Below are 60,948 nucleotides of genomic sequence, written 5' to 3'. Positions count from 1 at the left end.
TCTATGTAGTGAGCTCCCCCTAGTGATGGCTGTATAAATCTGTATGTAGTGAGCTCCCCCTAGTGGTGGCTGTATAAACCTGTATGTAGTGAACTCCCACTAGTGGTGGCTTTATAAACCTGTATGTAGTAAGCTCCCCCTAGGGGTGGCTGTATAAACCTGTATGTAGTGAGCTCCCCCTAGTGGTGGCTGTATAAACTTGTATGTAGTGAACTCTACCTAGTGGTGGCTGTATAAACCTGTATGTAGTGAGCTCCCTCTAGTGGTGGCTTTATAAACCTGTATGTAGGGAGCTCCCCCTAGTGGTGGCTGCATAAACCTGTATGTAGTGAGCTCCCCCTAGTGGTGGCTTTATAAACCTGTATGTTGTGAGCTCCCCCTAGTGGTGGCTGTATAAACCTGTATGTAGGGAGCTCCCCCTAGTGGTGGCTGTATAAACCTGTATGTATTGAGCTCCACCTAGTGGTGGCTGTATAAACCTGTATGTAGTGACCTCCCCCTAGTGGTGGCTGTATAAACCTGTATGTAGTGAGCTCCACCTAGTGGTGGCTGAATAGACCTGTATGTATTGAGCTCCACCTAGTGGTGGCTGTATAAACCTGTATGTAGTGAGCTCCACCGAGTGGTGGCTGTATACACCTGTATGTATTGAACTCCACCTAGTGGTGGCTGTATAAACCTGTATGTAGTGAGCTCCCCCTAGTGATGGCTGTATAAATCTGTATGTAGTGAGCTCCCCCTAGTGGTGGCTGTATAAACCTGTATGTAGTGAGCTCCCGCTAGTGGTGGCTTTATAAACCAGTATGTAGTAAGCTCCCCCTAGAGGTGGCTGTATAAACCTGTATGTACTGAGCTCCCCCTAGTGGTGGCTTTATAAACCTGTATGTAGTGAACTCTACCTAGTGGTGGCTGTATAAACCTGTATGTAGTGAGCTCCCTCTAGTGGTGGCTTTATAAACCTGTATGTAGTGAGCTCCCCCTAGTGGTGGCTGCCTAAACCTGTATGTAGTGAGCTCCCCCTAGTGGTGGCTTTATAAACCTGTATGTAGTGAGCTCCCCCTAGTGGTGGCTGTATAAACCTGTATGTAGTTAGCTCCCCCTAGTGGTGTATGTATAAACCTGTATGTAGTGAGCTCCCCCTAGTGGTGGCTGTATAAACCTGTATGTAGAGAGCTCCCCGTAGTGGTGCCTGTATAAACCTGTTTGTAGTGAGCTCCCCCTAGTGGTGGCTGTATAAACCTGTATGTAGTGAGCTCCCCCTAGTGGTGGCTGTATAAACCTGTATGTAGTGAGCTCCCCCTAGTGGTGGCTGTATAAACCTGTATGTAGTGAGGTCCCCATAGTAGTGGCTTTATAAACCTGTATGTAGTGAGCTCACCCTAGTGATGGCTTTATAAACTTTTATGTAGTGAGCTCCCCCTAGTGGTGGCTGTATAAATCTGTATGTAGTGAGCTCCCCCTAGTGGTGTCTGTATAAACCTGTATGTAGTGAGCTCTCCCTAGTGGTGTCTGTATCAACCTGTATGTAATGAGCTCCCCCTAGTGGTGGCCGTATAAATCTGTATGTAGTGAACTCCCTCTAGTGGTGGCTGTATAAACCTGTATGTAGTGAGCTCCCCCTAGTGGTGGCTGTATAAACCTGTATGTAGTGAGGTCCCCATAGTAGTGGCTTTATAAACCTGTATGTAGTGAGCTCACCCTAGTGATGGCTTTATAAACTTTTATGTAGTGAGCTCCCCCTAGTGGTGGCTGTATAAATCTGTATGTAGTGAGCTCCCCCTAGTGGTGTCTGTATAAACCTGTATGTAGTGAGCTCTCCCTAGTGGTGTCTGTATAAACCTGTATGTAGTGAGCTCCACCTAGTGGTGCCTGTATAGACCTGTATGTATTGAGCTCCACCTAGTGGTGGCTGTATAAACCTGTATGTATTGAGCTCCACCTAGTGGTGGCTGTATAAATCTGTATGTAGTGCGCTCCCCCTAGTGGTGGCTGTATAGACCTGTATGTAGTGCGCTCCCCCTAGTGGTGGCTGTATAAACCTGTATGTAGTGAGCTCCACCTAGTGGTGGCTGTATAAACCTGTATGTAGTGAGCTCCACCTAGTGGTGGCTGTTTAGACCTGTATGTATTGAGCTCCACCTAGTGGTGGCTCTATAAACCTGTATGTGGTGAGCTCCACCTTGTGATGGCTGTATAAACCTGTATGTAGTGAGCTCCTCCTAGTGGTGACTTTATAAACCTGTATGTAGTAAGCTCCCCCTAGTGGTGGCTGTATAAACCTGTATGTAGTGAGCTCCACCTAGTGGTGGCTGTATAAACCTGTATGTAGTGTGCTCCCCCTAGTGGTGGCTTTATAAACCTTTATGTAGTGAGCTCCCCCTAGTGGTGGCTGTATAAATCTGCATGTAGTGAGCTCCACCTAGTGGTGGCTGTATAAACCTGTATGTAGTGAGCTCCCCCTAGTGGTGGCTTTATAAACCTGTATGTAGTGAGCTCCCCCTAGTGGTGGCTGTATAAACCTGTATGTAGTGAGCTCCCCCTAGTGGTGGCTTTATAAACCTGTATGTAGTGAGCTACCCCTATTGGTGGCTGTATAAACCTGTATGTAGTGAGCTCCCCCTAGTGGTGGCTTTATAAACCTGTATGTAGTGAGCTCCCCCTAGTGGTGGCTGTATAAACCTGTATGTAGTGAGCTCCCTCTAGTGGTGGCTGTATAAAGCTGTATGTAGTTAGCTCCCCCTAGTGGTGTATGTATAAACCTGTATGTAGTGAGCTCCCCCTTGTGGTGGCTGTATAAAGCTGTATGTAGTGAGATCCCCATAGTGGTGGCTGTATAAACCTGTATGTAGTGAGCTCCCCCTAGTGGTGGCTGTATAAACCTGTATGTAGTGAGCTCCCCCTAGTGGTGGCTGTATAAACCTGCATGTAGTGAGCTCTCTCTAGTGATGGCTGTTTAAATCTGTATGTAGTGAGCTCCCCCTAGTGGTGGCTATATAAACCTGTATGTTGTGAGCTCCCCCTAGTGGTGGCTGTATAAATCTGTATGTAGTGAGCTCCCCCTATTGGTGGCTGTATAAATCTGTATGTAGTGAGCTCCCCCTAGTGGTGGCTGTATAAACCTGTATGTAGTGAGCTCCCCCTAGTGGTGGCTGTATAAACCTGTATGTAGTGAGCTCCCCCTAGTGGTGGCTGTATAAACCTGCATGTAGTGAGCTCTCTCTAGTGATGGCTGTTTAAATCTGTATGTAGTGAGCTCCCCCTAGTGGTGGCTATATAAACCTGTATGTTGTGAGCTCCCCCTAGTGGTGGCTGTATAAATCTGTATGTAGTGAGCTCCCCCTATTGGTGGCTGTATAAATCTGTATGTAGTGAGCTCCCCCTAGTGGTGGCTGTATAAACCTGCATGTAGTGAGCTCTCTCTAGTGATGGCTGTTTAAATCTGTATGTGGTGAGCTCCCCCTAGTGGTGGCTATATAAACCTGTATGTTGTGAGCTCCCCCTAGTGGTGGCTGTATAAATCTGTATGTAGTGAGCTCTCCCTATTGGTGGCTGTATAAATCTGTATGTAGTGAGCTCCCCCTAGTGGTGGCTGTATAGACCTGTATGAAGTGAGCTCCTCCTAGTGGTGGCTGTATAAACCTGTATGTAGTGAGCTTCCTCTAGTGGTGACTGTATAAATCTGCTTGTAGTGAGCTCCCCCTAGTGGTGGCTATATAGACCTGTATGTAGTGAGCTCCTCCTAGTGGTGGCTGTATAAGTCTGTGTGTGATGATCTCTCCTGAGTAGTGCTGGCATGACTTTAGCCGGGTAGAGCTTATGACATTAGTGTAGTGAGTGCCCCGCGGTGAGTATGGTGAGCGCATATAGTGTGAATATACTGTGGGCAAAGTGTTGAGAGGTGTGTAGATATAGTATGCGTGTATACGGAGTATGTGTGTATACAGAGTGTGCGTGTAGTGAGTGCGGTGTGAGTGTAATTTGAGGGGGAGCACCGCGCACATCTGTTTTCGATCACCCCCGCCCCCCAGGGTCCTGGTAGTCATCTCTCTCGCTACCTCCCGTCTGCAGCCTCATTCCTCCTGTCCTCTGTGCACCATGAGCTGGGCTCTGCTGCTCTGCTTCACCCTCTGCCTCGGCCTCTGCTGGGCACAGAGCACCAACTACACCAGGTAAGAAGAGCAGGGATCCTGCTGACCAAAAAGGTAAGTACGGGGATGTAGCAGAGCCGGAGATGTGGGGAGACATACAGTAAAAGGAAAAGTGCTGTAGTGGAGGGATGGTGAAGGGTAAGAGCGGGACAGAGAGTTAATATAGGAACAGGAAATGTTGAAGAGTGAAGGGAGGATGAATAGAAAAAGGGGATGGGACAATATTGGCAGAGTGAAGAAGGGTTGTAGTAGGGCGACAGGAGGTGTAATAGGGGACAGAAGGTGTACTATGGAGACAGGAGGTGTAATAGGGGACAGAGGGTGTAGTATGGAGACTGGAGGTGTAATAAGGGACAGAGGGTGTAGTATGGAGACTGGAGGTGTAATAAGGGACAGAAGGTGTAGTATGGAGACTGGAGGTGTAATGGGGGACAGAAGGTGTAGTATGGAGACAGGAGGTGTAATAGGGGACAGAAGGTGTACTATGGAGACAGGAGGTGTAATAGGGGACAGAAGGTGTAGTATGGAGACTGTAGGTGTAATAAGGGACAGAGGGTGTAGTATGGAAACTGGAGGTGTAATGGGGGACAGAAGGTGTAGTATGGAGACAGGAGGTGTAATAGGGGAAAGAAGGTGTACTATGGAGACAGGAGGTGTAATAGGGGAAAGAAGGTGTACTATGGAGACAGGAGGTGTAATAGGGGACAGAGGGTGTAGTATGGAGCCTGGAGGTGTAATAGGGGACAGAAGGTGTAGTATGGAGACTGGAGGTGTAATAAGGGACAGAAGGTGTAGTATGGAAACTGGAGGTGTAATAGGGGACAGAAGGTGTAGTATGGAGACAGGAGGTGTAATAGGGGACAGAAGGTGTAGTATGGAGACAGGAGGTGTAATGGGGGACAGAAGGTGTAGTATGGAGACAGGAGGTGTAATAGGGGACAGAAGGTGTAGTATGGAGACTGGAGGTGTAATAAGGGACAGAGGGTGTAGTATGGAAACTGGAGGTGTAATAGGGGACAGAAGGTGTAGTATGGAGCCTGGAGGTGTAATAGGGGACAGAAGGTGTAGTATGGAGACTGGAGGTGTAATAAGGGACAGAAGGTGTAGTATGGAGACAGGAGGTGTAATGGGGGACAGAAGGTGTAGTATGGAGACTGGAGGTGTAATGGGGGACAGAAGGTGTAGTATGGAAACTGGAGGTGTAATGGGGGACAGAAGGTGTAGTATGGAAACTGGAGGTGTAATAGGGGACAGAAGGTGTACTATGGAGACAGGAGGTGTAATAGGGGACAGAAGGTGTAGTATGGAGACTGGAGGTGTAATAGGGGACAGAAGGTGTACTATGGAGACAGGACGTGTAATAGGGGACAGAAGGTGTAGTATGGAGACAGGAGGTGTAATGGGGGACAGAGGGTGTAGTATGGAGACTGGAGATGTAATAGGGGACAGAATGTATAGTATGGAGACAGGAGATGTAATAGGGGACAGAAGGTGTAGTATGGAGACTGGAGGTGTAATAGGGGACAGAAGGTGTAGTATGGAGACTGGAGGTGTAATAGGGGACAGAAGGTGTAGTATGGAGACTGGAGGTGTAATAGGGGACAGAAGGTGTACTATGGAGACAGGACGTGTAATAGGGGACAGAAGGTGTAGTATGGAGACAGGAGGTGTAATGGGGGACAGAGGGTGTAGTATGGAGACTGGAGATGTAATAGGGGACAGAATGTATAGTATGGAGACTGGAGGTGTAATGGGGGACAGAGGGTGTAGTATGGAGACTGGAGGTGTAATAGGGGACAGAAGGTGTAGTATGGAGACTGGAGGTGTAATAGGGGACAGAAGGTGTAGTATGGAGACTGGAGGTGTAATAGGGGACAGAAGGTGTAGTATGGAGACTGGAGGTGTAATAGGTGACAGAAGGTGTAGTATGGAAACTGGAGGTGTAATGGGGGACAGAAGGTGTAGTATGGAAACTGGAGGTGTAATGGGGGACAGAAGTTGTACTATGGAGACAGGTGGTGTAATAAGGGACAGAAGGTGTACTATGGAGACAGGTGGTGTAATAAGGGACAGAAGGTGTAGTATGGAGACTGGAGGTGTAATGGGGGACAGAAGGTGTACTATGGAGACAGGTGGTGTAATAAGGGACAGAGGGTGTACTATGGAGACAGGAGGTGTAATAGGGGACAGAAGGTGTAGTATGGAAACTGGAGGTGTAATGGGGGACAGAAGGTGTACTATGGAGACAGGAGGTGTAATAGGGGACAGAAGGTGTACTATGGAGACAGGAGGTGTAATAGGGGACAGAAGGTGTAGTATGGAGACAGGAGGTGTAATAGGGGACAGAAGGTGTAGTATGGAGCCTGGAGGTGTAATAGGGGACAGAAGGTATACTATGGAGACTGGAGGTGTAATAAGGGACAGAAGGTGTACTATGGAGACAGGCGGTGTAATAGGGGACAGAAGGTGTAGTATGGAGACTGGAGGTGTAATAGGGGACAGAAGGTGTACTATGGAGACAGGAGGTGTAATAGGGGACAGAAGGTGTAGTATGGAGACTGGAGGTGTAATAGGGGACAGAAGGTGTAGTATGGAAACGGGAGGTGTAATAGGGGACAGAAGGTGTACTATGGAGACAGATGGTGTAATAGGGGACAGAGGGTGTAGTATGGAGACAGGAGGTGTAATAGGGGACAGAAGGTGTAGTATGGAGACTGGAGGTGTAATAAGGGACAGAAGGTGGAGTATGGAGACTGGAGGTGTAATAAGGGACAGAAGGTGTAGTATGGAGACTGGAGGTGTAATAAGGGACAGAAGGTGTAGTATGGAGACTGGAGGTGTAATAGGGGATAGAAGGTGTAGTATGGAGACTGGAGGTGTAATAAGGGACAGAAGGTGTAGTATGGAGACTGGAGGTGTAATAGGGGACAGAAGGTGTAGTATGGAGACTGGAGCTGTAATAGGGGACAGAAGGTGTAGTATGGAGACTGGAGGTGTAATAGGGGACAGAGGGTGTAGTATGGAGATTGGAGGTGTAATAGGGGACAGAAGGTGGAGTATGGAGAATGGAGGTGTAATAGGGGACAGAGGCTGTAGTATGGAGACTGGAGGTGTAATAGGGGACAGAAGGTGTACTATGGAGACTGGAGGTGTAATGGGGGACAGAAGGTGTTCTATGGAGACTGGAGGTGTAATAGGGGACAGAAGGTGTACTATGGAGACAGTAGGTGTAATAGGGGACAGAAGGTGTAGTATGGAGACAGGAGGTTTAATAAGGGACAGAAGGTGTAGTATGGAGACAGGAGGTGTAATTGGGGACAGAAGGTGTACTATGGAGACAGGTGGTGTAATAGGGGACAGAAGGTGTACTATGGAGACAGGTGGTGTAATAGGGGACAGAAGGTGTAGTATGGAGACTGGAGATGTAATAGGGGACTGAAGATGTAGTATGGAGACAGGTGGTGTAATAGGGGACAGAAGGTGTACTATGGAGACTGGAGGTGTAATGGGGGACAGAAGGTGTAGTATGGAGACAGGAGGTGTAATAGGGGACAGAAGGTGTAGTATGGAGACAGGAGGTGTAATAGGGGACAGAAGGTGTAGTATGGAGACAGGAGGTGTAATAGGGGACAGAAGGTGTACTATGGAGACAGGTGGTGTAATAGGGGACAGAAGGTGTACTATGGAGACAGGTGGTGTAATAGGGGACAGAAGGTGTAGTATGGAGACAGGTGGTGTAATAGGGGACAGAAGGTGTAGTATGGAGACAGAAGGTGTAATAGGGGACAGAGGGTGTAGTATGGAGACAGGTGGTGTAATAGGGGACAGAAGGTGTAGTATGGAGACTGGAGGTGTAATAGGGGACACAAGGTGTAGTATGGAGACAGGTGGTGTAATAGTGGACAGAGGGTGTAGTATGGAGACTGGAGGTGTAATAGGGGACAGAAGGTGTAGTATGGAGACTGGAGGTGTAATAAGGGACAGAAGGTGTACTATGGAGACAGGTGGTGTAATAGGGGACAGAAGTTGTAGTATGGAGACTGGAGGTGTAATAGGGGACAGAAGGTGTACTATGGAGACAGGTGGTGTAATAGGGGACAGAAGGTGTACTATGGAGACAGGTGGTGTAATAGGAGACAGAAGGTGTACTATGGAGACTGGAGGTGTAATAAGGGACAGAAGGTGTACTATGGAGACAGGAGGTGTAATAGGGGACAGAAGGTGTAGTATGGAGACTGGAGGTGTAATAGGGGACAGAAGGTGTACTATGGAGACTGGAGGTGTAATAAGGGACAGAAGGTGTAGTATGGAGACTGGAGGTGTAATAAGGGACAGAAGGTGTACTATGGAGACAGGTGGTGTAATAGGGGACAGAGGGTGTAGTATGGAGACTGGAGGTGTAATAAGGGACAGCAGGTGTACTATGGAGACAGGAGGTGTAATAAGGGACAGAGGGTGTAGTATGGAGACTGGAGGTGTAATAGGGAACAGAAGGTTTAGTATGGAGACTGGAGGTGTAATAGGGGATAGAAGGTGTAGTATGGAGACTGGAGGTGTAATAAGGGACAGAAGGTGTAGTATGGAGACTGGAGGTGTAATAAGGGACAGAAGGTGTACTATGGAGACAGGTGGTGTAATAGGGGACAGAAGGTGTAGTATGGAGACAGGAGGTTTAATAAGGGACAGAAGGTGTAGTATGGAGACTGGAGGTGTAATAGGGGACAGAAGGTGTAGTATGGAGACTGGAGCTGTAATAGGGGACAGAAGGTGTAGTATGGAGACTGGAGGTGTAATAGGGGACAGAGAGTGTAGTATGGAGATTGGAGGTGTAATAGGGGACAGAAGGTGGAGTATGGAGAATGGAGGTGTAATAGGGGACAGAGGCTGTAGTATGGAGACTGTAGGTGTAATAGGGGACAGAAGGTGTAGTATGGAGACTGGAGGTGTAATAGGGGACAGAAGGTGTACTATGGAGACAGGAGGTGTAATAGGGGACAGAGGGTGTAGTATGGAGACTGGAGGTGTAATAGGGGACAGAAGGTGTAGTATGGAGACAGGAGGTGTAATTGGGGACAGAAGGTGTAGTATGGAGACAGGTGGTGTAATAGGGGACAGAAGGTGTAGTATGGAGACTGGAGGTGTAATAGGGGACAGAAGGTGTACTATGGAGACAGGTGGTGTAATAGGGGACAGAAGGTGTAGTATATAGACTGGAGATGTAATAGGGGACTGAAGATGTAGTATGGAGACAGGTGGTGTAATAGGGGACAGAAGGTGTACTATGGAGACTGGAGGTGTAATGGGGGACAGAAGGTGTAGTATGGAGACAGGAGGTGTAATAGGGGACAGAAGGTGTAGTATGGAGACAGGAGGTGTAATAGGGGACAGAAGGTGTAGTATGGAGACAGGAGGTGTAATAGGGGACAGAAGGTGTACTATGGAGACAGGTGGTGTAATAGGGGACAGAAGGTGTACTATGGAGACAGGTGGTGTAATAGGGGACAGAAGGTGTAGTATGGAGACAGGTGGTGTAATAGGGGACAGAAGGTGTAGTATGGAGACAGGAGGTGTAATAAGGGACAGAAGGTGTAGTATGGAGACAGGAGGTGTAATAGGGGACAGAAGGTGTAGTATGGAGACAGGAGGTGTAATAGGGGACAGAAGGTGTACTATGGAGACAGGTGGTGTAATAGGGGACAGAAGGTGTACTATGGAGACAGGGGGTGTAATAGGGGACAGAAGGTGTAGTATGGAGACAGAAGGTGTAATAGGGGACAGAGGGTGTAGTATGGAGACAGGTGGTGTAATAGGGGACAGAAGGTGTAGTATGGAGACTGGAGGTGTAATAGGGGACACAAGGTGTAGTATGGAGACAGGTGGTGTAATAGTGGACAGAGGGTGTAGTATGGAGACTGGAGGTGTAATAGGGGACAGAAGGTGTAGTATGGAGACTGGAGGTGTAATAAGGGACAGAAGGTGTACTATGGAGACAGGTGGTGTAATAGGGGACAGAAGTTGTAGTATGGAGACTGGAGGTGTAATAGGGGACAGAAGGTGTACTATGGAGACAGGAGGTGTAATAGGGGACAGAAGGTGTAGTATGGAGACTGGAGGTGTAATAGGGGACAGAAGGTGTACTATGGAGACTGGAGGTGTAATAAGGGACAGAAGGTGTAGTATGGAGACTGGAGGTGTAATAAGGGACAGAAGGTGTACTATGGAAACAGGTGGTGTAATAGGGGACAGAGGGTGTAGTATGGAGACTGGAGGTGTAATAAGGGACAGCAGGTGTACTATGGAGACAGGAGGTGTAATAGGGGACAGAAGGTGTAGTATGGAGACTGGAGGTGTAATAGGGGACAGAAGGTGTACTATGGAGACTGGAGGTGTAATAAGGGACAGAAGGTGTAGTATTGAGACTGGAGGTGTAATAAGGGACAGAAGGTGTACTATGGAGACAGGTGGTGTAATAGGGGACAGAGGGTGTAGTATGGAGACTGGAGGTGTAATAAGGGACAGCAGGTGTACTATGGAGACAGGAGGTGTAATAAGGGACAGAGGGTGTAGTATGGAGACTGGAGGTGTAATAGGGGACAGAAGGTTTAGTATGGAGACTGGAGGTGTAATAGGGGACAGAAGGTGTACTATGGAGACAGGAGGTGTAATAGGGGACTGAAGGTGTAATATGGAGACTGGAGGTGTAATAGGGGACAGAAGGTGTAGTATGGAGACAGGAGGTGTAATAGGGGACAGAAGGTGTAGTATGGAGACTGGAGGTGTAATACTGGACAGAAGGTGTACTATGGAGACAGGAGGTGTAATAGGGGACAGAAGGTGTAGTATGGAGACTGGAGGTGTAATAAGGGACAGCAGGTGTACTATGGAGACTGGAGGTGTAATAGGGGACAGAAGGTGTAGTATGGAGACAGGAGGTGTAATAGGGGACAGAAGGTGTAGTATGGAGACTGGAGGTGTAATAGGGGACAGAAGGTGTACTATGGAGACAGGAGGTGTAATAGGGGACAGAAGGTGTAGTATGGAGACTGGAGGTGTAATAAGGGACAGCAGGTGTACTATGGAGACAGGTGGTGTAATAGGGGACAGAAGGTGTACTATGGAGACTGTAGGTGTAATAGGGGACAGAAGGTGTAGTATGGAGACTGGAGGTGTAATAAGGGACAGAAGGTGTAGTATGGAGACTGGAGGTGTAATAAGGGACAGAAGGTGTAGTATGGAGACTGGAGATGTAATAGGGGACAGAAGGTGTAGTATGGAGACTGGAGGTGTAATGGGGGACAGAAGGTGTACTATGGAGACAGGTGGTGTAATAAGGGACAGAGGGTGTAGTATGGAGACTGGAGGTGTAATAGGGGACAGAGGGTGTAGTATGGAGACTGGAGGTGTAATAGGGGACAGAAGGTGTACTATGGAGACAGGAGGTGTAATAGGGGACTGAAGGTGTAATATGGAGACTGGAGGTGTAATAGGGGACAGAAGGTGTAGTATGGAGACAGGAGGTGTAATAGGGGACAGAAGGTGTAGTATGGAGACTGGAGGTGTAATAGGGGACAGAAGGTGTACTATGGAGACAGGAGGTGTAATAGGGGACAGAAGGTGTAGTATGGAGACTGGAGGTGTAATAAGGGACAGCAGGTGTACTATGGAGACTGGAGGTGTAATAGGGGACAGAAGGTGTAGTATGGAGACTGGAGGTGTAATAGGGGACAGAGGGTGTAGTATGGAGACTGGAGGTGTAATAAGGGACAGAAGGTGTAGTATGGAGACTGGAGGTGTAATAGGTGACAGAAGGTGTAGTATGGAGTCTGGAGGTGTAATAGGGGACAGAAGGTGTAGTATGGAGACTGGAGGTGTAATAGCGGACAGAGGGTGTAGTATGGAGACAGGAGGTGTAATGGGGGACAGAGGGTGTAGTATGGAGACTGGAGGTGTAATAGGGGACAGAAGGTGTAGTATGGAGACTGGAGGTGTAATAGGGGACAGAAGGTGTAGTATGGAGACAGGTGGTGTAATAGGGGACAGAACGTGTACTATGGAGACAGGTGGTGTAATAGGGGACAGAAGATGTAGTATGCAGACTGGAGGTGTAATAGGGGACAGAAGGTGTAGTATGGAGACAGGAGGTGTAATAGGGGACAGAAGGTGTAGTATGGAGACTGGAGGTGTAATAGGGGACAGAAGGTGTAGTATGGAGACTGGAGGTGTAATAGGGGACAGAAGGTGTAGTATGGAGACAGGTGGTGTAATAGGGGACAGAAGGTGTACTATGGAGACAGGTGGTGTAATAGGGGACAGAAGATGTAGTATGGAGACTGGAGGTGTACTAGGGGACAGAAGGTGGAGTATGGAGACTGGAGGTGTAATGGGGGACAGAAGGTGTAGTATGGAGACAGGAGGTGTAATAGGGGACAGAAGGTGTAGTATGGAGACTGGAGGTGTAATAGGGGACAGAAGGTGTACTATGGAGACAGGAGGTGTAATAGGGGACAGAAGGTATAGTATGGAGACGGAAGGTGTAATAGGGGACAGAAGGTGTAGTATGGAGACAGGAGGTGTAATAGGGGACAGAAGGTGTAGTATGGAGACTGGAGGTGTAATAAGGGACGGAAGGTGTACTATGGAGACTGGAGGTGTAATAGGGGACAGAAGGTGTAGTATGGAGACAGGTGGTGTAATAGGGGACAGAAGGTGTAGTATGGAGACAGGAGGTGTAATGGGGGACAGAAGGTGTACTATGGAGACAGGGGGTGTAATAGGGGACAGAAGGTGTAGTATGGAGACAGGTGGTGTAATAGGGGACAGAAGGTGTAGTATGGAGACAGGAGGTGTAATGGGGGACAGAAGGTGTACTATGGAGACTGGAGGTGTAATAGGGGACAGAAGGTGTAGTATGGAGACAGGTGGTGTAATAGGGGACAGAAGGTGTAGTATGGAGACAGGAGGTGTAATGGGGGACAGAGGGTGTAGTATGGAGACTGGAGGTGTAATAGGGGACAGAAGGTGTAGTATGGAGACAGGTGGTGTAATAGGGGACAGAAGGTGTACTATGGAGACAGGTGGTGTAATAGGGGACAGAAGATGTAGTATGGAGACTGGAGGTGTAATAGGGGACAGAAGGTGTAGTATGGAGACAGGAGGTGTAGTAGGGGACAGAAGGTGTACTATGGAGACAGGTGGTGTAATAGGGGACAGAAGGTGTAGTATGGAGACTGGAGGTCTAATAGGGGACAGAGGGTGTAGTATGGAGACAGGAGGTGTAATGGGGGACAGAGGGTGTAGTATGAAGACTGGAGGTGTAATAAGGTACAGAAGGTGTAGTATGGAGACTGGAGGTGTAATAGGGGACAGAAGGTGTACTATGGAGACAGGAGATGTAATAGGGGACAAAAGGTGTAGTATGGAGACTGGAGGTGTAATAGGGGACAGAAGGTGTAGTATGGAGACTGGAGGTGTAATTGGGGACAGAGGGTGTAGTATGGAGACAGGAGGTGTAATAGGGGACAGAAGGTGTAGTATGGAGACAGGAGATGTAATAGGGGACAGAAGGTGTAGTATGGAGACAGGAGGTGTAATAGGGGACAGAAGGTGTAGTATGGAGACAGGAGGTGTAATAGGGGACAGTAGGTGTAGTATGGAGGCTGGAGGTGTAATAGGGGACAGAAGGTGTAGTATGGAGACTGGAGATGTAATAGGGGACAGAAGGTGTAGTATGGAGACAGGAGATGTAATAGGGGACAGAAGGTGTAGTATGGAGACAGGAGGTGTAATAGGGGACAGTAGGTGTAGTATGGAGGCTGGAGGTGTAATAGGGGACAGAAGGTGTAGTATGGAGACTGGAGATGTAATAGGGGACAGAAGGTGTAGTATGGAGACTGGAGGTGTAATAGGGGACAGAAGGTGTAGTATGGAGACTGGAGGTGTAATAGGGGACAGAAGGTGTAGTATGGAGACAGGTGGTGTAATAGGGCACAGAAGGAGTAGTATGGAGACAGGTGGTGTAATAGGGGACAGAAGTTGTAGTATGGAGACTGGAGGTGTAATAGGGGACAGAGGGTGTAGTATGGAGACAGGAGGTGTAATGGGGGACAGAGGGTGTAATATGGAGACTGGAGGTGTAATAGGGGACAGAAGGTGTACTATGGAGACAGGAGGTGTAATAGGGGACAGAAGGTGTAGTATGGAGACTGGAGGTGTAATAAGGGACAGAAGGTGTAATATGGAGACAGGAGGTGTAATAGGGGACAGAAGGTGTACTATGGAGACTGGAGGTGTAATAGGGGACAGAAGGTGTAGCATGGAGATTGGAGGTGTTATAGGGGACAGAAGGTGTAGTATGGAGATTGGAGGTGTAATAGGGGACAGAAGGTGTACTATGGAGACAGGAGGTGTAATAGGAGACAGTAGGTGTAGTATGGAGACTGGAGGTGTAATGGAGGACAGAAGGTGTAGTATGGAGACTGGAGGTGTAATAAGGGACAGAAGGTGTACTATGGAGACAGGTGGTGTAATAAGGGACAGAAGGTGTAGTATGGAGACTGGAGGTGTAATGGGGGACAGAAGGTGTACTATGGAGACAGGAGGTGTAATAGGGAACAGGAGGTGTAGTATGGAAACTGGAGGTGTAATGGGGGACAGAAGGTGTAGTATGGAAACTGGAGGTGTAATGGGGGACAGAAGGTGTACTATGGAGACAGGAGGTGTAATAGGGGACAGAAGGTGTAGTATGGAGACTGGAGGTGTAATATGGGACAGAAGGTGTAGTATGGAGACTGGAGGTGTAATAGGGGACAGAAGTTGTAGTATGGAGACTGGAGGTGTAATAGGGGACAGAAGGTGTACTATGGAGACTGTAGGTGTAATAGGGGACAGAAGGTGTAGTATGGAGACTGGAGGTGTAATAAGGGACAGAAGGTGTAGTATGGAGACTGGAGGTGTAATAAGGGACAGAAGGTGTAGTATGGAGACTGGAGATGTAATAGGGGACAGAAGGTGTAGTATGGAGACTGGAGGTGTAATGGGGGACAGAAGGTGTACTATGGAGACAGGTGGTGTAATAAGGGACAGAGGGTGTACTATGGAGACAGGAGGTGTAATAGGGGACAGAAGGTGTAGTATGGAAACTGGAGGTGTAATAGGGGACAGAAGGTGTAGTATGGAAACTGGAGGTGTAATGGGGGACAGAAGGTGTACTATGGAGACAGGAGGTGTAATAGGGGACAGAAGGTGTAGTATGGAGACAGGTGGTGTAATAGGGGACAGAAGGTGTAGTATGGAGACAGGAGGTGTAATAAGGGAAAGAATGTGTAGTATGGAGACTGGAGGTGTAATAGGGGACAGAAGGTGTACTATGGAGACAGGAGGTGTAATAGGGGACAGAAGGTGTACTATAGAGACAGGAGGTGTAATAGGGGACAGAAGGTGTAGTATGGAGACAGGAGGTGTAATGGGGGACAGAAGGTGTAGTATGGAGACAGGAGGTGTAATAAGGGACAGAATGTGTAGTATGGAGACTGGAGGTGTAATAGGGGACAGAAGGTGTACTATGGAGACAGGAGGTGTAATAGGGGACAGAAGGTGTACTATAGAGACAGGAGGTGTAATAGGGGACAGAAGGTGTAGTATGGAGACTGGAGGTGTAATAAGGGACAGAAGGTGTACTATGGAGACTGGAGGTGTAATAGGGGACAGAGGGTGTAGTATGGAAACTGGAGGTGTAATGGGGGACAGAGGGTGTAGTATGGAAACTGGAGGTGTAATGAGGGACAGAAGGTGTAGTATGGAAACTGGAGGTGTAATGGGGGACAGAAGGTGTACTATGGAGACAGGAGGTGTAATAGGGGACAGAAGGTGTAGTATGGAGACTGGAGGTGTAATAGGGGACAGAAGGTGTAGTATGGAGACTGGAGGTGTAATAGGGGACAGAAGGTGTACTATGGAGACAGGAGGTGTAATAGGGGACAGAAGGTGTAGTATGGAGACTGGAGGTGTAATAAGGGACAGAAGGTGTACTATGGAGACTGGAGGTGTAATAGGGGACAGAAGGTGTAGTATGGAGACTGGAGGTGTAATAGGGGACAGAAGGTGTAGTATGGAAACTGGAGGTGTAATAAGGGACAGAAGGTGTAGTATGGAGACTGGAGGTGTAATAAGGGACAGAAGGTGTAGTATGGAGACTGGAGGTGTAATAGGGGACAGAGGGTGTAGTATGGAGACAGGAGGTGTAATAGGGGACAGAGGGTGTAGTATGGAAACTGGAGGTGTAATAAGGGACAGAAGGTGTAGTATGGAGACTGGAGGTGTAATAGGGGACAGAGGGTGTAGTATGGAGACAGGAGGTGTAATAGGGGACAGAGGGTGTAGTATGGAAACTGGAGGTGTAATAAGGGACAGAAGGTGTAGTATGGAGACTGGAGGTGTAATAGGGGACAGAAGGTGTAGTATGGAAACTGGAGGTGTAATAAGGGACAGAAGGTGTAGTATGGAGACTGGAGGTGTAATAAGGGACAGAAGGTGTAGTATGGAGACTGGAGGTGTAATAGGGGACAGAAGGTGTAGTATGGAGACTGGAGGTGTAATAGGGGACAGAAGGTGTACTATGGAGACTGGAGGTGTAATAGGGGACAGAAGGTGTAGTATGGAGACTGGAGGTGTAATAGGGGACAGAAGGTGTAGTATGGAGACTGGAGGTGTAATGGGGGACAGAAGGTGTAGTATGGAGACTGGAGGTGTAATAAGGGACAGAAGGTGTAGTATGGAGACTGGAGGTGTAATAAGGGACAGAAGGTGTAGTATGGAGACTGGAGGTGTAATAGGGGACAGAAGGTGTATTATGGAGAATGGAGGTGTAATAGGGGACAGAAGGTGTACTATGGAGACAGGAGGTGTAATAGGGGACAGAAGGTGTAGTATGGAGACTGGAGGTGTAATAGGGGACAGAAGGTGTAGTATGGAGACTGGAGGTGTAATGGGGGACAGAAGGTGTAGTATGGAGACTGGAGCTGTAATAAGGGACGGAAGGTGTAGTATTTAGACTGGAGGTGTAATAGGGGACAGAAGGTGTACTATGGAGACTGGAGGTGTAATAGGGGACAGAAGGTGTAGTATGGAGACTGGAGGTGTAATAAGGGGCAGAAGGTGTAGTATGGAGACTGGAGGTGTAATAAGGGACAGAAGGTGTAGTATGGAGACTGGAGGTGTAATAGGGGACAGAAGGTGTACTATGGAGAATGGAGGTTTAATAAGGGACAGAAGGTGTAGTATGGAAACTGGAGGTGTAATAAGGGACAGAAGGTGTAGTATGGAGACTGGAGGTGTAATGAGGGACAGAAGGTGTAGTATGGAAATTGGAGGTGTAATGAGGGACAGAAGGTGTACTATGGAGACAGGAGGTGTAATAGGGGACAGAAGGTGTAGTATGGAGACTGGAGGTGTAATAGGGGACAGAAGGTGTAGTATGGAGACTGGAGGTGTAATAGGGGACAGAAGGTGTAGTATGGAGACTGGAGGTGTAATAGGTGACAGAAGGTGTAGTATGGAGAATGGAGGTTTAATAAGGGACAGAGGGTGTAGTATGGATACTGGAGGTGTAATAAGGGACAGAAGGTGTAGTATGGAGACTGGAGGTGTAATAGGGGACAGAAGGTGTAGTATGGAGACTGGAGGTGTAATAGGGGACAGAAGGTGTACTATGGAGACAGGTGGTGTAATAGGGGACAGAAGGTGTACTATGGAGACAGGTGGTGTAATAGGAGACAGAAGGTGTAGTATGGAGACTGGAGATGTAATAGGGGACAGAAGGTGTAGTATGGAGACAGGTGGTGTAATAGGGGACAGAAGGTGTAGTATGGAGACTGGAGGTGTAATAAGGGACAGAAGGTGTAGTATGGAGACTGGAGGTGTAATAAGGGACAGAAGGTGTACTATGGAGACAGGTGGTGTAATAGGGGACAGAAGGTGTAGTATGGAGACTGGAGGTGTAATAGGGGACACAAGGTGTAGTATGGAGACTGGAGGTGTAATAGGGGACAGAGGGTGTAGTATGGAGACTGAAGTTGTAATAGGGGACAGAAGGTGTAGTATGGAGACTGGAGGTGTAGTAAGGGACAGAAGGTGTACTATGGAGACAGGTGGTGTAATAGGGGACAGAAGGTGTAGTATGGAGACAGGTGGTGTAATAGGGGACAGAAGGTGTAGTATGGACACTGGAGGTGTAATAGGGGACAGAAGGTGTACTATGGAGCCAGGTGGTGTAATAGGGGACAGAAGGTGTACTATGTTGACAGGTGGTGTAATAGGGGACAGAAGGTGTAGTATGGAGACAGGAGGTGTAATAAGGGACAGAAGGTGTAGTATGGAGACTGGAGGTGTAATAGGGGACAGAAGGTGTAGTATGGAGACTGGAAGTGTAATAAGGGACAGAAGGTGTAGTATGGAGACTGGAGGTGTAATAGGGGACAGAGGGTGTAGTATGGAGACTGGAGGTGTAATAAGGGACAGAGGTGTACTATGGAGACTGGAGGTGTAATAGGGGACAGAAGGTGTAGTATGGAGACTGGAGGTGTAATAGGGGACAGAAGGTGTAGTATGGAGACAGGTGGTGTAATAGGGGACAGAAGGTGTAGTATGGAGACTGGAGGTGTAATAGGGGACAGAAGGTGTTCTATGGAGACTGGAGGTGTAATAGGGGACAGAAGGTGTAGTATGGAGACTGGAGGTGTAATAGGGGACAGAAGGTGTAGTATGGAGGCAGGTGGTGTAATAGGGGACAGAAGGTGTAGTATGGAGACTGGAGGTGTAATAGGGGACAGAAGGTGGAGTATGGAGACTGGAGGTGTAATGGGGGACAGAGGGTGTAGTATGGAGACTGGAGGTGTAATAGGGGACAGAAGTTGTACTATGGAGACGGGTGGTGTAATAGGGGACAGAAGATGTAGTATGGAGACTGGAGGTGTAATAGGGGACAGAAGGTGTAGTATGGAGACTGGAGGTGTAATAGGGGACAGAGGGTGTAGTATGGAGACTGGAGGTGTAATAGGGGACAGAAGGTGTAGTATGGAGACTGGAGGTGTAATAGGGAACAGAAGGTGTACTATGGAGACAGGAGGTGTAATAGGGGACAGAAGGTGTAGTATGGAGACTGGAGGTGTAATAGGGGACAGAAGGTGTAGTATGGAGACTGGAGGTGTAATTGGGGACAGAGGGTGTAGTATGGAGACAGTAGGTGTAATAGGGGACAGAAGTTGTAGTATGGAGACTGGAGGTGTAATAGGGGACAGAAGGAGTAGTATGTAGACAGGTGGTGTAATAGGGGACAGAAGGTGTAGTATGGAGACTGGAGGTGTAATAGGGGACAGAAGGTGTAGTATGGAGACAGGTGGTGTAATAGGGGACAGAAGGTGTAGTATGGAGACTGGAGGTGTAATAGGGGACAGAAGGTGTAGTATGGAGACTGGAGGTGTAATAGGAGACAGTAGGTGTAGTATGGAGACTGGAGGTGTAATTGGGGACAGAGGGTGTAGTATGGAGACAGGAGGTGTAATAGGGGACAGAAGTTGTAGTATGGAGACTGGAGGTGTAATAGGGGACAGAAGGAGTAGTATGTAGACAGGTGGTGTAATAGGGGACAGAAGGTGTAGTATGGAGACTGGAGGTGTAATAGGGGACAGAAGGTGTAGTATGGAGACAGGTGGTGTAATAGGGGACAGAAGGTGTAGTATGGAGACTGGAGGTGTAATAGGGGACAGAAGGTGTAGTATGGAGACTGGAGGTGTAATAGGAGACAGTAGGTGTAGTATGGAGACTGGAGGTGTAATAGGGGACAGAAGGTGTACTATGGAGACGGGTGGTGTAATAGGGGACAGAAGATGTACTATGGAGACAGGAGGTGTAATAGGAGACAGTAGGTGTAGTATGGAGACTGGAGGTGTAATAGGAGACAGTAGGTGTAGTATGGAGACTGGAGGTGTAATAGGGGACAGAAGGTGTAGTATGGAGACTGGAGGTGTAATAGGGGACAGAAGGTGTACTATGGAGACAGGAGGTGTAATAGGGGACAGAAGGTGTAGTATGGAGACTGGAGGTGTAATAGGGGACAGAAGGTGTAGTATGGAGACTGGAGGTGTAATTGGGGACAGAGGGTGTAGTATGGAGACAGTAGGTGTAATAGGGGACAGAAGTTGTAGTATGGAGACTGGAGGTGTAATAGGGGACAGAAGGAGTAGTATGGAGACTGGAGGTGTAATAGGGGACAGAAGGTGTAGTATGGAGACAGGTGGTGTAATAGGGGACAGAAGGTGTAGTATGGAGACTGGAGGTGTAATAGGGGACAGAAGGTGTAGTATGGAGACAGGTGGTGTAATAGGGGACAGAAGGTGTAGTATGGAGACTGGAGGTGTAATAGGGGACAGAGGGTGTAGTATGGAGACAGGAGGTGTTATAAGGGACAGAAGGTGTAGTATGGAGACTGGAGGTGTAATAGGGGACAGAAGGTGTACTATGGAGACTGGAGGTGTAATAGGGGACAGAAGGTGTACTATGGAGACAGGAGGTGTAATAGGGGACAGAAGGTGTAGTATGGAGACTGGAGGTGTAATAAGGGACAGAAGGTGTAGTATGGAGACTGGAGGTGTAATAGGGGACAGAGGGTGTAGTATGGAGACTGGAGGTGTAATGGGGGACAGAAGGTGTACTATGGAGACAGGTGGTGTAATAAGGGACAGAAGGTATAGTATGGAGACTGGAGGTGTAATAAGGGACAGAAGGTGTAGTATGAAGACTGGAGGTGTAATAAGGGACAGAAGGTGTAGTATGGAGACTGGAGGTGTAATAAGGGACAGAAGGTGTACTATGGAGACAGGTGGTGTAATAAGGGACAGAAGGTGTAGTATGGAGACTGGAGGTGTAATAAGGTACAGAAGGTGTAGTATGGAGACTGGAGGTGTAATAAGGGACAGAAAGTGTACTATGTAGACTGGAGGTGTAATAAGGGACAGAAGGTGTACTATGGAGACAGGTGGTGTAATAAGGGACAGAAGGTGTAGTATGGAGACTGGAGGTGTAATAAGGGACAGAAGGTGTAGTATGGAGACTGGAGGTGTAATAAGGGACAGAAGGTGTACTATGGAGACTGGAGGTGTAATAAGGGACAGAAGGTGTACTATGGAGACAGGTGGTGTAATAAGGGACAGAAGGTGTAGTATGGAGACAGGTGGTGTAATAAGGGACAGAAGGTGTACTATGGAGACAGGTGGTGTAATAAGGGACAGAAGGTGTAGTATGGAGACTGGAGGTGTAATAGGGGACAGAAGGTGTACTATGGAGACAGATGGTGTAATAAGGGACAGAAGGTGTAGTATGGAGACAGGAGGTGTAATAGGGGACAGAAGGTGTACTATGGAGACAGGTGGTGTAATGAGGGACAGAAGGTGTAGTATGGAGACAGGTGGTGTAATAAGGGACAGAAGGTGTACTATGGAGACAGGTGGTGTAATAGGGGACAGAAGGTGTACTATGGAGACAGGAGGTGTAATAGGGGACAGAAGGTATAGTATGGAGAAAAGAGGTGTAATAGGGGACAGAAGGTGTAGTATGGAGACAGGAGGTGTAATAAGGGACAGAAGGTGTAGTATGGAGACTGGAGGTGTAATAGGGGACAGAAGGTGTAGTATGGAGACTGGAAGTGTAATAAGGGACAGAAGGTGTAGTATGGAGACTGGAGGTGTAATAGGGGACAGAGGGTGTAGTATGGAGACTGGAGGTGTAATAAGGGACAGAGGTGTACTATCATAGAATCATAGAATGGTAGAGTTGGAAGGGACCTCCTGGGTCATCTGGTCCAACCCCCTGCTCAAAGCAGGATTCACTAGATCATCTCAGACAGATGTCTGTCCAGCCTCTGTTTGAAGACGTCCATTGAAGGGGAACTCACCACCTCTCGTGGCAGCCTGTTCCACTCATTAATCACCCTAACTGTCAAAAAGTTTTTTCTAATATCTAATCTGTGTTTCCTCCCATTTAGTTTCATCCCATTGCTTCTAGTCTTTCCTTGTGCAAATGAGAATAAAGATGATCCTTCTACAATGTGACAGCCCTTGACATATTTGTAGACAGCTATTAAGTCTCCTCTCAGTCTTCTTTTTTGCAAGCTAAACATTCCCAAATCCTGCAACCGTTCCTCATAGGACATGGTTTGCAGACCAGTCACCATTCTGGTCGCTCTTCTCTGAACTTGCTCCAGTTTGTCTATGTCTTTTTTAAAATGTGGTGCCCAAAACTGTACACAGTATTCCAGATGAGGTCTGACCAAAGAGGAGTAAAGACCGATAATGACTTCACGTGATCTAGACTGTATGCTTCTGTTAATACATCCCAGAATTGTATTTGTCTTTTTTGCTGCTGCATCACACTGTTGACTCATGTTCAGTCTATGATCTATTAGTATACCTAAGTCTTTTTCACATGTACTGTTGCTTAGCTCTATTCCTCCCATTCTGTATATGCTTTTTTCATTTTTATTGCCCAGATGTAGTACTTTGCATTTTTCCCTGTTAAAAACCATTCTGTTGGTTGCTGCCCACTGCTCCAGTTTATTTAGGTCTTTTTGAATCCTCTCTCTCTCTTCTCTAGTATTAGCTATCCCTCCTAGCTTTGTGTCATCAGCAAATTTAAACAGTTTACCCTCAATTCCTTCATCTAAATCATTGATAAAGATGTTGAACAATACAGGTCCCAGGACAGAGCCCTGTGGTACCCCACTTGAGACATTGGTACCCCACTTGAGACATTCATCCAGCTGGATGTGAAGCCATTTACAACCACCCTTTGAGTCCGATCACTAAGCCAGTTATGAATCCACCTAACAGTTGCCTGGTCCATTGCATACTTGGTCATTTTTTCAATAAGGATGATGTGAGATACTTTGTCAAATGCTTTGCTGAAGTCAAGATATACTATATCTACAGCATTTCCCTGATCCACCCAGTCAGTGATTCTGTCATAGAAGGAAATTAAGTTAGTCTGACATGACTTGTTAGTTACAAACCCATGCTGACTCTGGTTAATCACTTCATTCTTATCCATGTACTTACATACATGTTGTTTAATAATTTGTTCAAAGATCTTTCCTGGTATAGAAGTCAGACTCACCGGCCTATAGTTCCCTGGGTCCACCTTCTTCCCCTTTTTGAAGATAGGAACAACATTTGCTCTTCTCCAGTCTTCTGGGACTTCTCCTGTTCTCCAAGAATTTTCAAAGATTATGGAGAGTGGTTCTAAAATTTCTTCTACAATCTCCTTCAGTACTCTGGGGTGTAATTCATCTGGACCTGGAGACTTGAACTCATTTATGTTAGCTAAATATTCCCTCACAATCTTTCTGTTTACTGATAACTTGGATTCCTCTATTCCTTTAAAAGGACAGTGAAGATCAGTTGATGTTACATTTTCTTTCTGAGAGAAAACAGATGCAAAATAGGAATTAAAAAGTTCGGCCTTCTCAACATCCTCTCTTACCATTTCTCCATTTTCATCCTGTAAAAATCCTATAGCATCTTTGACTTTTCTTTTACTTTTGACATACCCCCAAAATCCTTTTTTATTGCTTTTGACATCTCTTGCAAGCCTTAATTCATTGTCAGCTTTAGCTAACCTGATACGTGCCCTGCAGGATCTGCAGACTGCATTATAATCTTCTTTAGATATGCCTCCCTCTTTCCATTTAATAAACATTTCTTTCTTTCTTTTTAGCATGTGTTTAAGTTCTGTGTTCATCCATCCTGGTTTCCTTAAATGCTTCCCATTCTTCCTACTTTTTGGGATTGTTAACGATTGTGCTTTGAGAATCTCATTTTTAAAAATTTCCCATCCTTCCTGGACATTTTTGTCCTTAAGGACATCCAGCCATTGGATCCCTCCTATTCTCTTTCTGAGTCTCTTAAAATCTGCCTTTCTAAAATCTAACCTTGATGTTTGAGTCTTCACATGTCTTCCTCCTCTAGTTATCCAAAATTCTATAATAGCATGATCGCTGCCTCCTAGGGTCCCAGCCACCTTTACCTCCTCAACCATTTCCTCCCTGTTTATAAGGATTAGATCCAAAGTAGCAGATCCCCTTGTTTTCTCCCCTACCTTTTGGAAGATAAAGTTGTCAGCAAGAGAGGATAAGAATTTGCTTGACCTGTTAGTTTTACTTGAGAGAGATTCCCAACAAATGTCTGGATAGTTGAAATCTCCCATGACCACTACGTCATATTTTTTGGAGAACTTGGTCATTTGATACATAAAGAGTTCATCCATATCTTCAGCTTGCCCAGGTGGCCTGTAGTAAATGCCTACAATGGTGTCCTTTCCGTTGTTCTCTCCTTGTATTTTTACCCAAACAGTTCCCACAGAACTCCCAGTCTCTGAAGCTTCAATCTCTGTGCAGATATTCGCTTTTCTAACATACAATGCGACACCTCCTCCTCGTTTATCAAGTCTGTTTCTTGCAAATAAGTTGTATCCTTTTAGCCTTTTATTCCAATCATGTGTATCGTCCCACCAAGTTTCAGTGATTCCAATGACATCATATTCCTTTTCCTGCATTAGTAGTTCCAATTCTCCTTGTTTGTTGCCCATGCTTTGTGCATTTGTATAAAAACATTTTAGTTTGTGATTGGTTTCTCTTCCTCCCATATTTTTATTATTTAGATTTTTTTGTCTTTGTTCTTCTTTTCCACTTCCAGTAGCAGAGCTCTGGAGGTGTAATAGGGGACAGAAGGTGGAGTATGGAGGCAGGTGGTGTAATAGGGGACAGAAGGTGTAGTATGGAGACTGGAGGTGTAATAGGGGACAGAAGGTGTAGTATGGAGACTGGAGGTGTAATAGGGGACAGAAGGTGTAGTATGGAGACAGGAGGTGTAATAGGGGACAGAAGGTGTAGTATGGAGACAGGAGGTGTAATAGGGGACAGAAGGTGTAGTATGGAGACTGGAGGTGTAATAGGGGACAGAAGGTGGAGTATGGAGGCAGGTGGTGTAATAGGGGACAGAAGGTGTAGTATGGAGACTGGAGGTGTAATAGGGGACAGAAGGTGTAGTATGGAGACTGGAGGTGTAATAGGGGACAGAAGGTGTAGTATGGAGACAGGAGGTGTAATAGGGGACAGAAGGTGTAGTATGGAGACTGGAGGTGTAATAGGGGACAGAAGGTGGAGTATGGAGACTGGAGGTGTAATGGGGGACAGAGGGTGTAGTATGGAGACTGGAGGTGTAATAGGGGACAGAGGGTGTAGTATGGAGACTGGAGGTGTAATAGGGGACAGAAGGTGCAGTATAGAGACAGGTGGTGTAATAGGGGACAGAAGGTGTACTATGGAGACAGGTGGTGTAATAAGGGACTGAAGGTGTAGTATGGAGACAGGAGGTGTAATAGGGGACAGAAGGTGTAGTATGGATACTGGAGGTGTAATAAGGGACAGAAGGTGTAGTATGGAGACTGGAGGTGTAATAGGGGACAGAAGGTGTAGTATGGAGACTGGAGGTGTAATAGGGGACAGAAGGTGTAGTATGGAGACAGGAGGTGTAATAAGGGACAGAATGTGTAGTATGGAGACTGGAGGTGTAATAGGGGACAGAAGGTGTAGTATGGAGACTGGAGGTGTAATAAGGGACAGAAGGTGTGCTATGGAGACAGGTGGTGTAATAGGGGACAGAAGGTGTACTATGGAGACAGGTGGTGTAATAAGGGACAGAAGGTGTACTATGGAGACAGGTGGTGTAATAGGGGACAGAAGGTGTAGTATGGAGACTGGAGGTGTAGTAAGGGACAGAAGGTGTAGTATGGAGACAGGAGGTGTAATAGGGGACAGAAGGTGTAGTATGGAGACAGGAGGTGTAATAGGGAACAGAAGGTGTAGTAAGGAGACTGGAGGTGTAATAAGGGACAGAAGGTGTAGTATGGAGACTGGAGGTGTAATAGGGGACAGAAGGTGTAGTATGGAGACTGGAGGTGTAATAGGGGACAGAAGGTGTAGTATGGAGACTGGAGGTGTAATAGGGAACAGAAGGTGTAGTATGGAGACTGGAGGTGTAATAGGGGACAGAGGGTGTAGTATGGAGACTGGAGGTGTAATAAGGGACAGAAGGTGTAGTATGGAGACTGGAGGTGTAATAAGGGACAGAAGGTGTAGTATGGAGACTGGAGGTGTAATAAGGGACAGAAGGTGTAGTATGGAGACTGGAGGTGTAATAGGGGACAGAGGGTGTAGTATGTAGACTGGAGGTGTAATAGGGGACAGAAGGTGTAGTATGGAGACTGGAGCTGTAATAGGGGACAGAGGGTGTAGTATGGAGACTGGAGGTGTAATAAGGGACAGAAGGTGTAGTATGGAGACTGGAGGTGTAATAGGGGACAGAAGGTGTAGTATGGAGACTGGAGGTGTAATAGGGGACAGAAGGTGTAGTATGGAGACTGGAGGTGTAATAGGGGACAGAAGGTGTAGTATGGAGACTGGAGGTGTAATAAGGGACAGAAGGTGTAGTATGGAGACTGGAGGTGTAATAGGGGACAGAAGGTGTAGTATGGAGACTGGAGGTGTAATAGGGGACAGAAGGTGTAGTATGGAGACTGGAGGTGTAATAGGGGACAGAAGGTGTAGTATGGAGACTGGAGGTGTAATAAGGGACAGAAGGTGTAGTATGGAGACTGGAGGTGTAATAAGGGACAGAAGGTGTAGTATGGAGACTGGAGGTGTAATAAGGGACAGAAGGTGTAGTATGGAGACTGGAGGTGTAATAAGGGACAGAAGGTGTAGTATGGAGACAGGAGGTGTAATAGGGGACAGAAGGTGTAGTATGGAGACAGGAGGTGTAATAGGGAACAGAAGGTGTAGTAAGGAGACTGGAGGTGTAATAAGGGACAGAAGGTGTAGTATGGAGACTGGAGGTGTAATAGGGGACAGAAGGTGTAGTATGGAGACTGGAGGTGTAATAGGGGACAGAAGGTGTACTATGGAGACAGGAGGTGTAATAGGGGACAGAAGGTGTAGTATGGAGACTGGAGGTGTAATAGGGGACAGAAGGTGTAGTATTGAGACTGGAGGTGTAATTGGGGACAGAGGGTGTAGTATGGAGACAGTAGGTGTAATAGGGGACAGAAGTTGTAGTATGGAGACTGGAGGTGTAATAGGGGACAGAAGGTGTAGTATGGAGACTGGAGGTGTAATAGGGGACAGAAGGAGTAGTATGTAGACAGGTGGTGTAATAGGGGACAGAAGGTGTAGTATGGAGACAGGAGGTGTAATAGGGGACAGAAGGTGTAGTATGGAGACAGGTGGTGTAATAGGGGACAGAACGTGTAGTATGGAGACAGGTGGTGTAATAGGGGACAGAAGGTGTACTATGGACACGGGTGGTGTAATAGGGGACAGAAGATGTAGTATGGAGACTGGAGGTGTAATAGGGGACAGAAGGTGTAGTATGGAGACTGGAGGTGTAATAGGGGACAGAGGGTGTAGTATGGAGACTGGAGGTGTAATAGGGGACAGAAGGTGTAGTATGGAGACTGGAGGTGTAATAGGGGACAGAAGGTGTACTATGGAGACAGGAGGTGTAATAGGGGACAGAAGTTGTACTATGGAGACAGGTGGTGTAATAAGGGACTGAAGGTGTAGTATGGAGACAGGAGGTGTAATAGGGGACAGAAGGTGTAGTATGGATACTGGAGGTGTAATAAGGGACAGAAGGTGTAGTATGGAGACTGGAGGTGTAATAGGGGACAGAAGGTGTAGTATGGAGACTGGAGGTGTAATAGGGGACAGAAGGTGTAGTATGGAGACAGGAGGTGTAATAAGGGACAGAATGTGTAGTATGGAGACTGGAGGTGTAATAGGGGACAGAAGGTGTAGTATGGAGACTGGAGGTGTAATAAGGGACAGAAGGTGTGCTATGGAGACAGGTGGTGTAATAGGGGACAGAAGGTGTACTATGGAGACAGGTGGTGTAATAAGGGACAGAAGGTGTACTATGGAGACAGGTGGTGTAATAGGGGACAGAAGGTGTAGTATGGAGACTGGAGGTGTAGTAAGGGACAGAAGGTGTAGTATGGAGACAGGAGGTGTAATAGGGGACAGAAGGTGTAGTATGGAGACAGGAGGTGTAATAGGGAACAGAAGGTGTAGTAAGGAGACTGGAGGTGTAATAAGGGACAGAAAGTGTAGTATGGAGACTGGAGGTGTAATAGGGGACAGAAGGTGTAGTATGGAGACTGGAGGTGTAATAGGGGACAGAAGGTGTAGTATGGAGACTGGAGGTGTAATAGGGAACAGAAGGTGTAGTATGGAGACTGGAGGTGTAATAGGGGACAGAGGGTGTAGTATGGAAACTGGAGGTGTAATAGGGGACAGAAGGTGTAGTATGGAGACTGGAGGTGTAATAAGGGACAGAAGGTGTAGTATGGAGACTGGAGGTGTAATAAGGGACAGAAGGTGTAGTATGGAGACTGGAGGTGTAATAGGGGACAGAGGGTGTAGTATGTAGACTGGAGGTGTAATAGGGGACAGAAGGTGTAGTATGGAGACTGGAGCTGTAATAGGGGACAGAGGGTGTAGTATGGAGACTGGAGGTGTAATAGGGGACAGAAGGTGTAGTATGGAGACTGGAGGTGTAATAGGGGACAGAAGGTGTAGTATGGAGACTGGAGGTGTAATAGGGGACAGAAGGTGTAGTATGGAGACTGGAGGTGTAATAAGGGACAGAAGGTGTAGTATGGAGACTGGAGGTGTAATAAGGGACAGAAGGTGTAGTATGGAGACTGGAGGTGTAATAAGGGACAGAAGGTGTAGTATGGAGACTGGAGGTGTAATAAGGGACAGAAGGTGTAGTATGGAGACAGGAGGTGTAATAGGGGACAGAAGGTGTAGTATGGAGACAGGAGGTGTAATAGGGAACAGAAGGTGTAGTAAGGAGACTGGAGGTGTAATAAGGGACAGAAGGTGTAGTATGGAGACTGGAGGTGTAATAGGGGACAGAAGGTGTAGTATGGAGACTGGAGGTGTAATAGGGGACAGAAGGTGTAGTATGGAGACTGGAGGTGTAATAGGGAACAGAAGGTGTAGTATGGAGACTGGAGGTGTAATAGGGGACAGAGGGTGTAGTATGGAAACTGGAGGTGTAATAGGGGACAGAAGGTGTAGTATGGAGACTGGAGGTGTAATAAGGGACAGAAGGTGTAGTATGGAGACTGGAGGTGTAATAGGGGACAGAAGGTGTAGTATGGAGACTGGAGGTGTAATAAGGGACAGAAGGTGTAGTATGGAGACTGGAGGTGTAATAAGGGACAGAAGGTGTAGTATGGAGACTGGAGGTGTAATAAGGGACAGAAGGTGTAGTATGGAGACTGGAGGTGTAATAGGGGACAGAGGGTGTAGTATGTAGACTGGAGGTGTAATAGGGGACAGAAGGTGTAGTATGGAGATTGGAGCTGTAATAGGGGACAGAGGGTGTAGTATGGAGACTGGAGGTGTAATAGGGGACAGAAGGTGTAGTATGGAGACTGGAGGTGTAATAGGGGACAGAAGGTGTAGTATGGAGACTGGAGGTGTAATAGGGGACAGAAGGTGTAGTATGGAGACTGGAGGTGTAATAGGGGACAGAAGGTGTAGTATGGAGACTGGAGGTGTAATAGGGGACAGAAGGTGTAGTATGGAGACTGGAGGTGTAATAGGGGACAGAAGGTGTAGTATGGAGACTGGAGGTGTAATAAGGGACAGAAGGTGTAGTATGGAGACTGGAGGTGTAATAAGGGACAGAAGGTGTAGTATGGAGACTGGAGGTGTAATAAGGGACAGAAGGTGTAGTATGGAGACAGGTGGTGCAGAGAATGATGAGACAATAACAGGCGGCCATCAGTCAGGATCTGCCCAGAAGCTGAGATCCAGCTATCCGCGTAAAGGGCAAAAGTCTGGAGAATAAGGGGCAGCGCAGGGAATATTGAGGCGTCACAGAAACATCAGGATTTGTCAATAAAAGTGTAAAACGAAACACTGAATAAGCAAAATAGGAAAATAGAAGATTGGAAGGTTTAATAGAGAAGAGATGGTGACTGGAGGGGCGGACAGAACGTTAAATAGAGGGGATCGGAGGTGAAGTACGAGGACAGGAGGTGATGTACGAGGTCAGGAGGTGAAGTACGAGGTCAGGAGGTGAAGTACGAGGTCAGGAGGTGAAGTACGAGGACAGGAGGTGAAGTACGAGGTCAGGAGGTGAAGTACGAGGTCAGGAGGTGAAGTACGAGGACAGGAGGTGAAGTACGAGGACAGGAGGTGACGTACGAGGACAGGAGGTGAAGTGCGAGGACAGGAGGTGACGTACGAGGACAGGAGGTGAAGTACGAGGTCAGGAGGTGAAGTACGAGGACAGGAGGCGATGTACGAGGTCAGGAGGTGAAGTACGAGGTCAGGAGGTGAAGTACGAGGACAGGAGGTGACGTACGAGGACAGGAGGTGAAGTACGAGGACAGGAGGTGACGTACGAGGACAGGAGGTGAAGTACGAGGTCAGGAGGTGAAGTACGAGGTCAGGAGGTGAAGTACGAGGACAGGAGGTGAAGTACGAAGTCAGGAGGTGAAGTACGAGGACAGGAGGTGAAGTACGAGGACAGGAGGTGAAGTACGAGGACAGGAGGTGTAACTGGTCAGTGGACAGGAGGTGAAGTACGAGGTCAGGAGGTGAAGTACGAGGACAGGAGGTGAAGTACGAGGACAGGAGGTGAAGTACGAGGTCAGGAGGTGTAACTGGTCGGTGGACAGGAGGTGAAGTACGAGGTCAGGAGGTGAAGTACGAGGTCAGGAGGTGAAGTACGAGGCAGGAAGTGAAGTAGGAGGTCAGGAGGTGAAGTACGAGTACAGGAGGTGTAACTGGTCAGTGGACAGGAGGTGACGTACGAGGTCAGGAGCTGAAGTACGAGGTCAGGAGGTGACGTACGAGGTCAGGAGGTGACGTACGAGATCAGGCGGTGACGTACGAGGACAGGAGGTGACGTACGAGGTCAGGAGGTGAAGTACGAGGACAGGAGGTGACATACGAGGTCAGGAGGTGAAGTACGAGGACAGGAGGTGACATACGAGGACAGGAGGTGACGTACGAGGTCAGGAGGTGAAGTACGAGGACAGGAGTGACATACGAGGTCAGGAGGTGAAGTACGAGGACAGGAGGTGAAGTACAAGGACAGGAGGTGAAGTACGAGGTCAGGAGGTGAAGTACGAGGTCAGGAGGTGACGTACGAGGACAGGAGGTGTAACTGGGCAGTGGACAGGAGGTGATGTAAAAGGTCAGGAGGTGACGTACGAGATCAGGCTGTCACATACGAGGAAAGCAGGTGAAATATGCGGACAGGAGGTGTAACTGGGCAGTGGACAGGGCTCGGGGCGCCACAGTCAGTAAATATTGGTTCACACTTTGGACCCGGTGTTCACCGGTGATCCCCACACTGACCAATCACAGGAGCTCTGATTGGCTGTAGTGGAAATATTTAGGAAGAGATGATCTGACTGGTTGCTATTGGCGACGGCTGCCATCTTCCCTGCCGGATCCATCCCCGGAGACTCCTCCGTGGCCGCCCTGATCCACATTATACCTCTGGTCACACTGAATATTCCCGGCCCGCGCCGCCCCCTCCCCCACCACTTGGCAGCTCTGACCGGAGACGTCCAGTAATTCCAGATCTAAACGTAAATCCCAATTAAAGGTGTGTGAAGCGCCGCAGCAGCCGCAGGCGAGGTTGTGGGGTCAGGCATCAATGAGAGGAGTGTGTCCACATAAAGAGGCCTGTGTGCAGGAAAACCCGACCCTGAGGCCCCGGAGACAGGGAGGCCACGCGGAGCCTGTATACAGGGGGCTGTATACGCCGGAGCCTGTATACAGGGGGCTGTATACGCCGGAGCCTGTATACAGGGGGCTGTATACGCCGGAGCCTGTATACAGGGGGCTGTATACGCCGGAGCCTGTATACAGGGGGCTGTATACGCCAGAGCCTGTATACAGGGGGCTGTGTACGCCGGAGCCTGTATACAGGGGGCTGTATACGCCGGAGCCTGTATACAGGGGGCTGTATACGCCGGAGCCTGTATACAGGGGACTGTGTACGCCGAGCCTGTATACAGGGGGCTGTGTACGCCGGAGCCTGTATACAGGGGGCTGTATACGCCGGAGCCTGTATACAGGGGGCTGTCTACGCCGGAGCCTGTATACAGGGGGCTGTATACGCAGAAGCCTGTATACAGGGGGCTGTATACGCAGGAGCCTGTATACAGGGGTCTGTATACGCAGGAGCCTGTATACAGGGGGCTGTATACGCCGGAGCCTGTATACAGGGGGCTGTATACGCAGGAGCCTGTATACAGGGGGCTGTATATGCAGGAGCCTGTATACAGGGGGCTGTATACGCCGGAGCCTGTATACCGGGGGCTGTATACGCCGGAGCCTGTATACCGGGGGCTGTATACGCCGGAGCCTGTATACCGGGGGCTGTATACGCCGGGGTCTGTATACAGGGGGCTGTATACGCCGGAGCCTGTATACCGGGGGCTGCATATGCCGGAGCCTGTATACAGGGGGCTGTATACTCCAGAGCCTGTATACAGGGGGCTGTATACTCCAGAGCCTGTATACAGGGGGCTGTATACGCCGCAGCCTGTATACAGGGGGCTGTATACGCCGGGGCCTGTATACAGGGGGCTGTATACGCCGGAGCCTGTATACAGGGGGCTGTATACGCCGGAGCCTGTATACCGGGGGCTGTATATAAGGTGCCGGTATCGTATACATGACGTCTTCTCCCCCGGACACAGGATTCTTTGACATTGGTGGATAACACGGAGAGGGTTAATGAGAAGAGCAGACTGTGGCTGTAAGCCCCCCGGAGTCGGTGGCGGGGGTCCAGGTCAGCTGACGCCTCACTCTTTGGCGCGGACACAACACATTCCACTACTGTACAGACTTTTCAGGAACTTCCAGAGCTTTGATTTCCAGAACCGTCCCCAGAAAGAGGGAAACGTAAAAACAGCGGCAAAAATCCATAATGTTACTTAATAATCTGCAATAATCCACAATAATCTGGAGTAAGAATCCATCATAATAGAAATAACCCAGAGGAATAGGTAATAATCCAGATTAGTCCTTAATAATGTGATAGTGATAACAAACCATAATAAAAATGTTAATCAAATCTATATAATATGGTGATCCAAAATAATCCATAGTGATAATCCACAATAATACATAGTGATAATCCTGAATAATCCATAGTGACAATCCCGAATAATCCATTAGATGGAATCCAGAATAATCCACAGGGGAAAATCCAGAATAATCCACAGGGGGGGAATCCAGAATAATCCATAGTGACAATCCTGAGTAATCCATAGGGAAAAATCCAGAGTAATCCATAGTGATAATCCAGAATAATCCATAGGGAAAAATCCAGAATAATCCATAGGGGAAAATCCATAGTGATAATCCAGAATAATCCATAGTGATGATTCAGAATAATCCATCATGAAACATAATGGTTATAAACCATAAGACCCAATAGCGATGTATAATAATGCCTGATGCTGGATGAGATGCGCCTGTGTGCCGGGTTGTGTGACTGAAACTCAATATCAGGAGGGGGTGCACTTACTTTAGACACATAGTACCTGATTCATCATTTGTGATTTACTAAAGTCACTTTAGTCGAGGAAAAATAAAAAAAAAGACTCAAAAAAGATAAATGATAAAGTGTAGAGAATAAGAGACGTCAGTGACCAGTGTCCTCCATACACGAGCAGGGGACTGTTCACACTCCCACATCGTGTCCCCGCTCTTCCTCCACAGGCCGGAGTTTCTGTGCGGAGGAGACATCAGCGGGGAATCCGGATACATCGCCAGCGAGGGGTTTCCAAGCTATTACCCCCATAACAAGAAATGTGTATGGAAGATTACGGTAAGAGAGTGCAAGAGACGTGTGCAATGGAGGAGAGAGACTGCGGGTGAGAGGAGGAGACTGCGGGTGAGAGGAGAGAGACTGCGAGTGAGAGGAGAGAGACTGCGGGTGAGAGGAGAGAGACTGCGGGTGAGAGGAGGAGATTGCGGGTGAGAGGAGGAGACTGCGGGTGAGAGGAGGAGACTGCGGGTGAGAGGAGAGAGACTGCGGGTGAGAGGAGACAGACTGCGGGTGAGAGGAGGAGACTGCGGGTGAGAGGAGGAGACTGCGGGTGAGAGGAGAGAGACTGCGAGTGAGAGGAGAGAGACTGCGGGTGAGAGGAGAGAGACTGCGGGTGAGAGGAGAGAGACTGCGGGTGAGAGGAGAGAGACTGCGGGTGAGAGGAGGAGACTGCGCGTGAGAGGAGAGAGACTGCGGGTGAGAGGAGAGAGACTGCGGGTGAGAGGAGAGAGACTGCGGGTGAGCGGAGGAGACTGCGGGTGAGAGGAGAGAGACTGCGGGTGAGAGGAGGAGACTGCGGGTGAGAGGAGAGAGACTGCGGGTGAGAGGAGAGAGACTGCGGGTGAGAGGAGAGAGACTGCGGGTGAGAGGAGAGAGACTGCGAGTGAGAGGAGAGAGACTGCGGGTGAGAGGAGAGAGACTGCGGGTGAGAGGAGAGAGACTGCGGGTGAGAGGAGAGAGACTGCGTGTGAGAGGAGGAGACTGCGGGTGAGAGGAGAGAGACTGCGGGTGAGAGGAGAGAGACTGCGGGTGAGAGGAGAGAGACTGCGGGTGAGAGGAGAGAGACTGCGGATGAGCGGAGGAGACTGCGGGTGAGAGGAGAGAGACTGCGGGTGAGAGGAGGAGACTGCGGGTGAGAGGAGAGAGACTGCGGGTGAGAGGAGAGAGACTGCGGGTGAGAGGAGAGAGACTGCGGGTGAGGAGAGAGACTGTGGGTGAGAGGATGAGACATCAGCGGGGAATCCGGATACATCGCCAGCGAGGGGTTTCCAAGCTATTACCCCCATAACAAGAAATGTGTATGGAAGATTACGGTAAGAGAGTGCAAGAGACGTGTGCAATAGAGGAGAGAGACTGCGGGTGAGAGGAGGAGACTGTGGGTGAGAGGAGAGAGACTGCGGGTGAGAGGAGAGAGACTGCGGGTGAGAGGAGGAGACTGCGGGTGAGAGGAGAGAGACTGCGGGTGAGAGGAGAGAGACTGCGGGTGAGAGGAGAGAGACTGTGGGTGAGAGGAGGAGACTGCGGGTGAGAGGAGAGAGACTGCGAGTGAGAGGAGAGAGACTGCGGGTGAGAGGAGGAGACTGTGGGTGAGAGGAGGAGACTGCGGGTGAGAGGAGAGAGACTGCGGGTGAGAGGAGGAGACTGCGGGTGAGAGGAGGAGACTGCGGGTGAGAGGAGAGAGACTGCGAGTGAGAGGAGAGAGACTGCGGGTGAGAGGAGAGAGACTGCGGGTGAGAGGAGAGAGACTGCGGGTGAGAGGAGGAGACTGCGGGTGAGAGGAGAGAGACTGCGAGTGAGAGGAGAGAGACTGCGGGTGAGCGGAGGAGACTGCGGGTGAGAGGAGGAGACTGCGGGTGAGAGGAGAGAGACTGCGGGTGAGAGGAGAGAGGCTGCGGGTGAGAGGAGAGAGACTGCGGGTGAGAGGAGGAGACTGCGGGTGAGAGGAGGAGACTGCGGGTGAGAGGAGGAGACTGCGGGTGAGCGGAGGAGACATCAGCGGGGAATCCGGATACATCGCCAGCGAGGGGTTTCCAAGCTATTACCCCCATAACAAGAAATGTGTATGGAAGATTACGGTAAGAGAGTGCAAGAGACGTGTGCAATGGAGGAGAGAGACTGCGGGTGAGAGGAGGAGACTGCGGGTGAGAGGAGAGAGACTGCGGGTGAGAGGAGAGAGACTGCGGGTGAGAGGAGGAGACTGCGGGTGATAGGAGAGAGACTGCGGGTGATAGGAGAGAGACTGCGGGTGAGAGGAGAGAGACTGCGGGTGAGAGGAGAGAGACTGCGGGTGAGAGGAGAGAGACTGCGGGTGAGAGGAGAGAGACTGTGGGTGAGAGGAGAGAGACTGCGGGTGAGAGGAGGAGACTGCGGGTGAGAGGAGAGAGACTGCGGGTGAGAGGAGAGAGGCTGCGGGTGAGAGGAGAGAGACTGCGGGTGAGAGGAGGAGACTGCGGGTGAGAGGAGGAGACATCAGCGGGGAATCCGGATACATCACCAGCGAGGGGTTTCCAAGCTATTACCCCCATAACAAGAAATGTGTATGGAAGATTACGGTAAGAGAGTGCAAGAGACGTGTGCAATGGAGGAGAGAGACTGCGGGTGAGAGGAGGAGACTGCGGGTGAGAGGAGAGAGACTGCGAGTGAGAGGAGAGAGACTGCGGGTGAGAGGAGGAGACTGCGGGTGAGAGGAGAGAGACTGCGGGTGAGAGGAGGAGACTGCGGGTGAGAGGAGAGAGACTGCGGGTGAGAGGAGGAGACTGCGGGTGAGAGGAGGAGACTGCGGGTGAGAGGAGGAGACTGCGGGTGAGAGGAGAGAGACTGCGGGTGAGAGGAGAGAGACTGCGGGTGAGAGGAGGAGATGGCGGGTGAGAGGAGGAGACTGCGGGTGAGAGGAGGAGACTGCGGGTGAGAGGAGAGAGACTGCGGGTGAGAGGAGAGAGACTGCGGGTGAGAGGAGAGAGACTGCGGGTGAGAGGAGGAGACTGCGGGTGAGAGGAGAGAGACTGCGGGTGAGAGGAGGAGACTGCGGGTGAGAGGAGGAGACTGCGGGTGAGAGGAGGAGACTGCGGGTGAGAGGAGAGAGACTGCGGGTGAGAGGAGAGAGACTGCGGGTGAGAGGAGGAGATGGCGGGTGAGAGGAGGAGACTGCGGGTGAGAGGAGGAGACTGCGGGTGAGAGGAGAGAGACTGCGGGTGAGAGGAGAGAGACTGCGGGTGAGAGGAGGAGACTGCGGGTGAGAGGAGGAGACTGCGGGTGAGAGGAGGAGACTGCGGGTGAGAGGAGGAGACTGCGGGTGAGAGGAGAGAGACTGCGGGTGAGAGGAGGAGACTGCGGGTGAGAGGAGGAGACTGCGGGTGAGAGGAGGAGACTGCGGGTGAGAGGATAGAGTCTGCGGGTGAGAGGAGGAGACTGCGGGTGAGAGGAGGAGACTGCGGGTGAGAGGAGGAGACTGCGGGTGAGAGGAGGAGACTGCGGGTGAGAGGAGAGAGACTGCGGGTGAGAGGAGGAGACTGCGGGTGAGAGGAGGAGACTGCGGGTGAGAGGAGGAGATGGCGGGTGAGCGGAGGAGAGAAGACTGCGGGTGAGAGGAGCAGATGGCGGGTGAGCGGAAGAGACTGCGGGTGAGAGGAGAGAGACTGCGGGTGAGAGGAGAGAGATTCCGGGTGAGAGGAGGAAACTGCGGGTGAGAGGAGGAGATGGCGGGTGAGCGGAGGAGACTGCAGGTGAGCGGAGGAGACTGCGAGTGAGAGGAGAGAGACTGCGGGTGAGAGGAGGAGATGGCGGGTGAGCGGAGGAGACTGCAGGTGAGCGGAGGAGACTGCGGGTGAGAGGAGGAGATGGCGGGTGAGCGGAGGAGACTGCAGGTGAGCGGAGGAGACTGCGGGTGAGAGGAGGAGATGGCGGGTGAGGAGAGAGACTGCGGGTGAGAGGAGAGAGACTGCGGGTGAGAGGAGAGAGACTGCGGGTGAGAGGAGGAGACTGCGGGTGAGAGGAGGAGATGGAGAGTGAGCGGAGGAGACTGCGGGTGAGAGGAGGAGACTGCGGGTGAGAGGAGAGAGACTGCGGGTGAGAGGAGGAGACTGCGGGTGAGAGGAGGAGATGGCGGGTGAGCGGAGGAGACTGCGGGTGGGAGGAGAGAGACTGCGGGTGAGAGGAGGAGATGGCGGGTGAGCGGAGGAGATTGCGGGTGAGAGGAGGAGATGGCGGGTGAGCGGAGGAGATTGCGGGTGAGAGGAGGAGATGGCGGGTGAGCGGAGGAGACTGCGGGTGAGCGGTCTCTGGCAGACATGAGGTGACGTGTGTCTCTGTGCAGGTCCCGGAGGGTCATGTTGTCATCCTGTCTTTCCGTGTTCTGGACATGGAGTCAGACCCCACCTGTCGCTATGACTACCTCAATATCTACAACGGCCATGACACCGGCTCCCAGCGTCTGGCTCGGGTCTGTGGGACGTTCCGGCCCGGAGCTCTGATGTCAACCGGCTCCCAGATGATGCTGGAGATGGTGTCAGATGAAGGAACCGGAGGACGCGGGTTCCTGGTCTGGTACAGTGCCGGGGCCCCACAGCTGTCAGGTGAGAGAGCGCCCCTGTACGGTGACCCCTGAGCACTCCTGCACGGCAACCCCTGAGCGCCCCTGCACGGCGACCCCTGAGCGCCCCTGCACGGCGACCCCTGAGTGCTCCTGTACGGCGACCCATGACTGTCCCTGTACAGCGACCCATGACTGTCCCTGTACGGCGACCCATGACTGTCCCTGTACGGCGACCCATGAGCGTCCCAGCACGGTGACCCATGAGCGCCCCCGCACGGCGACCCCTGAGCGCCCCTGCACAGTGACCCCTGAGCGCCCCTGTACGGCGATCCATGAGAGTCCCTGTACGGCAACCCCTGAGCGTCCCTGCACGGCGACCCCTGAGCGCCCCTGCACGGCGACCCCTGAGCGCCCCTGTACGGCGACCCATGACTGTCCCTGTACGGCGACCCATGACTGTCCCTGTACGGCGACCCATGACTGTCCCTGTACGGCGACCCATGAGCGTCCCAACACGGCGACCCCTGAGCGCCCCTGCACGGCGACCCCTGAGCGCCCCTGCACGGCGACCCCTGAGCGCCCCTGCACAGTGACCCCTGAGCGCCCCTGTATGGCGATCCATGAGCGTCCCTGTACGGCAACCCCTGAGCGCCCCTGCACGGCGACCCCTGAGTGCTCCTGTACGGCGATCCATGAGCGTCCCTGTACGGCAACCCCTGAGCACCCCTGCATGGCGACCCATGAGCGCTCCTGCATGGCGACCCTGGAGCAACCCTGCACGGCGACCCCTGAGCGTCCCTGTACGGCGACCCCTGAGCGTCCCTGTATGGCGATCCCTGAGCGCCACTGCACGGCGACCCTTGAGCGCCTCTGTACGGTGACCCCTGAGCACCCCTGTACGGCGATGTCACGCAAGGTGTGAAAGACTTAGTGCAACACAAAGGGAAGAGGGAAAGGGAGCCCAGACTTTAGGGAAAGAGAGAAGTGGAGACCTCCTAGGTTGATCTAGCGTCACCCTGTCTCCCTCAACGTCCCAATATTGGCTCTTCATCAATCGCCGCACGCATGCCTCGCCCTTTCTTTCCCTGGAATTTGACTCAGGCTAGGGAAGGTAGAAGATGAGCACTAGTCGATCTCCACTAAACACTATAGACAACAAGGGAGGACAAACAAGGGGAAATAACTTCGCTTTAGACGTCTCCAGACAAATGCGCACATGTCCTCTAGCTCCAGAGAGGCGAAAGTACTGCTCTTGCTAAAGCCTTCACAGATAGTAATGAATATCGCCAGCATCTCCCTCTAGAACACATGAGGTATTTATACACCCAGGCCAGGGAGTTAATTAGTTAGGGGGAGATAGCCGCTGGGTCCTAGAGACAGCCTCTAAAAAGATGTCTGCAATGCCAAACATAGAGTTCTCCTGCAACCAACTGAAGGACGACTGTCTGTCACTTCTGACTCACCTGTGACAGGCGACCCCTGAGCGCCCCTGCACGCTGACCCCTGAGCGCCCCTGCACGGTGACCCCTGAGCGCCCCTGCACAGTGACCCCTGAGCGCCCATGTATGGCAAACCCTGAGCGCTCCTGCACGGTGACCCCTGAGCGCTCCTGCACGGTGACCCCTGAGCGCTCCTGCACGGTGACCCCTGAGCACCCTGTACGGTGACCCCTGAGCGCTCCTGCACGGTGACCCCTGAGCGCTCCTGCTCGGTGACTCCTTAGCGCTCCTGTACGGCGACCCCTGAGCGCCCCTGTATGCTGATCCTGAGCGCCCCTGTACGGTGACCCCTTAGCGTTCCTATACGGTGACCCCTGAGCGCTCCTGTACGGCGACCCCTGAGCGCCCTTGCACGGCGACCCCTGAGCGCCCCTGCACGGCGACCCCTGAGCGCCCCTGCACGGCGATCCATGAGCGTCCCTGTACGGCGACCCCTGAGCGCCCCTGCACTTCGACCCATGAGCGCCCCTGCACGGCGACCCCGGAGCAACCCTGCACAGCGACCTCTGAGCTTCCCTGTACGGCGACCCCTGAGCGTCCCTGTACGGCAACCCCTGAGCGCCACTGCACGGCGACCCCTGAGCGCCGCTGTATGGTGACCCCTGAGTGCCCCTGAGCGGTGAACCCTGAGCACCCCTGTAGGGCGATGTCACGCAAGGTATGAAAGACTTAGTGCAACACAAAGGGAAGAGGGAAAGGGAGCCCAGACTTTAGGGAAAGAGAGAAGTGGAGACCTCCTAGGTTGATCTAGCGTCACCCTGTCTCCCTCAATGTCCCAATATTGGCTCTTCATCAATCGCCGCACGCATGCCTCGCCCTTTCTTTCCCTGGAATTTGACTCAGGCTAGGGAAGGGAGAAGATGAGCACTAGTCGATCTCCACTAAACACTATAGACAACAAGGGAGGACAAACAAGGGGAAATAACTTCGCTTTAGACGGCTCCAGACAAATGCGCACATGTCCTCTAGCTCCAGAGAGGCGAAAGTACTGCTCTTGCTAAAGCCTTCACAGATAGTAATGAATATCGCCAGCATCTCCTTCTAGAACACATGAGGTATTTATACACCCAGGCCAGGGAGTTAATTAGTTAGGGGGAGATAGCCGCTGGGTCCTAGAGACAGCCTCTAAAAAGATGTCTGCAATGCCAAACATAGAGTTCTCCTGCAACCAACTGAAGGACGACTGTCTGTCACTTCTGACTCACCTGTGACAGGCGACCCCTGAGCGCCCCTGCACGCTGACCCCTGAGCGCCCCTGCACGGTGACCCCTGAGCGCCCCTGCACAGTGACCCCTGAGCGCCCATGTACGGCAAACCCTGAGCGCTCCTGCACGGTGACCCCTGAGCGCTCCTGCACGGTGACCCCTGAGCGCTCCTGCACGGTGACCCCTGAGCGCTCCTGCACGGTGACCCCTGAGCACCCTGTACGGTGACCCCTGAGCGCTCCTGTACGGTGACCCCTGAGCGCTCCTGCTCGGTGACTCCTTAGCGCTCCTGTACGGCGACCCCTGAGCGCCCCTGTATGCTGATCCTGAGCGCCCCTGTACGGTGACCCCTTAGCGTTCCTATACGGTGACCCCTTAGCGCTCCTGTACGGTAACCCCTGAGCGCTCCTGTATGGCGACCCCTGAGCGCCCTTGCACGGCGACCCCTGAGCGCCCCTGCACGGCGACCCCTGAGCGCCCCTGCACGGCGATCCATGAGTGTCCCTGTACGGCGACCCCTGAGCGCCCCTGCACTTCGACCCATGAGCGCCCCTGCACGGCGACCTCGGAGCAACCCTGCACAGCGACCTCTGAGCTTCCCTGTACGGCGACCCCTGAGCGTCCCTGTACGGCAACCCCTGAGCGCCACTGCACGGCGACCCCTGAGCGCCGCTGTATGGTGACCCCTGAGTGCCCCTGAGCGGTGAACCCTGAGCACCCCTGTACGGCGATGTCACGCAAGGTATGAAAGACTTAGTGCAACACAAAGGGAAGAGGGAAAGGGAGCCCAGACTTTAGGGAAAGAGAGAAGTGGAGACCTCCTAGGTTGATCTAGCGTCACCCTGTCTCCCTCAATGTCCCAATATTGGCTCTTCATCAATCGCCGCACGCATGCCTCGCCCTTTCTTTCCCTGGAATTTGACTCAGGCTAGGGAAGGGAGAAGATGAGCACTAGTCGATCTCCACTAAACACTATAGACAACAAGGAAGGACAACAAGGGGAAATAACTTCGCTTTAGACGACTCCAGACAAATGCGCACATGTCCTCTAGCTCCAGAGAGGCGAAAGTACTGCTCTTGCTAAAGCCTTCACAGATAGTAATGAATATCGCCAGCATCTCCCTCTAGAACACATGAGGTATTTATACACCCAGGCCAGGGAGTTAATTAGTTAGGGGGAGATAGCCGCTGGGTCCTAGAGACAGCCTCTAAGAAGATGTCTGCAATGCCAAACATAGAGATCTCCTGCAACCAACTGAAGGACGACTGTCTGTCACTTCTGACACACCCGTGACAGGCGACCCCTGAGCGCCCCTGCACAGGACCCCTGAGCACCCCTGCCCGGCGACCCCTGAGCACCCCTGTACGGCGAACCCTGAGCGCTCCTGCATGGTGACCCCTGAGCGCTCCTGCACGGTGACCCCTGAGCACCCTGTACGGTGACCCCTGAGCGCTCCTGCACGGTGACTCCTTAGCGCTCCTGTACGGTGACCCCTGAGCGCCCCTCTATGGTGACCCCTGAGCGCCCCTCTACGGCGACCCCTGAGCGCCCCTGTATGCTGACCCTGAGCGCCCCTGTACGGTGACCCCTTAGCGTTCCTATACAGTGACCCCTGAGCGCTCCTGTACGGTGACCCCTGAGCACTCCTGTACGGTGACCCCTGAGCGCTCCTGTATGGTGACCCCTGAGCGCCCCTGTACGGTGACCCTTGAGAGCTCCTGTACGGTGACCCCTGAGCGCTCTTGTACCGTGACCCCTGAGTGCTCTTGTACCGTGACCCCTTAGCGCTCCTGTATGGTGACCCCTGAGCGCTCCTGTACGGTGACCCCTGAGCGCTCATATATGGTGACCCCTGAGCGCTCATATACGGTGACCCCTGAGCGCTCGTATACGGTGACCCCTGAGCCCTCATATACGGTGACCCCGGGGGGCACAGACTAAACATTTTGACCCCATTACTCCTGCATTACAGACAATCTCCTCTGTGGGGGGAAGTTTGAGAAACCCCAGGGAAGTATAACCAGCCCGAACTGGCCCGAAAATAATTACCCCAGTGGTGTAAGCTGCTCCTGGCATATCGTGGCCCCAAAGGACCAGGTGAGAAGGGCCCATTGGCCAAACCAAATGGTGGGAGATGGCAGGTCATATGGTGGCGGAGGTCTGGGGGGTCTGTATAACATACACTGACACCAGTTGGGGATGGTCCGGGGGTCTGTATGACGTACACTGACACCAGTTGGGGGGGTCCGTATGATGTACACTGACACCAGTTGGGGGTGGTCTGGGGGTCTGTATGACGTACTGTACATTGACACCAGTTGGGGTGGTCCGGGGGGGTCTGTATGACATATGCTGACACCAGTTGGGGTGGTCTGGGAGTCTGTATGACGTACATTGACCAGTTTGGGTGGCCTGGGGATCTGTATGACGTATATTGACCAGTTGGGGGTGGTCTGGGGCTCTGTATGATGTACATTGACCAGTTGGGGTGGTTTGGGGGTCTGTATGATGTATACTGACCAGTTGGGGATTGTCAGGGGGTCTGTGTGACGTACATTGACCAGTTGGGGGTGGTTTGGGGGTCTCTATGACGTACACTGACCAGTTGGGGGTTGTCTGGGGGTCTATGTGACGTACACTGACACCAGTTGGGGTGGTCTGGGGGTCTGTATGATGTACACTGACACCAGTTGGGGGAGGTCTGTGGGTCTGTATAACGTACACTGACACCAGTTGAGGGTCCGGGGGTCTGTATGACGTACACTGACACCAGTTGGGGGGGGTCTGTATGACGTACACTGATCAGTTGGGGGTGGTGTGGGGGTCTGTATGACGTACACTGACACCAGTTGAGGATGGTCTGTATGAGGTACACTGACACCAGTTGGGGTGGTCTGGGAGTCTGTATGACGTACATTGACCAGTTGGGAGTGGTCTGTGGGTCTGTATGATGTACATTGACCAGTTGGGAGTGGTCTGTGGGTCTGTATGATGTACATTGACCAGTTAGGGGTGGTCTGGGGCTGTGTATGACGTACATTGACCAGTTGGGGGTGGTCTGTGGGTCTGTATGACGTACATTGACCAGTTGGGGGTGGTCTGTGGGTCTGTATGACGTACATTGACCAGTTGGGGGTGGTCTGGGGCTCTGTATGACGTACATTGACCAGTTGGGGGTGGTCTGGGGCTCTGTATGACGTATATTGACCAGTTGGGGGTGGTTTGGGGCTCTGTATGACGTACATTGACCAGTTGGGGGTGGTCCAGGGGTCTGTATGACATACACTGACACCAGTTGGGGTGGTCCGGGGGTCTGTATGACGTACACTGACACCAGTTGGGATGATCTGGGGGTCTGTATGATGCACACTGACACCAGTTGGGGAGGTCCGGGGGTCTGTATGATGTACGCTGACCCCTCGCTCCGTCTCTCAGGTAGTTGAGCTGTCCTTTGGGAAATTCGACATCGAGGAGGACAGTTACTGCCGATATGATTACTTGGCCGTGTTCAATGGTGGAGCGACAGATAACAACCTGCAGATTGGGAAATTCTGCGGAGACATCCCCCCCGCGTGAGTATACGGCGGTCTGTGCACTGCCACAGTTATGTGGGCTCACACAGCAGAACCGCAGGTCAGGAGGGTCCGCTATGGTGGTCTCAGGGGGATGAGGCAGCAGACATTAGGTGACATATTTTGGCCGTGCTCGGACCCCCATGACGCCCCGTCACCGGTTCTTTCCTTCAGGACGATCTACTCTGATGGGAACGAGATGCTGGTCCAGTTCGTTTCGGACCTCAGTGTCACGGCTGACGGCTTTGAGGCCGTCTACAGGATGAAGGACGTTTCTGAAGTGCAGAAGAAAACCACCGAATCCAAGCCCACCACCAAGAGTGTTGTCCGCCTATCCGGGACAAAGGCGCCCCCGAAACCCAAGCCCACCCCAAAACCCACCCAGAAACCTACCGCAAAACCCACCACAAAGACTATACCTAAGACCATCCCAAAACCCACAGCTAAGTCCAGCCAAAAACCCACCGCTAAGCCCATAGAGAAAGCCACGGCAAAGCCCAATGCAAAGGCCAAACCCACCAAACCAGCCAGTACCGCTAAGCCAAAAGTCAGAGGATCGGCAGCGCCCGCAGCTGCAGGTGAGGAGGGGCCCATGTATCGGGGGGATCTATGGATCCTCTAGGGGCTCATCAGTCTTTATTCTGCTCGTTCTAGGATCAGTTGCCAAGTGCCCTGAGAAATGTCGCAAGACCGGGACATTAGGAAGCCATTTCTGTGCCAGCCAGTTTGGTAAGAGCCTTGTCAGAGCCGGGGTCCGGGGCATTATTGGTGCAGTCGGTGTCAGGTCTGGGGCATTATTGGTGTAGTCAGTGTCAGAGCTGGGGTCCGGGGGCATTATTGGTGCAGTCAGTGTTAGGTCCAGGGCCCAGAGGTATGATTGGTGCAGTTGGTGTCATGGCCGGGGTCCGGGGTATTAGTGGTGCAGTTGTTGTCAGAGCCGGGGTCAGGGGCATAATTGGTGCAGTCGGTGTCAAGGCCGGGGTCCGGGGGCATTATTGATGCAGTCGGTGTCAGGGCTGGGGTCCGGGGGCATTATTGATGCAGTCGGTGTCAGGGCCGGGGTCCGGGGCATTATTGATGCAGTCGGTGTCAAGGCCGGGGTCCAGGGGCACTATTGGTGCAGTCAGTGTCAGGGCTGGAGTCCAGGGCATTATTGGTGCAGTCGGTGTCAGGGCCGGTGTCGGGGACATTAGTGGTGTAGTCGGTGTCAGGGCCGGCGTCTGGGGCATTAGTGGTGCAGTCAGTGTCAGAGACGGGGTCCGGGGGTATTATTGATGCAGTCGGTGTCAGGGCCGGGGTCCGGGGCATTATTGGTGCAGTCGGTGTCAGGGCCGGGGTCCAGGGCATTATTGGTGCAGTCGTGGTCAGGTCCGGGGTCCGGGGCATTATTGGTGCAGTCGTTGTCAGGGCCGGGGTCCGGGGCATTATTGGTGCAGTCGCTGCCAGAGCCGGGGTCCGGGGCATTATTGGTGCAGTCGGTGTCAGGGCCGGGGTCCAGGGCATTATTGGTGCAGTCGCTGCCAGAGCCGGGGTCCGGGGCATTATTGGTTTGGTGCAGTTGGTGTCAGGGCCGGGGTCTGGGGCATTATTTGTGCAGTCAGTGTCAGGGCCGGGGTCCAGGGGCATTATTAGTTCAGTCGTTGTCGGGTCTGGGGCATTATTGGTGCAGTCGGTGTCAGGTCCAGGGTCCGGGGCATTATTGGTGCAGTCGGTGTCAGGGCCGGGGTCCAGGGCATTATTGGTGCAGTCGGTGTCAGAGCCGGGGTCCGGGGCATTATTGGTTTGGTGCGGTTGGTGTCAGGGCCGGGGTCTGGGGCATTATTTGTGCAGTCAGTGTCAGGGCCGGGGTCCAGGGGCATTATTAGTTCAGTCGTTGTCGGGTCCAGGGGCATTATTAGTTCAGTCGTTGTCGGGTCCAGGGCATTATTGGTGCAGTCGGTGTCAGGTCCAGGGTCCGGGGCATTATTGATGCAGTCGGTGTCAGGGCGTTATTGGTGCAGTCGTTGTCAGGGCCGGGGTCCGGGGCATTATTGGTGAAGTCGGTGTCAGAGCCGGGGTCCGGGGCATTATTGGGGCAGTCGGTGTCAGGGCCGGGGGCATTATTATAAAAAGACCCTCACTGACTTCTCCCTCGGTGTCCTGCAGTGCTGACTGGCAGTGTGAAGACCCTCGTTAAGGGCGAGGAGGAGGGCACGCTGCTCGCCAGCATCAACATTATCCAGACCTACAAGGAGGGAGAGCTGAACGTCCAGGAGGCCGGGAAGATAATGAGCGTCCAAATCATCAACGAGTGCCCCAAGTGCCCCATCCTGAAGAAAGGTGTGTACCGGCCGATGCGATGTGCTGCAAACATGTATACATGGGTCAGAGGTGGAATAACCTGCGGAATATATCGCTGTGTATCAGGGGGTGTAGTGGTGCGATGTGCTGCAGACATGTACAGAGGTCAGGGGTGGAATAATCTGCAGAATATATCTTTGTGTATCAGGAAGTGGAGGAGCGGTGTGATGTGCTGCGGACATCTACTGGGGTGCAATTCTCTGCAGATTCGCTGTGTATTAGAAGGTAAAGGGGTGCGATGTGCTGCAGACATATACAGGGGCAGAATACTCTTCAGATTCGCTGTTTATCAGAAGGTGGAGGAGTGGTGCGATGTGCTGCAGACATGTACAGTGGTCAGGGGCGGAATACTCTGCAGAATATAATTGCTGTGTTTCAGGAGGTAGAGGAGCGGAGCAATATGCTGCAGACATGTAAAGGGGTCAGGGGTGCAATACTCTACAGACCTCTCCTGATCAGTCGGTAGTGATGCTCTGCAGGAATGCCCGGTATGTGGCGCTGAGCGAGTCTCTGTCCCCGCAGGTGCCAGTTATCTCTTCATGGGGAAGGTGGACGACTTCGGCCGCGGTCGGATCGTCGGCGACAGTTTTGTCATCATTTACCGCGCTCAGCAGCACCAGATCCTCACCAACATCGCCAAGAAGCCCTGCTAGAGGCCGCCATGCCGTCTGTGCCAGCGCCGGGATCCAGCTGCCTGGATCCCGCTGCCAGGATCCCGCTGCCAGGATCCCGCTGCCATGTTGCTATGGCGACAGCCTGCTTCCGCCTCACCCTCCATATTGCATCAGATGTCTTTTCTGTTCTCATCCTCAACTGTAATAAAAGGACCACAAACCGAACTGCTCCAATGTCTCCGAGCGTCACCGCCGTATGTGCGCCCCCTGCAGGCATCAACCAGCCAGACGGACTGATAACAGAGGACAATAGGGAGCAATGGTATCACCATAGCCGATGTGTCTGCACGTCACCGCCGTATGTGCGCCCCCTGCAGGCATCAACCCGCCAGACAGCTTGCAGTGCACCCACTGTCAGCATTCAGCTGTACTGCCCCTGAGAGCAGGCGATATGCCCACTTGCAGTCACGTGCTGACTAGAAGTGCTCGGCTTCTCTAAATTCACTTATACAGAGATAAATCAGGCAAGTGAGCAAATCCCTGGCGCTGACCATCAATAGCGGTGATTACTTACAGCGTGCGCAGTCACAGAGTCTCTGCAGACTTTCCCCAGAAGACAGGACTGCCCATTTAAGAAAAAACCACAGTACTAACACTAAATTTGTCACCAGTGCCATTATACACAGGAGCTCTGTATATAGTGTATAGTGTACAGGTAATACAGTTATCATCAGTGACATTATACACAGGAACTCTGTATATAGTGTACAGTGTACAGGTAATACAGGGATATCACCAGTGACATTATACACAGGAGCTCTGTATATAGTGTATAGTATACAGGTAATACAGTGATCACCAGTGACATTATACACAGGAGCTCTGTATATAGTGTACAGGTAATACAGTGATCACCAGTGATATTATACACAGGAGCTCTGTATATAGTGTCAGTATACAGGTAATACAGTGATCACCAGTGATATTATACACAGGAGCTCTGTATATAGTGTCAGTGTACAGGTAATACAGTGATCAGCAGTGACATTATACACAGGAGCTCTGTATATAGTGTACAGGTAATACAGTGATCACCAGTGATATTATACACAGGAGCTCTGTATATAGTGTCAGTATACAGGTAATACAGTGATCACCAGTGATATTATACACAGGAGCTCTGTATATAGTGTCAGTGTACAGGTAATACAGTGATCAGCAGTGACATTATACACAGGAGCTCTGTATATAGTGTACAGGTAATACAGTGATCACCAGTCACATTATACACAGGAGCTCTGTATATGGTGTCAGTGTACATACAGGTAATACAGTGATCACCAGTGACATTATACACAGGAGCTCTGTATATAGTGTATACTGTACAGGTAATACAGGGATCCCCAGTGACATTATACACAGGAGCTCTGTATATAGTGTATACTGTACAGGTAATACAGGTATCACCAGTGACATTGTACACAGGAGCTCTGTAAATAGTGTACAGGTAATACAAGGATCACCAGTGACATTATACACAGGAGCTCTGTATATAGTGTCAGTGTACAGGTAATACAGTAATCACCAGTGACATTATATACAGGACCTCTGTATATAGTGTATAGTGTACAGGTAATACAGTGATCACCATTGACATTATACACAGGAGCTCTGTATATAGTGTCAGTGTACAGGTAATACAGTGATCACCAGTGACATTATACACAGGAGCTCTGTATATAGAGTCAGTGTACAGGTAATACAGTGATCACCAGTGACATTATACACAGGAGCTCTGTATATAGAGTCAGTGTACAGGTAATACAGTGATCACCAGTGACATTATACACAGGAGCTCTGTATATAGTGTCAGTGTACAGGTAATACAGTGATCACCAGTGACATTATACACAGGAGATCTGTATATAGTGTCAGTGTACAGGTGATACAGTGATCACCAGTGACATTATACACAGGAGCTCTGTATATAGTGTATAGTGTACAGGTAATACAGTGACCACCAGTGACATTATACACAGGAGCTCTGTATATAGTGTATAGTGTACAGGTAATACAGTGACCACCAGTGACATTATGCACAGGAGCTCTGTATATAGTGTACAGGTAATACAGGGATCACCAGTGACATTATACACAGGAGCTCTGTATATAGTGTACAGTGTACAGGTAGTACAGGGATCACAGTGACATACACAGGAGCTCTGTATATAGTGTATACTGTACAAATAATACAGTGAGCACCAGTGACATACACAGGAGCTCTGTATATAGTGTCAGTGTACAGGTAATACAGTGATCAGCAGTGACATTATACACAGGAGCTCTGTATATAGTGTACAGGTAATACAGTGATCACCGGTGACATTATACACAGGAGCTCTGTATATGGTGTCAGTGTACATACAGGTAATACAGTGATCACCAGTGACATTATACACAGGAGCTCTGTATATAGTGTATACTGTACAGGTAATACAGGGATCACCAGTGACATTATACACAGGAGCTCTGTATATAGTGTATACTGTACAGGTAATACAGGTATCACCAGTGAAATTGTACACAGGAGCTCTGTAAATAGTGTATAGTGTACAGGTAATACAAGGATCACCAGTGACATTATACACAGGAGCTCTGTATATAGTGTCAGTGTACAGGTAATACAGTAATCACCAGTGACATTATATACAGGACCTCTGTATATAGTGTATAGTGTACAGGTAATACAGTGATCACCAGTGACATTATACACAGGAGCTCTGTATATAGTGTCAGTGTACAGGTAATACAGTGATCACCAGTGACATTATACACAGGAGCTCTGTATATAGAGTCAGTGTACAGGTAATACAGTGATCACCAGTGACATTATACACAGGAGCTCTGAATATAGAGTCAGTGTACAGGTAATACAGTGATCACCAGTGACATTATACACAGGAGCTCTGTATATACTGTCAGTGTACAGGTAATACAGTGATCACCAGTGACATTATACACAGGAGCTCTGTATATAGTGTCAGTGTACAGGTGATACAGTGATCACCAGTGACATTATACACAGGAGCTCTGTATATAGTGTATAGTGTACATGTAATACAGTGACCACCAGTGACATTATACACAGGAGCTCTGTATATAGTGTATAGTGTACAGGTAATACAGTGACCACCAGTGACATTATGCACAGGAGCTCTGTATATAGTGTACAGGTAATACAGGGATCACCAGTGACATTATACACAGGAGCTCTGTATATAGTGTCAGTGTACAGGTAATACAGTGATCACCAGTGACATTATATACAAGTGCTCTGTATATAGTGTATAGTGTACAGGTAATAGAGTGACCACCAGTGACATTATACACAGGAGCTCTGTATATAGTGTACAGGTAATACAGGGATCACCAGCGACATTATACACGGAAGCTCTGTATATAGTGTATAGTGTACAGGTAGTACAGGGATCACCAGTGACATACACAGGAGTTCTGTATATAGTGTATACTGTACAGGTAATACAGTGATCACCAGTGACATTATACACAGGAGCTCTGTATATAGTGTCAGTGTACAGGTAATACAGTGATCACCAGTGACATTAAACACAGGAGCTCTGTATATAGAGTCAGTGTACAGGTAATACAGTGATCACCAGTGACATTATACACAGGAGCTCTGTATATAGTATATAGTGAACAGGTAATACAGTGATCACCAGTGACATTATACACAGGAGCTCTGTATATAGTGTATAGTGTACAGGTAATACAGTGATCACCAGTGATATTATACACAGGAGCTCTGTATATAGTGTCAGTGTACAGGTAATACAGTGATCACCAGTGACATTATACACAGGAGCTCTGTATATAGTGTATAGTGTACAGGTAATACAGTGATCACCAGTGATATTATACACAGGAGCTCTGTATATAGTGTACAGATAATACAGTGATCACCAGTGACATCATACCCAGGAGCTCTGTATATAGTGTATAGTGTAAAGGTAATACAGTGATCACCAGTGACATTATACACAGGAGCTCTGTATATAGTGTCAGCGTACAGGTAATACAGTGATCACCAGTGACATTATACACAGGAGCTCTGTATATAGTGTATAGTATACAGGTAATACAGGGATCACCAGTGATATTATACACAGGAGCTCTATATATAGTGTACAGGTAATACAGTGATCACCAGTGACATTATACACAGGAGCTCTGTATATAGTGTATAGTGTACAGGTAATACAGTGATCACCAGTGACATTATACACAGGAGCTCTGTATATAGTGTATAGTGTACAGGTAATACAGTGATCACCAGTGACATTATACACAGGAGCTCTGTATATAGTGTCAGTGTACAGGTAATACAGTCATCACCAGTGACATTATATACAAGAGCTCTGTATATAGTGTATAGTGTACAGGTAATACAGTGACCACCAGTGACATTATACACAGGAGCTCTGTATATAGTGTACAGCTAATACAGGGATCACCAGCGACATTATACACGGAAGCTCTGTATATAGTGTACAGCTAGTACAGGGATCACCAGTGACATACACAGGAGTTCTGTATATAGTGTATACTGTACAGGTAATACAGTGATCACCAGTGACATTATACACAGGAGCTCTGTATATAGTGTCAGTGTACAGGTAATTCAGTGATCACCAGTGACATTATACACAGGAGCTCTGTATATAGAGTCAGTGTACAGGTAATACAGTGATCACCAGTGATATTATACACAGGAGCTCTGTATATAGTGTCAGTGTACAGGTAATACAGTGATCACCAGTGACATTATACACAGGAGCTCTGTATATAGTATATAGTGTACAGGTAATACAGTGATCACCAGTGACATTATACACAGGAGCTCTGTATATAGTGTCAGTGTACAGGTAATACAGGGATCACCAGTGACATTATACACAGGAGCTCTGTATATAGTGTGTAGTGTACAGGTAATACAGTGATCACCAGTGACATTATACACAGGAGCTCTGTATATAGTGTCAGTGTACAGGTAATACAGGGATCACCAGTGACATTATACACAGGAGCTCTGTATATAGTGTATACTGTACAGGTAATACAGTGATCACCAGTGACATTATACACAGGAGCTCTGTATATATTGTCAGTGTACAGGTAATACAGTGATCACCAGAGACATTATACACAGGAGCTCTGTATATAGTGTCAGTGTACAGGTAATACAGTGATCACCAGTGACAATTTACACAGGAGCTCTGTATATAGTGTCAGTGTACCGGTAATACAGTGATCACCAGTGACATTATACACAGAAACTCTGTATATAGTGTATAGCGTACAGGTAATACAGTGATCACCAGTGACATTATACACAGGAGCTCTGTATATAGTGTATAGTGTACAGGTAATACAGTGATCACCAGTGACATTATACACAGGAGCCCTGTATATAGTGTCAGTGTACATGTAATACAGTGATCACCAGTGACATTATACACAGGAGCTCTGTATATAGTGTCAGTGTACAGGTAATACAGGGATCACCAGTGACATTATACACAGGAGCTCTGTATATAGTGTGTAGTGTACAGGTAATACAGTGATCACCAGTGACATTATACACAGGAGCTCTGTATATAGTGTCATTGTACAGGTAATACAGTGATCACCAGTGACATTATACACAGGAGCTCTGTATATAGTGTGTAGTGTACAGGTAATACAGGGATCACCAGTGACATTATACACAGGAGCTCTGTATATAGTGTCAGTGTACAGGTAATACAGTGATCACCAGTGACATTATACACAGGAGCTCTGTATATAGTGTATAGTGTACATGTAATACAGTGACCACCAGTGACATTATACACAGGAGCTCTGTATATAGTGTATACTGTACAGGTAATACAGGGATCACCAGTGACATTATACACAGGAGCTTTGTATATAATGTCAGTGTACAGGTAATACAGTGATCACCAGTGACATTATACACAGGAGCTCTGTATATAGTGTCAGTATACAGGTAATACAGGGATCACCAGTGACATTATACACAGGAGCTCTGTATATAGTGTATAGTGTACAGGTAATACAGTTATCACCAGTGACATTATACACAGGAGCTCTGTATATAGTGTGAGTATACAGGTAAAACAGGGATCACCAGTGACATTATACACAGGAGCTCTGTATATAGTGTATAGTGTACAGGTAATACAGGGATCACCAGTGACATTATACACAGGAGCTCTGTATATAGTGTGTAGTGTACAGGTAATACAGGGATCACCAGTGACATTATACACAGGAGCTATGTATATAGTGTATAGAGTACATGTAATACAGTGACCACCAGTGAAATTATACTCAGGAGCTCTGTATATAGTGTACAGGTAATACAGTGATCACCAGTGATATTATACACAGGAGCTCTGTATATAGTGTATAGTGTACAGGTAATACAGTGATCACCAGTGACATTATACACAGGAGCTCTGTATATAGTGTCAGCGTACAGGTAATACAGTGACCACCAGTAACATTATACACAGGAGCTCTGTATATAGTGTACAGGCAATACAGTGATCACCAATGACATTATACACAGGAGCTCTGTATATAGTGTACAGGTAATACAGTGATCACCAGTGACTTTATACACAGGAGCTCTGTATATAGTGTATAGTGTACAGATAATACCGGGATCACCAGTGACATTACACACAGGAGCTCTGTATATAGCTGACAAATACTATTGAGATCTCTGCTACTGGAAGTGGAAAAGAAGAACAAAGACAAAAAAATCTAAATAATAAAAATATGGGAGGAAGAGAAACCAATCACAAACTAAAATGTTTTTATACAAATGCACAAAGCATGGGCAACAAACAAGGAGAATTGGAACTACTAATGCAGGAAAAGGAATATGATGTCATTGGAATCACTGAAACTTGGTGGGACGATACACATGATTGGAATAAAAGGCTAAAAGGATACAACTTATTTGCAAGAAACAGACTTGATAAACGAGGAGGAGGTGTTGCATTGTATGTTAGAAAAGCGTATATCTGCACAGAGATTGAAGCTTCAGAGACTGGGAGTTCTGTGGAAACTGTTTGGGTAAGAATACAAGGAGAGAACAACAGAAAGGACACCATTGTAGGCATTTACTACAGGCCACCTGGGCAAGCTGAAGATATGGATGAACTCTTTATGTATCAAATGACCAAGTTCTCCAAAAAATATGACGTAGTGGTCATGGGAGATTTCAACTATCCAGACATTTGTTGGGAATCTCTCTCAAGTAAAACTAACAGGTCAAGCAAATTCTTATCCTCTCTTGCTGACAACTTTATCTTCCAAAAGGTAGGGGAGAAAACAAGGGGATCTGCTACTTTGGATCTAATCCTTATAAACAGGGAGGAAATGGTTGAGGAGGTAAAGGTGGCTGGGACCCTAGGAGGCAGCGATCATGCTATTATAGAATTTTGGATAACTAGAGGAGGAAGACATGTGAAGACTCAAACTTCAAGGTTAGATTTTAGAAAGGCAGATTTTAAGAGACTCAGAAAGAGAATAGGAGGGATCCAATGGCTGGATGTCCTTAAGGACAAAAATGTCCAGGAAGGATGGGAAATTTTTAAAAATGAGATTCTCAAAGCACAATCGTTAACAATCCCGAAAAGTAGGAAGAATGGGAAGCATTTAAGAAAACCAGGATGGATGAACACAGAACTTAAACACATGCTAAAAAGAAAGAAAGAAATGTTTATTAAATGGAAAGAGGGAGGCATATCTAAAGAAGATTATAATGCAGTCTGCAGATCCTGCAGGGCACGTATCAGGTTAGCTAAAGCTGACAATGAATTAAGGCTTGCAGGAGATGTCAAAAGCAATAAAAAAGGATTTTGGGGGTATGTCAAAAGTAAAAGAAAAGTCAAAGATGCTATAGGATTTTTACAGGATGAAAATGGAGAAATGGTAAGAGAGGATGTTGAGAAGGCCGAACTTTTTAATTCCTATTTTGCATCTGTTTTCTCTCAGAAAGAAAATGTAACATCAACTGATCTTCACTGTCCTTTTAAAGGAATAGAGGAATCCAAGTTATCTGTAAACAGAAAGATTGTGAGGGAATATTTAGCTAACATAAATGAGTTCAAGTCTCCAGGTCCAGATGAATTACACCCCAGAGTACTGAAGGAGATCGTAGAAGAAATTTTAGAACCACTCTCCATAATCTTTGAAAATTCTTGGAGAACAGGAGAAGTCCCAGAAGACTGGAGAAGAGCAAATGTTGTTCCTATCTTCAAAAAGGGGAAGAAGGTGGACCCAGGGAACTATAGGCCGGTGAGTCTGACTTCTATACCAGGAAAGATCTTTGAACAAATTATTAAACAACATGTATGTAAGTACCTGGATAAGAATGAAGTGATTAACCAGAGTCAGCATGGGTTTGTAACTAACAAGTCATGTCAGACTAACTTAATTTCCTTCTATGACAGAATCACTGACTGGGTGGATCAGGGAAATGCTGTAGATATAGTATATCTTGACTTCAGCAAAGCATTTGACAAAGTATCTCACACCATCCTTATTGAAAAAATGACCAAGTATGCAATGGACCAGGCAACTGTTAGGTGGATTCATAACTGGCTTAGTGATCGGACTCAAAGGGTGGTTGTAAATGGCTTCACATCCAGCTGGATGAATGTCTCAAGTGGGGTACCACAGGGCTCCGTCCTGGGACCTGTATTGTTCAACATCTTTATCAATGATTTAGATGAAGGAATTGAGGGTAAACTGATTAAATTTGCTGATGACACAAAGATAGGAGGGATAGCTAATACTAGAGAAGAGAGAGAGAGGATTCAAAAAGACCTAAATAAACTGGAGCAGTGGGCAGCAACCAACAGAATGGTTTTTAACAGGGAAAAATGCAAAGTACTACATCTGGGCAATAAAAATGAAAAAAGCATATACAGAATGGGAGGAATAGAGCTAAGCAACAGTACATGTGAAAAAGACTTCGGTATACTAATAGATCATAGACTGAACATGAGTCAACAGTGTGATGCAGCAGCAAAAAAGGCAAATACAATTCTGGGATGTATTAACAGAAGCATACAGTCTAGATCACGTGAAGTCAATATCGGTCTTTACTCCTCTTTGGTCAGACCTCATCTGGAATACTGTGTACAGTTTTGGGCACCACATTTTAAAAAAGACATAGACAAACTGGAGCAAGTTCAGAGAAGAGCGACCAGAATGGTGACTGGTCTGCAAACCATGTCCTATGAGGAACGGTTGCAGGATTTGGGAATGTTTAGCTTGCAAAAAAGAAGACTGAGAGGAGACTTAATAGCTGTCTACAAATATGTCAAGGGCTGTCACATTGTAGAAGGATCATCTTCATTCTCATTTGCACAAGGAAAGACTAGAAGCAATGGGATGAAACTAAATGGGAGGAGACACAGATTAGATATTAGAAAAAACTTTTTGACAGTTAGGGTGATTAATGAGTGGAACAGGCTGCCACGAGAGGTGGTGAGTTCCCCTTCAATGGACGTCTTCAAACAGAGGCTGGACAGACATCTGTCTGAGATGATCTAGTGAATCCTGCTTTGAGCAGGGGGTTGGACCAGATGACCCAGGAGGTCCCTTCCAACTCTCAAATTCTATGATTCTATAGTGTCAGTGTACAGGTAATAAAGGGATCACCAGTGACATTATACACAGGAGCTCTGTATATAGTGTATAGTGTACAGGTAATACAGTGATCACCAGTGATATTATACACAGGAGCTCTGTATATAGTGTCAGCGTACAGGTAATACAGTGACCACCAGTGACATTATACACAGGAGCGCTGTATATAGTGTACAGGTAATAAAGTGATCACCAATGACATTATACACAGGAGCTCTGTATATAGTGTACAGGTAATACAGTGATCACCAGTGACATTATACACAGGAGCTCTGTATATAGTGTATACTGTACAGGTAATACAGTGATCACCAGTGACATTATACACAGGAGCTCTGTATATATTGTCAGTGTACAGGTAATACAGTGATCACCAGAGACATTATACACAGGAGCTCTGTATATAGTGTCAGTGTACAGGTAATACAGTGATCACCAGTGACAATTTACACAGGAGCTCTGTATATAGTGTCAGTGTACCGGTAATACAGTGATCACCAGTGACATTATACACAGAAACTCTGTATATAGTGTATAGCGTACAGGTAATACAGTGATCACCAGTGACATTATACACAGGAACTCTGTATATAGTGTATAGTGTACAGGTAATACAGTGATCACGAGTGATATTATACACAGGAGCTCTGTATATAGTGTCAGTGTACAGGTAATACAGTGATCACAAGTGATATTATACACAGGAGCTCTGTATATAGTGTACAGATAATACAGTGATCACCAGTGACATTATACACAGGAGCTCTGTATATAGTGTATAGTGTACAGGTAATACAGTGATCACCAGTGACATTATACACAGGAGCTCTGTATATAGAGTCAGCGTACAGGTAATACAGTGATCACCAGTGACATTACACACAGGAGCTCTGTATATAGTGTATAGTAAACAGGTAATACAGGGATCACCAGTGACATTATACACAGGAGCTCTGTATATAGTGTACAGGTAATACAGGGATCACCAGTGACATTATACACAGGAGCTCTGTATATAGTGTATAGTGTACAGGTAATACAGTGATCACCAGTGACATTATGCACAGGAGCTCTTTATATAGTGTATAGTATACAGGTAATACAGCGATCATCAGTGACATTATAAACAGGAGCTCTGTATATAGTGTACAGGTAATACAGTGATCACCAGTGACATTATACACAGGAGCTCTGTATATAGTGTATAGTATACAGGTAATACAGGGATCATCAGTGACATTATACACAGGAGCTCTGTATATAGTGTACAGGTAATACAGTGATCACCAGTGACATTATACACAGGAGCTCTGTATATAGTGTATAGTATACAGGTAATACAGCGATCATCAGTGACATTATACACAGGAGCTCTGTATATAGTGTACAGATAATACAGTGATCACCAGTGACATTATACACAGGAGCTCTGTATATAGTGTCAGCGTACAGGTCATACAGTGATCACCAGTGACATTATACATAGGAGCTCTGTATATAGTGTATAGTATACAGGTAACACAGTGATCACCAGTGATATTATGCACAGGAGCTCTATATATAGTGTACAGGTAATACAGGGATCACCAGTGACATTATACACAGGAGCTCTGTATATAGTGTATAGTGCACAGGTAATACAGTGATCATCAGGGACATTATACACAGGAGCTCTGTATATAGTGTATAGTATACAGGTAATACAGCGATCATCAGTGATATTATACACAGGAGCTCTGTATATAGTGTACAGGTAATACAGTGATCACCAGTGACATTATACACAGGAGCTCTGTATATAGTGTATAGTATACAGGTAATACAGGGATCATCAGTGACATTATACACAGGAGCTTTGTATATAGTGTCAGTGTACAGGTAATACAGTGATCACCAATGACATTATACACAGGAGCTCTATATATAGTGCACAGGTAATACAGTGATCACCAATGACATTATACACAGGAGCTCTATATATAGTGCACAGGTAATTCAGTGATCACCAGTAACATTATACACAGGAGCTCTGTATATAGTGTCAGTGTACAGGTAATACAGGGATCACCAGTGACATTATACACAGGAGCTCTGTATATAGTGTCAGTGTACAGGTAATACAGTGATCACCAGTGACATTATACACAGGAGCTCTGTATAGAGTGTATAGTGTACATGTAATACAGTGACCAACAGTAACATTATACACAGGAGCTCTGTGTATAGTGTATACTGTACAGGTAATACAGGGATCACCAGTGACATTATACACAGGAGCTCTGTATATAGTGTGTAGTGTACAGGTAACACAGGGATAACCAGTGACATTATACACAGGAGCTCTGTATATAGTGTACATGTAATACAGTGACCACCAGTGACATTATACACAGGAGCTCTGTATATAGTGTATACTGTACAGGTAATACAGGGATCACCAGTGACATTATACACAGGAGCTTTGTATATAGTGTCAGTGTACAGGTAATACAGTGATCACCAATGACATTATACACAGGAGCTCTATATATAGTGCACAGGTAATACAGTGATCACCAGTGACATTATACACAGGAGCTCTGTATATAGTGTTATTGTACAGGTAATACAGGGATCACCAGTGACATTATACACAGGAGCTCTGTATATAGTGTCAGTGTACAGGTAATAAAGGGATCACCAGTGACATTATACACAGGAGCTCTGTATATAGTGTCAGTGTACAGGTAATACAGTGATCACCAGTGACATTATACACAGAAGCTCTGTATATAGTGTCAGTGTACAAGTTATACAGGGATCACCAGTGACATTATACACAGGAGCTCTGTATATAGTGTCACTGTACAGGTAATTCAGTGATCACCAGTGACATTATACACAGGAGCTCTGTATATAGTGTCAGTGTACAGGTAATACAGGGATCACCAGTGACATTATACACAGGAGCTCTGTATATAGTGTCAGTGTACAGGTAATACAGTGATCACCAGTGACATTATACACAGGAGCTCTGTATATAGTGTATAGTGTACATGTAATACAGTGACCACCAGTAACATTATACACAGGAGCTCTGTGTATAGTGTATACTGTACAGGTAATACAGGGATCACCAGTGACATTATACACAGGAGCTCTGTATATAGTGTGTAGTGTACAGGTAATACAGGGATAACCAGTGACATTATACACAGGAGCTCTGTATATAGTGTACATGTAATACAGTGACCACCAGTGACATTATACACAGGAGCTCTGTATATAGTGTATACTGTACAGGTAATACAGGGATCACCAGTGACATTATACACAGGAGCTCGGTATATAGTGTCAGTGTACAGGTAATACAGTGATCACCAGTGACATTATACACAGGAGCTCTGTATATAGTGTATAGTGTACAGATTATACAGTGATCAGCAGTGACATTATACACAGGAGCTCTGTACATAGTGTCAGTATACAGGTAATACAGGGATCACCAGTGACATTATACACAGGAACTCTGTATATAGTGTATAGTGTACAGGTAATACAGTGATCACCAGTGACATTATGCACAGAAGCTCTGTATATAGTGTCAGTA

The 60,948-nt window shown here is 48.6% G+C and overlaps 1 protein-coding gene across 1 annotated transcript; it reads left to right on the top strand.

The window, feature by feature from the left end:
* Positions 1-4,013: 4,013 nt before the first annotated feature.
* Positions 4,014-47,831, top strand: PCOLCE (procollagen C-endopeptidase enhancer). The gene is made up of 9 exons (XM_073654562.1): positions 4,014-4,169; positions 34,015-34,123; positions 38,157-38,415; positions 43,053-43,177; positions 44,516-44,652; positions 44,827-45,230; positions 45,307-45,381; positions 46,798-46,971; positions 47,515-47,831. The coding sequence occupies exons 1-9, from the start codon at positions 4,096-4,098 to the stop codon at positions 47,643-47,645; spliced, it is 1,488 nt and encodes a 495-aa protein (XP_073510663.1). The 5' UTR covers positions 4,014-4,095; the 3' UTR covers positions 47,646-47,831.
* The last annotated feature ends 13,117 nt before the right edge of the window (positions 47,832-60,948 follow it).

This window comes from Phyllobates terribilis, unplaced genomic scaffold (genome assembly GCF_046119375.1).
Source record: "Phyllobates terribilis strain yellow unplaced genomic scaffold, ASM4611937v1 Scaffold_11__3_contigs__length_659146591, whole genome shotgun sequence".
Taxonomy (NCBI): Eukaryota; Metazoa; Chordata; class Amphibia; order Anura; family Dendrobatidae; genus Phyllobates; species Phyllobates terribilis.
This window is presented reverse-complemented; position numbering and strand designations above follow the sequence as displayed.

Coding starts and splice junctions, on each gene's coding strand:
- PCOLCE (XM_073654562.1), top strand. CDS start 4,096: ATGAGCTGGGCTCTGCTGCTCTGCTTCACCCTCTGCCTCGGCCTCTGC. Junction 34,124..38,156: donor AATGTGTATGGAAGATTACG/GTAAGAGAGTGC, acceptor GTCTCTGTGCAG/GTCCCGGAGGGTCATGTTGT. Junction 44,653..44,826: donor TGCGGAGACATCCCCCCCGC/GTGAGTATACGG, acceptor TCTTTCCTTCAG/GACGATCTACTCTGATGGGA.